Source organism: Mya arenaria, chromosome 3 (genome assembly GCF_026914265.1).
Source record: "Mya arenaria isolate MELC-2E11 chromosome 3, ASM2691426v1".
In the NCBI taxonomy this organism is placed as follows: domain Eukaryota; kingdom Metazoa; phylum Mollusca; class Bivalvia; order Myida; family Myidae; genus Mya; species Mya arenaria.
In genome coordinates this window covers 18,335,745-18,398,363 of record NC_069124.1, presented here as the reverse complement: position 1 = coordinate 18,398,363, position 62,619 = coordinate 18,335,745, and the positions used below count along the sequence as shown (strand labels likewise).

The following is a 62,619-nucleotide window of genomic DNA, read 5'->3' as shown; positions in this document are numbered from 1 at the left end:
GATTTCGAGCAACAGTATACGTTTTCCATTTATTGTGTACTTGTTTAGATCAATTTTTTTGCTGGTAGCCTTCGATTAATGATGGTAAAATTACAGACTTCCATTTAGCGGGGCCATCTTATAAACACACGTACCGTACGATCGATCAGCACAATTGAGGAATTGTCTGACCGGGAAAAAGGGGTTCCGATCGTTAAACTTTTGTCAAATAGTTGCTCAACCGGGAAACAAAACACATTTTGCATATACACGTACTTTAGTAAAATTGTCATGTGCATCAAGATATTGAGTCTAAAGACAATCAAGAACTGTGATTGTTCACCTAAAAGTAAGATTTATCTAAAATCATAACATCTAGATATCTCTTTATATTTTTTTCTAAAACTACTTGATTTTTTTTTACTTTACTTCAAGTTATCCCTTTAAGGATAACTTTCGTTATTGGTATCTTTGTAATGCATTTAATTAATGGTGCTCTATAACCATATCGCTAGCAATCGCATGACGCAACTTATTATACTGGTCTGATTGACCGCAGTGCGCGCCCTCTACAGAGAAAATGGTTATTCAGGCCTCTTTTGCTCCGACCATCATAAGAGAAAGGTCAGCCTTTGGCAGTTCTTTTATTGGATTCTGGTTTTCCCACTCTCCCAAAACCCCAAGCTTCGTCTACATACAAGCATATACGTAATGAATGATACTTGTTTCGATACATGTGTAATGCTTGCTTGCTATATATATTTTCAGGAAATCCGGAAATTGACTCGAAGTTACAAACCAAATCGTACTGCACATCTAGCTGACCACTCGGCTTTCTACCTCACGCCGAATTCCGTCTGACTGATTTCAATACTAGATGTGCTGCAAACCTATTGTGTTCCTTTTGCTATTTGCCAGTATTTTGATGTTGCTTTTTTTCTCTGGTAAGGCTCTGACGATTAAAATAACAATCATACCTAGCAGCTGAGTATTCAGAGGGAGCAGTATACCGCTTCCTCAGCATATTCTTTTGCTCGGCGATTGGCTACTCTCAAAAACTGTTTATGGACAATTTGTGGTATTTAATTAGATTGGTCGGATCTGATCATAGATATACCATGACAGAGCCGTTGATATTTTATCGACACTTCGTCCGAGCCTTGCCTATTATTTCTCAATCATAAGATAAAGACAATGAAAATGAAATAAATATTGAAAAGGTTATGTTTTCCTTGATTGTAATGATGGGTAATAGGATATCCACTACGGGCTTGTCCTAGTTGCTCCTCTACTTCCGATCATAAGTATACCAATAAAATACAATTACTTTAAACTTTGCGTATTTTTGCATTCTGTTTGGCTAAAACCAACTTTTCAAATTATGCGTAAAAGTATTTATACGAACTAGATTTTTGCTAGTCACTTTACATAAATTTTTGATGATAATTATCTGTGTCTGACTAACCTTGCAACTTTTACAATAACATATACAACATCGAACGCTAATGTCTAACAAAATATCATACTAGTCTGAACTATGTTTTGTTCGACATTTCAAAACATATCGATGAATCTGGTTTTCAATAATAAAAGCAATGCATTAACAGTATGGTACGGATTAATTAAGAATGATATCGTTATTTTAGTGATGCATGTCGAAACCTATCACTTCTCTACTGTGTTTTAATTTATCGATGTATTGATAGTTTCGCACTTTTAGCGATGCATGTCGAAACCTATCACTTCTCTACTGTGTTTTAATTTATCGATGTATTGTTTCGCACATCTCTACATCCGACGTAAAACAATTTATATGCACGTTTTAGAAAACAATACAACAAAGGAGTGTCTTTTCGCACTTCTTTCAAGAAAAACATGTTAACAAACACTCCTGCATTACCTGTAAAATTAGTTCTTGAAACGGATCATTGTTCATCAATCTAAAATAAGAATGAACTACTTCAATATTTTTAACGAAGCAATCACGAAAGTATTGTTACTTGCATCATAAAATCATGCATTTTCATGCATTTCAAAATTTTATCTGCATTACAAACACGTGCAATTCATTCCATTAATTTAATTATACACCTCATAGAATCCAGAAAAATGCCATCACCTGTCAGTTATAATGGTTAAAAAGTTGCTTGTCAGGACAAAAACATGAAATATCAAATACTCTACATTATTCTTCACTTCTCAATCGGAAAATGCTGACCATTGGTATTGCTTGGACTGGTGCCAATAAAAAATGAGGACATTAATGTTCAGTTTGCACTACATTGGTGAACCCTATTTTTCGAGACTTTGTTAATGTTTTAAATGTTTTGTACAGCTTCCCTTGAGTCCTTTTTTTGTACAACACTACATACTGGTTACAATATGCATATTCAGCACGTTCTTAATCATGCGAGATTGTCTGTTAGTTTAGTCTGAGGAAAGCTAATCCATAACGTATCTAAATTAAAAATACCTACGAGACTATGTGTTATTAAACATGATTGTTTCCCTTAAGTCCCCCAGTGTCCAGTTTTGTTGCAACACGGCGCCGAGCACGCGCTCCCCATATTAACAATTTGTATATACTGGCTAACCTAGAATAACCTAGGTACGTCGGAGCCGCAGGCAAATCGATGGATTAATATGAAAAACTACAAAAACAAGCTCAGTAGCCAAAAGTTTAAACATACAGCCCGTTTAATGGCACAGGGTAAACGCCAAAGACATAAAACACACAAAAAACAACCAACAAATCACAATTTAGAAACATTGAACAACAGCACAAAACTCCACGAACAACACAGTGCATATATACTATATAAAACAGAATGGCCTGAGGTTAGTAATCTTCGCATTTTGCTCTGCACGGAAAAACGAATATCAATCTGACAGAATGTGGACAAACTGAGTCAGGTTTATCAATCCTGAATTAAACCTTCTGCGTTAATGTTGATGAGTAAAATTGCCAATGCAGCTGAACCGTCATACATGTCTGTTATATGAGTAAATAAGTGGTACGAAAATTAAACTTCGGTTAATTCAGTGTATTTTTAACGCAAGCGAAGACTCCGCGTCAAACATGCAGTTGCAACATTGCTGTTCTTATCGTATTGTGTACACAAAATAATAATTGTATTTAAATAATTTATAGGAATTAAGAAATTTATGTTGTCCAAATTTAATCTTTTCTAGTCATTAACAATCATAATATATAACATATTTTATACATAGTAAAAAGGGTATAATTGACTTTAATTTACATAGTCGATCATAGTTCGATTTCTTAGTATTCCTGAGAAATACATTTTTATCTGTTTCCATCCGCTGTATGATTAAACAGACGGTCATTAAATTTTACACACCTTCTTTATTGTCTTTTTTGGTTATACTGATATAAATTTGGACACATTGTTTTCACTTACAAAGTACGATAAGACAAGTATCGAATTAATTTACGTCGTAACACACTGCAAGTCATCTTTCAACATATGGAAGGTAGCCAAACATGTTTGCCAAGAGAGAAAATTAGACTTGATCGGGCATGTAAATGGCCAGAATATATCAATTTAGCCATGTCTGGGTGTACGCTTATAGCTGTAATTGATCAAAAGAACAATATTTGTTATAAAATCGGTATTGACATTCAATACGTCACGCGATTCCTTAGACTTTAGTGGCAAGCCAATGCCAAATTCGTATCCACATCTTGTTTGCTCTTACGAAGTTTGCACACACGGATGGATTGCCATTGTAATTGATATAGAATTGCTTCCTAACATGAGCAAGCAAGACAATAGTCTGCTGATTCTGTGTTGGACCCAACTAGCCAACATTGTTACATAATATTGCACAAACTGCCCATTCCGTTGCTTCCTGTGCGTATGTATTGAATTGTACAAGTATTTTATACGTTCGACATTTATTAATCTTGATGGGAAAAAATAATTCTCTTTTCAATAATCTGTCATTCCCGTTTTTCATTAAAAAAACCCTCTTCTAATTAGGCGTGAGTTGGATGGCTCAAAGCATATGTTTATAAGAATATAATAACATTTTGATCTGTGGAGGGATATATTTGACTTCCCTTGGATTTTCGACAATTCAAACTATATAGGACGCATTCAAAATCTGCAAAAAAGGGCAATAGACTACAACACCCCGAATAATCAAAGCGCTAATAGCGCTGCATGAACAGGGTTTTATACGGGTTTTCACCATAATGATTCACGATCATGTGTGTATTAATAAGGTGCTGATATGTAGCACAGTGAATCTTAGAGTCCCCGTGTAAAACAACCACAGAGGCCGCCCCAGGTTTATTGAAGCATGATGGTAATGACATCATTTTATATTTTATTGACAATAAAGTTAATGTCGCTGTGTATGGAGGATGGAGAATGTAACCAATCCCAGCATAACTCCATCCTTTGGTGTTACAATATGAGTTAGGCTTGCCAAGGATTTATTAACCAAAGATTTATAGACCAAAATAGAAATAGATTGAGCATCCAGGGTGAATTTAAAATAAACACTAAAACCGTTTCCGGTTGGTAATTAGATGTTGGCATTAACAAAGACTATACTCATTATAAAATTGAAAACGATCCATTTCAGGGCCACTATTAATTTTTTTAAATAGTATTTTAACATGATATAAACATTATTTACATAAAAAGATGGATTCTCACCCGGGGGGAACGCTAAATAGATAATATGCAACGGCTGGTGAATTATTGAAATAGCATAGAAACAAACTCCACGAAGCCTTTCTCCCCGTAAATGTGTGGGGTTTAATAATAGAAAATGAATATATAAAAAAGAGTGAATGCGTGTGCTATTCCCAACCAAGAATATGAAATATTTACTAATCAAACTTTGCTCATTAGCAAAAGTTTGCCTGTTATTCACAAAACAACTTCGATAGTACAACAAATTAAAGAGAAATAGTTTCATAATTAAAATGATCAAAATTAAAATAATTCATTTCAAACAATTGATAATGAAACACCTAAAAAAGTTATTAAATCCGTGATATTTTCTCATATTTACACCAAACCAGCAACAAAATATAACTCAACTCATTTCAATGAAATGCCATTTTCAAAAATAAATACACAAACATCCGTCTATACGTACACTATAAAAGTAAATAAAATAAATTAATCAAAATAAGTCTTGAAAAATCTTTAATTTAATTTTTTTTCCTTCTTTGTCTATATTGTCAGCAACTCTCTTCTATTTCTATATCGTCAGCTAACTCGTCTGCACTTCATTAGTGCCTGTCAAAATGGCGTGCGTTTGTTATTCCCACGTGGGCTATCACGTATGTTTTAAGCGGGGAAACTACGATCATTTAGATCAAAGAGATCATTGTGTCACGTCATGGAATGATGCGCTTTGAGTGGATAGTAATTCTTTGTTTACGTATCGATGTTCATTCATTTTTGGGCGCAGGGATACTACTTTAATATTATCTTTATTTAAGTTCAACAAATTAAATGATTAAAATAGATTATAAGTATCTTCCATGGCCGAGAGTGTAAGATAGGTTCATCCCGACCTGAGCGTAGGGTGTTTTGCGGAAACGAGGTTTACCGAGTTTCCGCAAAACACCCTGCGCGAGGGTCGGGATGAACCTATCTTACACGAGCGGCTATGGTAGATGCTTTTTCTCCCACCTCAGTTAAAAAAAAAGAGTAAAATGTATTTTTTTTGCTGGAACTCTTTTGTGCTTAGTGAAAATAATTGCGTACGGATATGCGATAATTCGTGGTTGTCATGGATATTCGCGCAGTGATTCAGAGTATGTAAATGGTCTGATCGGTCTTTAAATAGTTCTAAAAAGAGTGAAGCATTATTTCTTGAAAGGTGCGTGAAAACTGTTTTCTGGTGACATTTGAAGCGAGAAATAATTAACTAGCGTTCTAAATATTGCCACAAGACAAGGTTTCCATGATGCGCTACAGACGACAGTCTTCAACAAGGGAGGTAATTACAATGTGGTGACCATTAAAAGAAGTTCCATACGGGCATTTTTATCTCCGCCCGTAGGCAAGATAAGAATTTCTAGCATGGTTAAATTAATGGATCTACTTATCTGAGGTGGGAGAAATTGCGTTATGATTGCTTCTTGCTTGTCAAATCTAGGTCGGTTATTATAGAAACATAGCTTGCAATTTATATAGTCCGCACTTTCTCAAACTATACTTTTGTTGGTAAAGAGGCAGACGACACTTGTTACTATTAATAGGCATTTTATGTTGTGAGTGTCGAGTTTGTGGCTACACTGAACAGGGTTGAAAACAACCCTGTTTAAAAACGCACTACTAATAACCCTTAATACATTACCGGCTTAAGTGACTTAAAGGATACATTATTTATTTACATAACTTTTCTGCTTTAGGACATCATTTAAACATCGCACAATGATATTAGTTATAAAGTGACTACAGCAGAGTAAAATAAGGATCAATTGTTTCAAATATTGTGTATAATTTTGCATTGATATTTTCATTGTAATATTTGTTTTCATGCGATTCTCTAGCATTTGAAAATAAATAAAAAAATCCAAAAGCATGTTTCTTTCTTCCATTTACCCTTGCCAATACAGTGTCTGCAATAATATGCGAATTTATTTATTCTCATTCTTGTTGTACAATATATCAGTTTTATACAGACAAATCACAATTATGACTAGTGTTCTCACGTAATTGTATCGTATATTGTCTACATTGACCTAAGCCGACTCGTTTACGTACAAATGTTCACAGACCCACCAATTTGTCTTATGTCTATGATAGCTCCAGTAATCTTACTGTTTAATTATGATGCCTGGTTCCTCTTCATTTAAACTGAAATCCAACGTATACTTTAATATTTCTCAATCCTTTGAAGGCCGAAAAAGCTTGTTTATTATTTTATTTTGGGTTATTGTTTTTCCTTTGCTGCACTTAAAACCGTTTCAAATGATAGAAAGAAAACATAGGGTATCCAGAAATAGATGGGAGAAATCAGATCTAGTAACGGGATTTAATCAAAAGCTGTCACTTTATGATTAAGTGAGTTCTTTAGGAAGGATGGAGTATATTGGATGAAAAACAATAGCCGTGCTCTCAACATTTCAAATTTGCAGTTCATTTTCTTGAAATACATAAAACAATTCTTTATAGAGTTTAACGCCCTTTTTGACCAATTCCATTACCTTTGTTTTGTTTGTTATAACGTCGAAGGTGTGTACAATATCTATGCGAAAAACTACAGAAACAAGTTCAGTGGCAAAACGTTTAAACATAAACCCGGTTTAATGGCACTGTGCAAACGCCAAAGACGTAGAACATAAAAACAAAAAATCACAAACAAGAAACATGGAAGAACAGCACAAAACTCCTGAACCATGCAATAATAAAAACTAGTGAGAAATCGTATACATATTTCTCGAGACAATAAGTACATGGAAAGCAAGACTCATAACCATTGATTTTAATTTTTTTGAGTAATGCCATTTGTTCTATAAGAAACAAATGAGCACTTCCATTCGCTCAGCGACGTTTTTTCTTATCGATGACCTTTTTATCGACGGCATAGGTTTACAAACAAAGAAATATGTGCTTTTTTAACTTTTAATACGATTTAAACGATAACAATGTTTGAGACATCCCGTGACCATCTTCCGTACTTTAATTATTATTTGATTCACTTTTAATAAGCTGATGCAGGATTTTTTGTTTTGATATATAGCAAAATCATTTTGTTGCATTTGAGTACTTAAAAAGTCGTCATTGATTCCGAATGAAGCCTGTTTAAGTGTGTATTTCATGAATGGGCCTTGAATACCATGAACCCCATTCTAGAAAGCATGTAATTAAAAGACTTGCTGATATATTTCAGTTATTAATAACTAGTCGAATTTAATTGCTGAATCATTTCAAAATGCCAGACTTACTTATAATTTGAACATATTTTTTTTTAAATTCAAGTATTATAATTTCAGGTTTAAAAGATTCTAAAAGCCACATATTGGTCCAATTGAAAACAATTGACAATTATTATCCAAAAATATTAATTTTTGCAACGTCGACATTTCCATATAACACTTACAGGCAAGTTTCGTTGATAAAAATAAAGACGTTGAAGATTTCAGCTTTTATGGCCTTCTATGTATCAGTTTATTTTTAAACGGAACACATTGCTAATTTTCTTTGTTAGTTGTTAACGGTTGGAACAATGATTCATGTTGATTCGCACTATTTAAAAAAAAAAATCATTCTAAACGTAATCAAAATGGCTGAGACGCTTCGTCTTTTTCGTGTAATACAAATAATTCTACAATCCATATAATTTCATATCCTGGTTGACATCAAATTCAATAAAAGTGGTCTGCAAAACAGTACAATATTTTATTCCCTACATTTATTTCCCATCAGTCGTCCTGATGAGAGTGTTTTATGTTATTAATTGACATATACGATGCAAAGTCTAACAAAAGTCAATTCACATAGCCTATTGAAAGAATAATAAAGACTAATGACCACTGCCGGTCACGAAATAGAGAAATGACCAAAGCGATCGAATAATTAGATAGAAAGGGTTGTTCTTTGAAAGATATTAATAACATTTTTGATTGCATGTACATAGTTTTCAGGTTGAAACCATTCAAATAGGGCGATAAAGGTTTTACTTCCTCTGATTTGAATACATCCTACACACATACTGCTAGAATAATTAATATATACTTCATCCGGAATTGTTCGATATGTATGAGTATTCATATGTGGAATGTTTGGGTCTATGACCTTCTGATTAATAAATATTCTGTCCGAATCTTTAGAGGAAATATATCAATACTGTTTTCAATCATTGCCGTCGCTTGAAGGATATGTAATTATTTGAGAAAATCCAGTTAATTCTGAACATACGATCAGCTCACTGTTTGTTTGTAGTTTTGACTGACATATAATTTTGCCAATGTGTTCGGAATGATATACGTGAACATGTCATACAATTCTCTAAAACGAATCCATATAAAGTCACAATGTCCGTATCAATTTAACGGAAACATGATAGGAAGTTTTCGACATTTTTCAGCCGGATATGCTCAAAACGTTTTAAAACGCGACGTGAAAACGATTTTCTTTTTCTCATATCCTGGAAAATACTTCCTAATTAGCTTTAGCACAAACATAAAAAGCCCTTATTTTGCGTTTGTCTTTGTCTTATTTTATACGTTTGAGAAAAAGAATCAAGTGAAGAACATACTTGCTCGTCTGAAACATTTCCTTAATACCTTTTTGTTCACATACGTCGTCACAATATACTGTGTAAGAATTTCTTAAGAAATCATCTCATAGACATGATAATAAATTTATTTTGTTAAAAGCATCAATTAACTGAAGGACCCTCCCATCACCGATTGTCTCGTACGAGCTGGTAAATCCAAGAAATAACACTATTAATATCGAAACAAATTGATATTATATATTTTATGATACAAGTTTGAATTTGTAATAAGCACTATCAGTTCAAAAAGTTATCTTATTCCAATAATTAACTAAAATTCTTGATGTAACGATATATGATCGAACTCTCGTTGATAATATGATTCATATAATTGGGACAATGTATCAAATAATCCAACATTTCATTTTCACTGCCATTTAAAGTACTGTATCTTTAATGATTGTAAAATTATGCAATGTTTTTTTATGATACTGTTGTTTCTACATTAACATCGAATAAACTAATGACCCTGAATGTGATAATGTATAAGCTAGCTGATTTTTCTCAGAGACGGAATTTTTACGCTTCAACCATCAATGATCAATTATTGGATTCACGCACTGTTCGAGTTTTATGTATTGATGTTTTTGGGATATGCCAACTTCCTTATACAGTTTCCATTTGTAAAACAATAAGATTTGTATCAATATCATACAAGAGACCTTATCATTTTAACTTTTTTAAATATTTTGCAGAAGACTTAGCAAGTTATATATTCAGCAAATATGCAGCTTGAATATTTGCGTTGTCTTTTCCTATTTCCAGATAGTTTGTCATTAAATCCAACCGTTTCTAGAACTACCAAGAAAACAGAGGGTCCATGTGATTTGTTTTTTTAAACTCGTGCATTGTACCACTTAGAAAAAAGGAAGATTTTTAAACCCGCAGACTGTTGTAAATAATACCAAAATGATTAAATATAATGATGTCGTAAATATTGTCGCATTCAGGATACAGTATTTGGAATATCTCTGATTTTGTATAACTCGATTACATAAATTGTCAATGTCTGCTTATTTGTATTTTATAATGATCCACTATAGCATTCTAAATAAACGTTTTATTAATTCCGATTTTTTGGTGTTCCACTGTAATTGTATATACTAATTGACTTTAAAGGGCAATTTCCACGGATGATTCCTATTTTTGTGCATTAATGATTTCAAATCCATAAAGTGTTTCTTTCTAGAGAAATGTTCAAGCCCGTACACTAGGATTTATGCTGATTAAAGTCACGGAATATCGGAATCACTTTGTATAGTTATAATACAAAATATTAGTTATTGTCTTTAAATATGAAAAAAGTTTTCGATCTAGCCGTTCAAAGTGAGATTTGATTATGTCCAAACTAGGTTTTACATCAATGCGATCATTAAAATGTCATCATTATATGTTCGGGTCGTGTAGTTTTAAAGTCTTACCTTGAAATCGTGGAGGTAAATTACGTTGAAATATTTGCATATTTGCCATATTTTATCCCGAGCCAACAATGTCCATGCGGAACTAATTGATACATCCTACCCGAAAAAATCAGAAAACGAGATCGGTTGTGGCCCTTTCACAATGTAAATTGAATAGAATACATTAACCTAAGTTGCAATTATAATAAATTAACATTCTTTTCTTGCTTTTTTATTGCTGTATGATACGTTGGAAAATATACATTTAATTTGCATAAACATCGAAATTGTTCAATGCTCATTTAGAAAGACATGCATTTTAACGCGAAGAACAGACGTAGAAATAATATGAGTTGAAATATGTAGAAACAGTATAAATTGAAAGATGTAGATATAGTATAAATCGAAAGTACTTCAACAAATCTTCCGTGCCAGTAAAATAAGTGTTCCACTTTGGAACATATTAAAATACAAAATAAAGCATGATTTCTCCAACACTTACAATAATGAGCGATTTAAAGATAATAGACGTAGAATTAAACCCAAAATTAGCTTTAATCCATAAAATGCAAGTAGGTGCTATTGAAAAAACTTCACTTTCTATTCTTGAAAAATACTTAATCTATTTTTTAAATTGAATATATATATATATATGAATAGTTGAAACCATTTGTACTCAATAACCGGAAATTTCGGGCCGTGATATACTATGGTAATTCATAATGTGTATATCCGTGTTGCTTGGTCGTTCCTCTGTCACAATCAGACATGTTCTTTAGAAAGATATGCTCATTTTACAATACCACCATTCTTTCAAACAAAATATATGCAACACAAAAAAATATTATAGATGCATACACGTAATTAAATCCTTTAGCTGTTTATCTTTTTTTTGATATTTCAGGACATATCTAGATGAACCCTTGAAATGGGCAAAGAGGTTAAGAAAGTTTTTTGTACCAATATATCAAATTCGTTCACGCTCATTCAAACTCAAACCGAAAATGCTATTTTCAAACTTCGTATGTAATGCTTCTGGAATGTATTTGTTATTGTAATACAGTTCTCTGTTTTAGGAATGGCTCACTCGATTCCAAAAACATTGAACCAAATTTTGAATAAAACAACATGTCATCAGATTATGACAAGGTAAGTGAAACCATTGCTGAAGGCTACGTAGATATAGAAACCCAAAAGCTCGAGGTATGGGAACCCGACCTTAACTTTACACAAAATGTTATGGATTTATATTGGAAAAGATGATACTCACTCAAAGAGGTAGACTTATTAGAGGTTGTTCGTTGTTTTATAACAAACTCTCAGACTAAATAGCAAAATGAATTTATTCTAGAAGCTGGTTAAGTGGAATTTTATTGATATTTTAGTAGGCAATGATTTTTCTTAGAAGGTGGTTGTAAAGAAGCATTTTATTACCAATGGATGCGCTAAATACCGTTCTGTTTTTTCCTATAATTTGTGCATAATAAAACAGCAATTACAAGGTTATGTGTTTTATCCACGAACGGTTGTGCTCTTTTTTATAATCTTTATTTTAATGAAATATTGCATTTTTTTTTGCAAATCATAGATCGTAATAGTAATAATTATTTGTATTTAATCACCAACGCTTCATTCCACAGAAATTATGTTTTACAATGTTATGCATTGAGTTGCGTAAATCAGCTACTATTTCAATACATTGCTCAAAGGATATTTCGTCAAATGCCGGAAGCCACCTTTCTTGTGAATACATATGCAAAAAGCTACAGAAACATGCTCAGTAGCAAAATATTTAAACATAAACCCGGTTTAGTGGCAATGGGCAAACGCCAAAGACATAGAACACAAAATCACAAACAAGAAACATAGAACAGCACAAAACTCTACAAACAGCACAGTGCATACATACTTTATATATATTTATATAAATAATTGGTATGTTTATCAAGAATTGTTAGAAACCGCCTTGGAACGGTCAGTAAAATGTAAATTTACTGGGGGGTTAAACCAGTTTATGTGCACAAACCTCACTCTTATCCCAATTCTTAATAAAGATAAAACGCAAAAGGTAAATCTTATCAAAGTATGCATTAACTTGAGGAAACATATCAATAAAACAAATAATAATAATAAACGAAAAGGTAAACCCCAAGTACTTCAATGATTAAAGATCCCAACTCTATCTGCAGACGGAGGGAAACAATTCAGAGCACCTAATGCAAATACTTTTCAAAGATACGATGCAGTCATCGTTAGAAACCAAAAACATCACTCACCTTATAAAATAAAAGGTTTAAAACTGTGCGATCACAGTTTCATAATAAAAAGCATCATTGTACTAAAAGTGGGAACAAATAAAAAAAAAAAAAACATTATTAAAAATAAAAGCGACTTGTATATGCTATTTTCTCCTTCCATATGATTTGAAAACGTAAAATATTCGAAGAAAATTAAGTCACAGCCAAAACACTCGGAGTCAGTCAACACGTGCCCGCCAAAAAAGGTTTTAAAGATAACATGAATTAGCAAATTCTTCATAAAAATCAAAGCACTGAAAGTTTAGTTATGAAAGGATGCTATATTCAACCCAATATTTTGTTTCAGGTATTCATCTTCAAAAACAAGAAGGCAAGTACTCTTCAAAATATTGCCTTTATATCCACGGTTTAAATAAAATCCAAGTAATTCATTAAGTCTATCTGCCCAACTACCTGCTGGAAACATTTTAATTTTACGATTTTTTTTTAAAACATCACCATAAAAATCGGGATGAGCAATATTATCAGCAATGAGCGATTTAAGACTACTATTGTACTTTGATATGAGATTATAATGACCATTAAAAAATTTGAGAAAGTTTTCCTTAATTTAAAATATCGGAAACCCTGTTTTAGAAGTTTTTGTGTCATAAGTTTACTGCGAGAGCTGAATATTTTTACATCTGTACATATTCTAGCAAATCGTATCAACTGTGCAATAAAAACACCATATGATGGTGAAATAGCAACATCACCATCTAAAGAAGTGTAATTAATTATTTTAAAATTAAAATCATCACGTTTATCATAAAGATTGATGCTCAATATATCTTCCTTTACTTCTAGTTGCAAATCCAAATAGGATGCTTTTAAAACGGATGTATTAGATTTATTAAGTTGCAATTGCGAAGGGTATATCGAATGAAGGTTATCTGTAAATACAGGATTATCTAAACTTAGAATATCATCAATATATCTAAACGTGCTATTGAATTTATCAACAAGAGCTAGATCTCAAGACAAATAATTTTAAAATATATTCACTTTCATAGCAGTATAAAAAGAGGTCTGCAAGTAAAGGTGCATAATTGGCACCCATTGGAATTCCAATAGTTTGCTTATATAAACATTTACCAAATTAAAAACAAGAATTAATGAGTACAAAATTTAAAACTTCAATGACATCTGTGCATGTCCAATAGATATATTTATCTGAGCGATCATTAGTAAAAAAACGCCTTTTTAACATTTACTGCCATGTAAGTAGTTTTCTCCCTCGCAAAGGTTTTTTTCGATAAGAGGAGTCAATTTGTTTGTAACTAAAGATTGTGGAATAGATGTATAGAGCGTTGAAAAGTATTAAGTACTGAGACTTTATACCGTCTATTTTCAAATTCATTAACTAAATCTAAAGAATTATTGATAGACCAAAAGAGATTAATTCCAGAATTCTCATAAACTTTACTACAGTATTTTTTTACACGAAACTTTATAGCAGTTAAGCAGGATGTAAGTAAAATTGAAACTTGTTTAGTAGAGCAAGAAATAGAACAATAAATCGTGATTTATACGGATTTATATGCATCTTAGGCAACCAGTGTATTGTAGGAATGTTTTTAGGATCATTATAATCAATATGATTTTTGATAACACTTTCTTCATCGAGTTGGCTAGAATTGTAAGTTCTGGAAGATTGTATCTCTCCAATAATAGTATTTACATAATATAAACGTCAAACTATGATTACATTATTAGCTGCGTTATCAGCTGGTACAAATACAAGATTTCTATGTAGGGGTTTGATATCCATTATCAACTTTGGAGTTATCGAAATAGACTTTGGGGGAAGTGCCAACGGATTATTGATGAAAAACTCTATTTTCTTATCTATTAGGTACAATATAACAAATAACTGTATATGTACACCTAAATAGTGAAGCAACATTATTTATAGCTCAATTTCGCAAACATTTTCTTTGAACGTTAAATACTCCATCAGGCGACACGATTTAAGAACTGGCCAACATTGAACTAATCTGTTTTCAGATTATCCATCACTCTGAGTTGCACGATGGACTTTCGACACTACCCATTCGAAAAGCGAATGTGTAAAATAGAGATCGAGAGCTTTACGCATACAAAATCATTTAATTTCTAATTAAGTTCCAAATTTAATTATTATTATTCCGAAAGGTAATGATGCAATCCTTGACGGAATTTTGTAGAACGATGCAATGGCCAAACGGCCAAGGTTTGCATCGTTAAAATACAAGCAAATCTAAAATATTTCACAGGCGTAGAGGAGAAAATATCATAGTCTTTTATAGGCTAAGAAATATTTTCATATCTTTTTTGTCAAAATAACATATTTAGAAATTGTGACCCGTGGTGAACCGTTTGATAACCCCTTTCATGTCACCTGATTCCTTCTAAGATTTCTTTTGCTTGTGGTAAGTTTAGCTAGTCTGTTCTTCGAACGGAAACTCATCGAGAAATTTTCATAGCATTGGCGTCGTTATTGTCCGCGTGCAGTCTTTACCATTGACCATAATTTAAAATTCGTTGAAGATATACTTTACACATTGTATATGTGTTTCAATGCCAAGACGAACAATTCAATAATATTTGTCAAGTCCCTTAATTCTTATTCACTATTTGTTAAATAATGTATCTAGATCGACATATAACTACAAGACAGAACAGAACAGAACAGAAATTTTATTCAGACTTGTACAATGTACATCGTCTACATATACATACATTTTTTTAAATATAATGTCAACGTGAATAATTATACAACATGTAATGATTTATGGTAAATAGATGTATGCTGTTTTACATTATCATAAAACAACATAGTATTTGTAACGATCATTGAAGGCTGAACTAAACATTTATCTTTCAACATTCAATAAATAGTTCTGATAAGAAGAGCTTCTTTAATATACAATGCTAGTAATGAATTCGTTGGGGCATGAGAAATAACCGATAACCGAGAATTTAGGCATATTGCTAAATATCTCACGATTTAAGAGAGAGACATTACGTCACAATCATCAAAAACATTTACATTATTATATTTATATATTACTAATTGATTAACTGTGATCTTAGTTTCCGATGGGAATGTCAAATTATGGTTTGGATACTGCACCTTTTGTGTCTCCCGTTCAGTGTCAAATAAGCCTTAGCATTGTGCCTTTCAATAGGGTTTACTTAAATTAGTTGACTACTGGGCTATATGTCTCTGTTGTTTTCATTTTAGTTATTATATATAATGATTCAGATCATGACGCGTTCCTTGATAGTCCAAACGACAAAACAACGTTTTTAATGTCCTATGTAAAAAGGTAGCGACATTGTCATTGCTTAACTCACGGGGAAGTTAGACAGTTAGGTATGATCTTATGACGTTGATGTCTTCATATTTTAAGACATTTTATTGACTATCATTTTGTATCCCAAATGTTATTACCATTAAATGGGGTTTGCATTCGTTCAATAGTTTAAGTAAGCAAAAATGAGATACTGCTGAAATTCGATCAAACGATCAAAAAGGTAGGCATAAAGCCTTTGAACATTTTGTTCTTGCCCTTGAAACATTTTGCAAACCTAGCACTTTCTCTTGGCGTGCTATTTAGTTCGCCACCTTCTTAAACTCGCTATTTTATAGCTATAAGTGACGATGAAATCTAGATTGTATCATAAACAAAAGATTGTTAGATTAGTCAGTTTTGGTTCGGATCTAAGACAGTAAGGAGAAACTTATTGAACGACTACGAGATACATTCTATGACGTGCATCACGTATCTGCGTTAACCTCTGCTATCATTCGACCGACATAAAGATAAAATACCTCGGTGAACTGCTAACCGATTTTCTGGATAATACGATAAGCACACGCTTTTTAAAAGCGCACAAGACAGGTTCATGCAGAAAAATATCTTAATTTTTGTGCATTGTCAGTTGACACAAATGATAAAAAAATTAAAAAACGTTTTAGGTACAGATAAAAAATATAAGCCTTCATAATATTTTTTTAAATTATTAGCTACGTCGCCACAAGTTCCTCAGTGAAAAAAAACCCCGCAAATTTAGCGCTTATATTTTTTCTGTCCCAAAATCATATGCTCTTTTTGGGTTTTATCATTAGATTCAAATGAGTTAAACATGATAATGCTTTACAATTAAGAAATTGTGTTTTCATCAACCTATATTATGCGCCTTTAAAAGCGTGTATAACACTCATTTCTTAGGTTCCTATTAAAGCAGAAACATCATTTGTTTTAAAGTTTCAATTTTTATCGATAGATACACCCATCTCTAGATGCTGTTTTTCAATTCATCGGAGTTTGTAACAAATAAAAGCCACATGTGCTCCCAAGCAACTAGACTCAAACGGATCGTCTGATAATATACTCAAGCGATTTTACAAAATGGAGTTGAATTTACATTTCCGATTAACAGATTTTGATGATATTCGGCAAAAAAGAGAAGTAATTTACGATTTTCTTCCGTGGTATTCTCAGTGGCATTTAGTGGAACAAGTTTAAAGCCATACATTTGTTTTACTTTTCTAAACAACGACGTCATAATGGCATAAATAACCCATTTATCAGCGAAGAAAGCGCGATGCAATACAGGATAACTCGTAACTTTTTATTAAGGTGCCGGTGTTTGAATCCATTTGCTCTGTGGAGCCGCAAGGTTTCTTTCTCAAAGATGCTTCCCTGTTATACGGGAATAAGTCAAATTGATAAGTGCGCAGAATTTTTGTTTTTAAGGAATATCTCTTTTTTGATTCTTGTACAACAAAGGCTTTTTGGTTATATTCTTTTATATAAGATGTCGTAAAAATCGTTGAATTTCAATGAAAGTCTATTGTTTTATGATATCACACCATGGACATTTAAAAACTGTAACTTATGAAAAAACTGCTATATAAAAATATATGTTAATCAAAGCAAAGGCTTCGTAGACTCCCCATCGTTCATAAGTTCGCGTCGAGTTTAAGACTTTCCCTCTTTAACACTCATTTTATTCGTGTTGGGTGCTTTTGTATTCAGCAGTATGGCAACTGAAACTATTGTCAACCAGAGACCATTTTAAAGGGATAGTATTTAAACAAAGCACGGTAGTAAAAACATGTTTCATCCGTGCTGATTGAACACGTGTACTACGTAAAAGAAAAATCAAACTGCAGTTCGTCTTTAAGCCTTTTAAACAATTTCCTGTGTAGGGCTTGACATTGGTTATTTTCATGATTACAGATAGCTACCAATCAGCTTTAAATTATTGTTATGATTATTTCGACTATATTCTTCATTTAATATAGTATATGCTTCTATGTGGAGTTCAACTTGGCAAGGAAGGTTTGCTTTTACTTCGTGCAAACTTGCATTCCGATCTTCCTAGTCGCAGAGTTAGTTATCAATCATTATCATTTATTTTATGGCTGTAGAGTTGAATTTCGGAAAGAATATTGGCTTTTATCATGGTTGAAATATATGAATTTGGATTCAATTGGAAAGTACAACGTCCAGTTTGTTACCTAGTATAGAGGTATTACTAGTGGTCGGGGGCATACCCTGGTTCTTATACCAATATACTATACTTTACTATAAATTATCGATGATTTCATAATAATTGATGTGTTTTTGTTTTGTTTTATAAAAAAAAACACTGAGGATTGAAAGGACCCCCAGCAAGTTGCAGAAAGCAGCCCATCCAAACCTTAGAAAAAGGCGCTCTCCAGCGGCAAGCGCTGACCTATAGTACTGTGACGTGGACTCTCGAATCTCTTTTTCTACGTTACACTAATCGTTGCCTACGATGGATGTGGACGTGGTTTATTTATATATCTTAAGCTCCAAATGGAGGTTTCATGAACGTCAATACGTACTGTCACTGATACCCTCAAATTTTAAAATACTAAATTCACATTACGTTTTAATTAAAATCTAAAGTCTAAACGCATATACGTGAGAAACTCTACATAAACTTTCTGGGTTTTTTACTCATTAGTACATCTTTTTTGTAAACCGTATGTATGAATATTCGCACTTACATTGTGAAACATTTTTCATTTTCTCTTGATACATATATAACTATTCTTACACTTATTTTATTGTTATAATGTATTTGTTTGTGCTAAGCCATTCGTATGCTACTGAAATAATTAAAACATGACTAAAGGAGAGATTTTTACGAAAACGAATCCATTAAGAAATCTTAAATTAAATTCGAAGGGATTGGTCCATTTTTAAGAAAATTATGTATATTAAATTTATGCCGGATGTCTTAAATCAATGTACATGTAATGTAAATCGTAATTTATTACTTTTATACTATTGCAATGCATGCTCTTTTCATATAGCTATATATCCTATAGAAGTTTATCCCTTAAGATATTTGTTATGATCCCAAAGTAGAAAATAGTCTAAAACAGTAAAAACATGCATTGTTTTGCATCCTGCCGTTTTGCTTTGTATCATTTCGATTTTAAGAGTTGACCTACCTGTATCTTAAAATTTTAGCTTGAATGCTGTTGTTTTCTTTTCAAAGAAAACATGTCGAGTTAATGTGATAGGCTTGGTGTTGTCGTCGGCATTGAAATCATCTTATCTTAGCAATAACTAAAACTATTCAAGACATTTAACACATGATAGATGTGAAAATAATAATTATTGAGTTTGACTGGACAATAAATCCAGACGGGCGTTGGCGGCATTTGCTCAATTGCGCGCTTGTTTAAGAAAATCCCGTCAGCGTGAGACAAAAGGTTGTCAATTGGCGGGAAAATCATTGCAATTCACCATTTTCTGGGGAGTCAATTATCCGTATGAAGAGACATTACCTAAAAATTTATAAAACGACAGATATTTTCCTCCTCTGTGTTTAACTGTTACAACATGGTCATTATTTGGATGGGAAAATTCTAACATCGATCAACTTTGATCATGTCAACACTTGTTTGGTCATTTTCTAACTCACTTGCCAGAAATTCCAATCATTTACGAATAAACTGTGCGATTCGCGTAACTTTGTATCCGGAACTGATGTTTTTATCCGAGCTTGCTGATTTGGTTTTAAAATCCAAAATTGATTTCACTAAGTGATCACTTTAGACAATTTTTAAGAGTGAAATAACCTCAAATTAAATCAAATTATCTGTGATCACATGTGAAATGATTTCATTTATGCCAAAATTATTAGTTTTATATTAGGACTTAAGTACACAGCGTACCACCACATCCTGGTATCCCAGGAATACATGAATGCTATTCTAGAGTATGTGAAAAGTTATTGCCTACAAAATTCATATTCTTGATATGTATTCGTATTGAACTATTTCAACAGTCTTAGAGCTTGTTTATGTAGTGTTTCATATAAATATTAGACTGAACTATAGGATGAATGGAAGGTTTGGGAATTTTACCTTTAACCTGTAACAGTCGCATTACTTGCACGCAAATGGTTAAACACAACCATTAAAATGTTTAGCGTTGGGTTCCTTTATATCGGTTCAGTTAATTGGAAAACAATTGAAAGATAGCGTAAACTAATTTTGCAACGTTCATATTTTGACATCACAAATAAAGACCAGCATAGTAGACGAATAGGAGGACGAAGATTCATGTTTTTATAGGCTCGCAGATAATCTGTTTATTATCAAACGGAACACATTGCTAATTTTCTTTGTTTGTTGTTGACGGATATTACGACGCTTTAAGTCGATTCGTGGTATTTGTAGAGAAATCATGGACATAATCAAAATGGCAAAGACGCTCCGTCTCCTTTGTATAAACAAACGAGCAATTATGACACCATTTTATATCGTGAATGACATAAAACACAATTACCATGGTCTGCAAAGCATTACAATTGTTTATTCCCTACATTGAATTCCCTTTAGCCTTCCAGAGAGGAATGTCTCATATAATAAATGGACACGTCTAACGGATGTTAAATCTAAAACAGTCATTTAAAACAGCTCTATTCGATAATAACGTAGAATAAAAATAAACGTCAGTCTTACTATAGGGAAATTACCCGAATTATCAAAGTAATTATAGTGGAATGTCCGTTCTTACAAAACAAAAAGTAATAGATTGTCAGAAAATAATCACGAAAAAACGTTGCCTTCATGATTGTTTCAACTCTATTGTGCATTTGCCTTGTAACGGCAAAAATACTAATTGTTACACTTCATTTGATGTTGTTACTTTTTGTATCCGAATTCCTAGAATGCTTAATTTACCCAAACCATTAATTTTACTTACTCTATACTAGTATGTTTTATTTAAAGGGGAATTTAATGAAACTATTCAAATCATTACCGTTAAACGAGTTATGAATAATTTATCATAAATTACGAACATCCGATCAGCTTCGTGTTGACTGGCTGTTCGAAAGATATACAAAAAATATCAACATATTTGAAAACGTATGCGTATGACTGCCAATTTCGAATATAAGGTCGTACTAAGTGAATATGTCGATACTGCGATAATTTGATAGTTTTATAATAAATTGAACATAATATTTCAACCGGACATGACCGCTTATCACCAATTAGTTTCCCAAATGTTAAATAGCATGACAGATGCAAAGAAAGCGATCGGGTAAACATGTGTTCTTGTGATCATGTGCTTAAAGTATGATACTTTAAGTGTAATATTGAAATGGGACAAACATGTGAAAATATTAAAAAGTTAACTCATCCCACTTCTTTCTCACGCAACAAACTAGTTGTAAATACACAATTGCACACATATGCGCTTATACTGCGTGTGTGTGTTTAGCATTTTACACGTGTTGGAAACAGTAATATGTTAACAGTAATAAGGTAAAAACCCTGCCCGTCTGCAAAATTTTTAAAAGTATAGTTAATGTCCATCAGTCTTTTTTACACACGTCGTCAAAACCTTATAGCATAGATACCGTATAGGAATTTCTCAAAACAAAACCATATCTCAGGCCTGCTTGATCAGAGACATTGGTTCTGTTGAATGCTTTCATTAAAAACTTCAGATAAGACATTGCTTGTTGTCCTACCAAGCCTAACAAAGTTGAATACACCTTTGACGATCTGTTTTGTTATGACACTGAAGTATCTATAGTGTAAGCGTATGGATAAATACCCATAAATGTGATTAGACAAACACGAGATAATTTATGTTAGAGACGGCATTGTCCTCTTTAAACATTGATGGTACATTAATGTCATGAGGCGTCAGCGTTTTGGTGATAGATCTTTGATAATAAAAGTGTGGTCTGACCGCAAACTATATATTCGCGATTGAACAAATGCATGACAAAACTATTGAAAATAATCACATTTCAACCTTCTATTTCACAGTTTTCACTTAAAATGATTCAACTTGTTGGCTAAACGTAAACGCCTTGCCGGGGAGAATTTGACTCGGATCGTAGACTGTGCTTAGAAATCGGACGACGCAGAGTGAAAGCGTCATTTCCATACATGCCATATACAACGACATGTGTCCACGCGTTTGATGAGCGTGTTCTTCACGCTCAAAGAATTCGCTGACCTAAACGTTTTAGTGTGAAAAGACACGAAGGAGATTGCGTACATAAACATTTTAAGCATTCCAAAGCCAGATGTAGATAAATGTTCCATTTCAAAATAGGTAAAGATATAAATGATTTATCATGTTTGCTCAATTTCAATGAGTGCAAAGTATAATCCTAATTTAAAATATCTCTGTATTTACCAAAAATTGAATTAGAACGAAGATATCTACAACGGACGGCGATAGCATAAATTTAGATTCCATTTTTATCCTTACCGGATCCCAATTTTCCAGGACAGGACATTTGTACTTTAACTTTTTCAAACCTCGGTGAGTTCGATTTGTTTCCCTGTACACACATGCTACCAGAAGTTGGCGCACCCGCTTGTGCCACTCTCAAACAAATTTGTCAACACATTGATGATTTACAGTTGAAACGTTGTTTTTTGTTGAAACGTATAATGGTTAAGACCCTGAGCAGGGTGATGAAAGCAGCTCAGCAAAGCCTAAGAAGAAGTAGCTATTTAATGGATTGCACTACGGTATGTACTGTGAAGTTGGCCTCGGTCATCATACATGGTTGTAAAGATTTTGTAATGGTAAGCATGTTAGTTTTTGCAAGTGTGTATGGTGCACATAAATATTTAAGAACATTACTCTTTCTGTATTTTTTTTGTAATTAAATGTACGTTTGGGCTAGATTCTGAGAGCTACGTCAGCAATATTTGTGTGTGAGGTGTACACCTTGAAAGCAGCTCATGCCGAAATCCTTGAACTGTTTAAATTTTGATCTGCGTCAAAGTTTTGAAAGAAGTCCTGAGCAAAGTACTGGCAGCTCGGTTATTACATTTAGGTTACCACGAGTGTTCACTGCATGATCACATATGTGGATGTTTAGGTTTCCGCCTCTATCCAAGAAGTTACCTTCCATATTCGACGCCCACGAAAAGAACTAGATCAAGATGTCATAAGCTACGCCAGCTCCTAAACAATTAGCTTAGATATATTAGTGAAAAGAAATTTTGCCAACGGATATCAATCTCAAATGCAATCCCTGTGTGTATGTATGGCTACTATGGATGTGGACATGTAAGTCGTGATTCGAAAGCACGAGTCGATTTACACATACATTGCTACAGAGGTTTCATTTTCACCTCTTACATATATAAATACTCGTATATTTATCTTTTATAATGTGTCTAATTCACTCAAGCTATTTGTATTTCATTGAGCTAATGAAAAAGACAGGAACGAACCCCCTAGATATCTTATAGAATATCTGATTGGTATGTCCATTTCTATGACAACTGACGATGTGTGATATTTTATTTCATTGAGTGTATGCCTCATGTTTTATATTATTATACTGTAAATAGAAGTTATTGAACTTGGCATACTCTGTAATTTACCATTTTCTGGTGGGAAAACATTCATATGAAGTTTGAATGTGAATGTCATTATGACTTAAAATTTGTAAATGATATACACTGAGATTTGCAAATGGCAGGTTTTGTAATATGCATAAACTATCTATGTATGTTATAAATCGTTCATTTAATATCAAGACATAAGAGTTTTCAAGTATAATGTGTTTAATCATATGTAATAGGATTATTTATTTCAATTAAACACATTTCAACTTATCTTGATTTGTTAGAAATTGAATTGTGTCTAATTTGGTTTGAAATATTTTATGACATTTTGCACAATAAAGAGATTCGAAATCCTTATGTGTTTACCAACTTACATTCAATGTTAAGGGCTTGTTAGAAAATTGTACACAATTAAATATACAATCTGGAACAAAATTGAAAAAAAAAAACAGTACATTTTGCAAAATACATATATGTTTTTGCTGGGCATTATCATATACTTATATTCTCCGTTCCAAACCCTTACAATCTGTGAACTTTATATCGTGATAAAAGTATTGCAATTTTCAATACTGTTACTAACTTTGTTGATACAATACAATCATGGACAAGTTCAGTAGTCAAAACATTCGTGATGAACCATTTCAAGGCACAAGTTTAAAGTCCAACAAACACCTATTGAAAGACACAGAACGGTAACACAATACTGGCATACCAAATATAAAACATCACAGACATACTTATGTGAAAAACAACAGGAACAAGCCCAGTAGCCAAAAGTAACTCACTTAAAATAGGTTTTAGGGTTTGTCCTAATGACCTTTTCTACAAAAGCAGATTATACGAAATTAAAAAGGTCAGTGTTTCGCAAGTGATAAGAACATGGCTGATTATTGCTTTTTCACTGACCGACAGCAGCAATGAACCATATTATTATCACTTGCTATACACTGACCTTTTCAATTTCATATAATCTGCGTTCCTTCTGTGGAAAGGTCATGAGGATAATAATACTCCCCATTCACGTCTTTTAGACATATATGCAAATCGTTGACATGATTCCATTGTTCCTTATTAGTTCTAGACCTGTTTTGCAGAGTACGACCAATGGTAACCCATACGAAATTATGTTTCAGAATTCTCATAAAATGCCCTATCAGGAGCTAGTTTTTACTTTACTAGGCGCTTTAAGTTGCAATCAAACCCTACCAGCTCTTGGACTAAACATATTGTCTCTGATTTGGAGAAAATATACTTCATATCAACCAAAAAAAAATGTGTTAACCGTTTTAAACTTCATGTCACATTGTTTAATTTTGTACATATTCTTACAAAGACGTATTGTTTTGTTCACATTTGATGTCCACTGTATTAATAGTATTTAATAAAATCTTCATAACATTAAAAGTTTACCTAATTAAGATATATTTGTAATACATTTCAGAGGCATTGTCCTGAATAAAAGGTAGTTTTACAAAGAAAAGTCAGTGATTTTTACTGGATTTACTCGTACACGTATTTAGGTGAAAAACAAGATACGACGTATTTAGAAATAACACTGTTTCACAATAGTAACCCAGTAAAGGGAAAGTGGCTAATATGCTCTCTTACATGGGATGCATTTAACTTTAAGATAGGCCCTTTATGAAAAAAAAAATTGTGAAGAGGAATGTGTGAAATTGAAATGACACGAATACAATGATGACCAGAATATTCTATATAGTCTTAATATTTCATTAAACATTCCGACAAAAATAGAACGGACTAAGGGAGATAATCCAATCTACATAAAATGTTGCAACTAATGCATAGTATTTACCCATATCCCATTGGTGAGTAAAGGTTTCATAAGAACACTGTAAAGCAGTAAATCATACAAACGGAATGATTTATGAATGCTGATTAAAATATATCAAAGAACGAGTACAATAAATGTACAAACTGATTGTTTTTATTTTAATATTTCCGTGATCAACAAACTATTTGATGATATCGTTCAGTTTTTCCCAGTTTAAAACTAATGATGGTGTGTCACAAATTGCTTTCTTCATCGCCTCTTTTGTAGCTGCAGCCTTTTCTCTATGTTTCCACTGCAACAGCATAGTCCTTATTTGCATACGCATATTTTTACAGTGGTCATCTTTGATCGTGTCAATACTTGTCTGGTCTATTTCTAACTCACTTGCCAGAAATTCCCAGCCTTTACCAATACACTCCGCGATTCGCGTAACTTCTTTTTCTGAAAGTATCTCTTTTTCCGAGCTTGCTAAAATAGTTGAAACAAAATTTAGATAGCTATTGCGTTTGCATTTCTATTAAAATTCAATATCTATAGAGGATATGGTTTGCATTTAGTTTTATGATCGACAATATTTCAACGAGTGATCAAAAAAGCTAATATTTTAATGATTGAAGTAGCACAACAGAAAAGACATTTGTCTGTGACAACATATTCAATATAACTTGCTCTCAAAAATAAAATATGCTCAAATTCAAGAGATATGTCAATTCAAAATGTGATATGTTGAAAATCGCATGATTAACATAACGTCGCGACATCAATTTTATGGGTTTATTTATTTATGTTCGACCCGGCAAAGTTACTTTTAATAGTACTTGAACCGAAATCTATTAGAGCAGTAGAAATAGAAATTAATCTTTCACAGAATATTGAATTAACCTAGCGAAAATAACATGGTATTTCACTGATGTTTTTAAATAACAGTCATTCCACAAACATGTGTCTCCAATATACTTTCTATGCTATGTATTGTTATTTGTATCAGATTAAAGATAGTTTACCTTTTACATGACTCACTTGATGACGTACAATTTCGACTAGTTTTCCCGCGGAAATACTGTCTGAACTGAAAACAAGTAATAAAAAACATCGTTAAGAATATGACATTTAAATCTGTTATAAACAGTTTATTCGGAATACCGTAATCAATACCTTCAATGTAAACAATTGTAAATTGTTTTAATTTAATAAAAAATAAACTTCTTGCCTCATTGCATAGCGTACACCGTCACGTTCAAAAGGTACTTTCTGAAAAGTAAAAATAGAAATCATACTGGTACTAACTGATCGTAGTGTCTTTTTAAACTTATATTACTTTGCGTTTTCCATAAATGGTTTTGTTATATATATTTATGGCATTATAAAAAAGGGAGAATAATGTAAAATAACCTGAATCTACCATATTTGAGATTGTTTTCTTTCTTTGTGTGTATACATTGACAATCAAACAAGGACGATAACTACTAGGTGTAGCTTAATATGCAAGCTCTTGTTCAATGAGTAAGGTGCGTGTATTGAACAATCATAGTAATTTTATTGAACAATAGCTTGTCAACTATTTATATCTTTCTAGAAACTCTACTTATAGGACAATGCAGGATTCGGAATTTAATAATGAGGAATATAATTTGACACACAGTTCATAACAAACACAATTAAGCAGAATGTTGATCAACACACATTAAAAATAATCTCGCTCGTTATGCATCCTTTCAATAACTCGGGCAGTCGTTACTGTAACTTCTACTTTATAAATACGATGGCTATTAATGATAATACAATTATAACGAATATTTGTTTAAAAACCAGCGCATCGAATGGAATAATACAAGCAAACCCAATTCACAAAGATTAAGATTGTCCATTTTTATGTCACAGGAGTAGACGCACCATACACTAAAAGTGAGTTATACAACGTCACAAGACTAAGAGGTACACCCACATTTAATTATTGTTATGGATAAAGGATGGAGTAACCGCCTAGACACGGTCAGGGAAAACTTAGTTACAAGTATGTCGATTAAAAGGCTTACTGATTCTTCCATAGCTTCATGCAAACATGACGATATGGGCTCTCCTTCCGTTGACATTGATTCCATAGACGTTCCTTCTGCAATACATTGATGGTCACTACCTTCTTTTGTTGACAAGCCTACTGGCCGCAGCGGCATGAACCTGTGGTCAGAAGTAGATAGTTCCGTTGTCCCAACACTGTGTGGGCTACTCATGTACGGATATGAACTTCCCTCACATGGCCAAGTATTTTCCTCGACGGACCGTCTTCTTTTACTTCCGGTCGGTATCTTCATGCATGTAGGCTCTGAGCCTGAGCATGGTTTCATTAATGGAGACATATTTTTGTTTCGACATTGTTCTCTTTTACTAGTTAATACATCTAAGCCTCTCTTCATGCTGTTTGCTCTGTGAAAGTAGATGTATTACACATTATACTTTTCATATTGTCTATAATCATATGATTCTGTGTATAATCATACACTGTATTGTTATATCATTCGCTTTTACATATGTAATAAACTACTCGTATATGCTTACTAGCATCAGACATATACATAACACACATTAATTTAGTAATTATGTACCAAAGGTAATCAATACTTACATTTTTGTTTTACGTCATCAATGTTATAACACTATTGTAAAATACAACATGGCAACTGCATCATAGATATATACAATTAAGATATCAACTGTTCCGGAAACAAATACTTATGTTTCTTTACGCTGTAACAGGCATTCATTATTCATAATGGTAGTATGCATTTTATTAAGGGTTTAAAGCGCATGCGTTGTATGTGAGCGTAGTGAAGGACATATCACTCATGAGTTTGTGAATGAGTCGGCTGGACAAGCGAGTACAGAAAAATGGAATTTTCTTTAACGCTTGGTGCGGATTGAGTGACCCGTTGATTAATCACGTATTAACTAAACACTTGAACAATTTATTAAAGAATGCGTTGCTCAGCTTCTGCATTTTAATGCCTCAGTCATACTGTCACGTTTTGACCGCCATGTTTAGTTACGTTGGGAAACGTGGCAAAAACTTGAGCAAACGTAGAGCAACATGGCTTCAACGTAATCAAAACTCGCTGGCGTTTTCCCACAACGTTCTACAATGTTGAAACCACGTGAACGTCCTACAAGGTAGTATAACGCAGCATAAACATAGCAAAAACGTAACAGAACGTGAATATAGCGCGTACCGCCGCTTTATAAGTTCTGTTGTGTTTGTTGGCGTCATGTGCTGCGCCATGCTACGTCGTGGTCTCGTTCCTCATGAGACGCCACGCTGTATCGCGGTATGATAATTTCAACCACGTAGTAGGACGTACTTGGATGCGTAACGCTTCGGTGTTTTACGTTATTCGACGGTGTGCTACGTGTATGTTGTGGTACGTTTTGAAACGTTGTAGTACGCTAAAAATGATAAGCTCTGCTGTGTCAAGGAGGTCATAAGCCATCATCCGGAGACCCCATAATTTATATACCCCTCCATGTAGGTAATCGAGTCGTGTGTTGCAAAATGCTGCAAAAATATGTTATATAGGGAAGAGGATAAAAGCATAAGTGACATTGCCCCTCCCCCCGCAACATGTTTTGCATGGACTGGCTCCCGCGTCGCGAGGATTTCGGTCATTACCACCAACTCATGGAAGAGTTGAGGAGGGAGGATGTAGCCGCATTGAAGAACTGTTAATGAAGAAATTCTCAACCACCCCAGTGCCAAATACGAGTGGCGAGGCTCAGCAGAACTCTTCAGCGTGAGGTGGCTCTTTCCATATGCTGGACGGGAAGCACGTTACCACAAGTAAACCAAATAAGGACGAATCCATGTAGTATAACAACAAGGGATACCATTCCATCGTCCGTATGGCCCTAGTAGACGCTGACTATAAGTTTCAGTGTGTCAGTGTTGGGTCCTCTGCTCCTGTTCAGAAGTGCAGATCTGAGATGACTGTGACCTTACATATGTTGGCCACATCCAGACCCTCTTCCACGTGATGACAGGGGCAGCTCCTACTACATGATTACTAAAGAAGCTTTACCCCACAAAACCAAGCTGATGAGGTCTTCCACAAGGCGGCACATGAATCATGAAGAGAGATTCTATCAACTACCGCGAGCCAGGAAAGTGGAAGCGAATCGGTGCTCAACACGTTAAATCAGAATTCAAGCACGTAGCAACCGTCGTCCTCGCATGCGTTTCCATGCACAGCGTCCATAGGGTTCGCTATGCACATGAGCATATTGGCCTGCTTGACGAGGTGGACAATTACCTTCAGGCCATCACGGGTACCTGGCGACAGTGGCAACCTCGGTGAAAATGCAACAAGTGTTTGGTGGGCAACGTCGTCGGACGGTCAAGGAGCAACGCCCTTTCCTTATCTTCTCAGCAGTTAGCAGTGTGACATGGCAGGAACGCATGGCCTACTCTTACTCAGACTTAGTACAACTTAAGTGATTTAAATTCAGTTTGACTCGTTCAAATTACTCACAAATTAAGCGAAATTTACTTTAAACTAAGCGAAAAAATTAAACCGTAGATTGTGTTATTTTACCGTTGTTGATCATCTTTGAATATCGTTCAAATGACATTCGTAAATGTTCTTCAAACTATTTAAGTATCATTAAGTATCATGAATTTGACTAAAGTATGGCAGCTGAAATTTTGCGCCCTTTCCACTGTGGGAGAGCAGAGTTATGGCCCTTGATGTATATTCTTCCTGCGGGTCTGTGTTAGAGTCTTCCGGGACAATTCGTCGGAAATCTTTTTTTGCAAATTTAAAAAGGAAAGCTTCCTCGATTGCTAATCAAATCACAACTTGTTTGGTTTAAATAATAAGGCCAGCCACCCAGCCAGTTTGTTATACGAATATTTACCGAGTTTGGAAGTTGTGTGGTAGCAGCGAGGCATAATCAAGAACAGCGAGGAACAACGTCACGACAACGAGGCGACAACGTTGCGGCAGCGATGCATTATCCGACTCTGATATTCGTTGCCACCAATTAATCGTTTCACAGCGGGTAACAAAGAGGCGGCAGCGTAGCTAGCCCGTTGATACAACGTTGAACATCGTGAAACCCGGCTGAAATTTAAATCGTGGATGTTAGAAAAGGGCATAATTGTTGGTCCAAATCGTGCCACAATGACTCGGGGAAATGGGAATTGCAATTTTACACGATACCGCTCCTTCACATATAATTATGTTCTTTAATGCCAAATTAAGAATGTTGAGGTTTCTCTGAAAAAAGTACAGACAATATAATATTTTCGAACTCGACATGCCATTTGGGCAAGATTCAAGGATGTTCATAGGATACCATAATCACGTAAAGCCCTTTTCTTGAAAGTGGTTCACATGCTTGAAATTGTATTATAATAACAAAAGAGTATTTTAAGGGCAGATGATAATCTCTTGGCTTATTTGTATTTTAAAATGAAAGTTGCAAATTAAAATGAATATCCACAGACGCCGCCTGGACACAGGACTCGTTTATCAAATTTCGGAATTAACAAAATGGGAATATGACATGAAACACAATATTTTGCGGGCAGTTTAACTATGTCAGTTTCCATGACTATAGGTATAAAGAACACCACAAAACAAAACCCCAAGGTGCGCACCGGCTTATTGTAACCATTATTCCTGTGAAGTGTAATGCGTTCATTAGTCACAAGCTTATTCAGATTACTACTTATTCAGTTTTACTAATGTCAAACAGATGAGTATGTTTACTACCTTTTGAAGTCACAAATTTATCAGCAAAAAGGTTTTTATAACTGCATTTTTATTCACGAAATGTTCTGGATTTATTAAGATTTGACCAATATGACTGTAAGAATAAGATTTTTGAGAGGAAGGGCTTGCAATTTTTCTATTAAGAGGTACGTATAAATCTTAATCAAAGTTGATAGATTAGATATTCATGATAGCGTAAACCGCATAACCAGGTCTTGATCCACCTAAGATATGTATATATAAGATCCATACACTTTCGATATTCTTTCCAAAAATGAAATTACTAAAATGTTTTCCTGATGCATTATGCAAGAAATGAGTGAAAATATTAATTATTTATTTTTTGGGGTGACCGTGTATAAAACACTAGGTGTACATGGATATCTGTGAAGTCAATTAAGATTTTGCTAACAGGTAAGAGATGTTGACTGTGAGCGTTTTTGTGTATGAGAGGCTGAATGAAACCGAGAATGATTTTTTATACACTTGATGTTGTTTGGTGAACACTCTTACCTTTCAAAATATTTTTAAAATATTAAAGCAATTATATAAAGCATATTTGTCTGTTTCAGTGTAAGATCGCTACATACTTCACGGAGTGAACAAAATTATATACCTACTTCTGATGTTCACGAAGTGATCTATATTTCGATCTGGCACTAAAACAAACAATGGTTCTTGTTATTATATGGCGAAGAAGGATATGTAGTTACAGATAAATGCTTTTTTTTCAGACAAGCACGTCAAATTGTATGATCACGTATCGCAATTTCGGAAATGAAATCGCTGAATTTTGGTTCAAGACCTGTGCGCGTTGATGTTTCATTTGAAATAAGAGAGGGCTTAAATATCCTGTGGCGAAATATAGGCATGTTAACGTAATATATATATTTGTTATATCGAAACAAGTATGTCATTGGCGAAAACACTCAAATACCCCTCTCGCCTGATCTGGTGGAGGATGAAGATTGCCTTTAAGGTGTCCGGTGTACAACAGTGGGAAATGTTGACACGTGGTGACCCCATATTGGTTTGGTATCATTTGACAAGGTTTAAGATTAGTTTAAATAATGAACAAAAAACTTACGGCCATATATGTATTTGTTTAACATATAATTAATCAGTAAGCAATATCCTTTCAAATTATGACAAAATTATATTTGGTCACAAGGCATCAACATTTACTATTAGGACCAATGGCGCGAAAAGCCGAAATTCTAATTTAAAAATCGACTACCTTAAATACAATAAAATAAACTGTTAAACAGCAATTCAATTTTGATCGACAATTGGTAGAATTTAAGTTGAAGAAAATTTGTGTTGGATTTCCATAATAATGTTAAAATGAATATTTTTCCTAAATGCTGATTCCAATATATATATATATATATCTTCTATCACCACTTTCAACACAATTAACCAAAATATATCAGTCGAACGTAACCTAAACACGTCCAAATTAGGTCAGATATATTCAGAGTACACATCATAGGAGAACAAAGCGATGAATTTAGCTGCGTTTATCATTTTCAAGATTTTAGTCATGATTCAGGTTACCCGGATGTTTGGCTGGGTTTTCCATTTAATATATTTCAAGGATGGCGTTTGAACAGGCATGTAAACAGCTTTTGTAGTTTAAATATTTCAAAAACCTTAATTAATATCATTAATGCTCTATATGTAAGTGTTAGTGTAACAAAATATAATCGTTCTGGTTATAAGAATTCATATTTATTACATTAATATCTTATATTACAGGAGCAAAACTCGTTTTACGGAAAAAAACACAACACACCGACACCGGTTGGGAAGTTTTCTGAAGATATAATTGCATGTGTTGAAAAGTCGACATCGTACAGTTTGCCATCTACAAGTGGAATGAATCAAGGATACAGTATAAACATTTTAAACGAAAGTGGTGGAATGAATGCACGTCAATACCAAAGTGATGTAGGTGGAGAATTAGGATCTGTTTACCAACCTCATGGAAGTACATATAACGGAATTATAAATCATAATAACTTTTTTCAAGGACATAGTCCAAATAAAGAGGGTTTGAACACACAAAAGGAAATGTCATCTGGTGCACATATCGATCAAGGACAAACACAACAAGGCGAATACGAACATCGCTCGTATGGACCGGAAGGGAGCAATCAGTGTTCATATGGTACATTTAATGGTGAACAAAGCAACTTATTACCACACTCGTCTGTTCAACCACATGCAATGGGATATAGCATAAATATGAACACTGCATGTATAAACCAAGATTATAACCACAATACATGCGCGTATACTTCTCACACTCGGGATGTAGGGAGAATGTCTAACAATTGTCATAGAGTAGCAAGTGCATCGAGTAAGTCTACAGATTATCCGCGTGCAGAATATCTTAACACACAGACAGCTTCTCCAAGTGCAAGGAACAAGCGACAATACATGAGCTGTTCACCAGTAGATAGTAAGCTTCAAGACTTAACTTCTACAAATAACGGATCGATTTATGTGGCTGACAAAAGCAATCTATCATCAGCCCAAGTAAGTATTTTTGGAGCATTTTCGTAGCAACTCACAATAACAATTTTGCTTTGAAAACACAAATTGACCACATCTCGTGATTCCTTGAACATGTTAAGATGGTCTCTTACAATAAAAAAGTTAGTTAGAAAAGGGGTTGTTTCGTTTGGTGCAGATTTGGCACTGGTCGTGCAAAGGTTGATTCTCCCTAATTTATCAATACAGATATTTGGAAAGTTGATAAGTGTGTTGTCCTTAAGCGTTTTCCCTTTTCTCTGGTGCTTGTTTGGCCTTTTTCTTTGTGTCATAAAACAGAATCTTAGTGATTAGATTTTACTGTTTTTTCCTTGTTGTTTTTTTTTAAATAAAATTTCAAACTACTATACTGGTATTTGTTAAATAGTTATGCTTATCACATACTTATATATGCACTGGTATTTCATTTAGACTGCAACCAGTCCGCATGAGTCTTTATGTGGGCGCCAAGCAACCTCGTGTTCAACAGGAGAGAGAAGTGAAGCTCAGACCACTTCACAAGAAAGGTAATATCGAAACAATGCATGACATTCAAGAACTGTATATCTCACCTAATTTAATATAACATAGGTCAATATTAGATCGAAATTATGCAAGTCCATTTAAATTTCCTAAATTACTATATTACAATACATTTGTCATTGTTTTCAGGAGCATATATGAAAGACATTCAAGAAACCCTCCAAGAAAAGGTACAGTAAAAATTGTTTTATTTTGTTTTGTAATGAAGTTGACTGCATTGCTGTTTAAATTTTAGTTTTAAAGTTTGTCTTTATGTCTTTGTACGTTACACGCCGAACGACTTTTTCGATTTGTTTCAGCTTCAAATAATGGGATAGTTACATCGAGGAATATAAAGAATGTTGCAGAAAATTTGGGAAAGGGCTACGAATCTCTGGCTTTAGAACTGGACATTGAACAAATTGGCATTGATAGAATTAAGGCAGATAACAACAACAACATGGAACAGCAAATTACTGCCATGCTTTTTATGTGGAAAAACAATGCGGGAAAAGAAGCAACGAAAGAAGTTTTGCTAGGTGCAATACAACGAACTAAATACCTGTCGAGAAATATAGACCCAATCAGGGAGATACTGCGTTAAACGTGACCTAATTCAGCAGTATGTTATCAGTTGTGTACTACCATTATGACCCATTTCTATTTTAAGGACAAATAATGATGTGTTAGCTGTGGGTGACTGCGTGCACGACCATTCATAAATAAATTTCAGCAGAACAAAGATTAGAGGTAAAAATGTCGCAATGCCCATGACAAAAGTAAGTCGCAATACCGACTACAAACTACAGTACAATACAGAGATAAGAGTCAAATACTACGCACGCAATATCTCAGCGAACAATTAGTTTTCAAACGGATGTCATGATCTGATTTTATCTTATAAACAATTTTTATGACACTCGTTAAACTGTATTTCAATACGTTTGCTAATACGTGTTATGTTACAATAATGGCTTATTTAAATGCTTGTTATCCAATACCAGCCCTTTGAATTTATTGCGGATAGGTGGATACAATTGCAAACTTGACACTCAGTTGTTTGTTAAATGCCTCGTATGATGTTTACAATAAAATAATAAGATAATGTGACTTTATTCTTATTCTTAATTTTGGTAAGCCTTAATATAACTTGCTTATATGGGGCGGCATTTGTTCGGACGTAAATGGGTGGAATATAAAATTATATTAAATTTCTTAAGATTTAAACAAGAAAGTTAAACACGGTTGATATCAATTCGAACGCCTCGCTAACATTTAACAAAACTATGCGCACAACAAAAAGTCTTCTGGAATAACAAATCTTACACAAATATAATAATACAATCAAAACTCAGGGAGAGGCCAAGGTAAAAAAAAACTTAACATACATTATGTTTAAAGGTTCATGGCTAAGGTCAAATATTTACTTAACGAAAGACACACAACATACAAACAACAGACAGACCTGTCATGCAGCACAACATGAAAATCGGGGGGTGAAAGCGAAAAGGTTCTATCTGCTTCATTATTTAATGTCACTTAGAACCTTTTCGCATTCACCCCTCGAAATGCATGTTGGCGTTTCTGACTTGGAACGGCTTGCAAAACAGGAGTTCACTAGGGGCTTGAACTAGTTCATTGGTACTAAAACTCACACCAAACCAAACTTTTATTACGCAGTGAATGATTAAAAATATAACCCTATACGGAACAATAAATTAAAGGTAAAAATAATAATTCACCATGTATTGCACAATCAACTTTATTCGGTGTTAAAGGTGTTACTTAAATAATTATTTTTAAGTTGAGAGTAACGATGAGACAACGAACATAATATTTTAGTTAACTGCTAGATATAGTAATGTTAATAAATGGGTAAATGCTTCATTGTCGGCGGTAAAGCAATTTTGATATTATATTTCGATTCTTTTGTACGGCTCACTCACATTAGATCATACCACGATAAAATGCTTAATATGCTTAAGCAAAAAACACACACACAAAGAAATACGAAGATAAATGACTTGATTCTTTGAATAAATGGCTAAACAATTTGAAAGTTAAATAACACATTTGAACTTATTCATTTAAAAAACAGTAATGTGTCATAAGGTTATATTTATGAGCATTTATACACTAGTTTCACACGAGAGCGTATACATTCTGATCATAGCAAAAAATCCATTAATAATAATCTTATAAACAAAACACTTAATTTCTTACAATATGAGAAATATGCAAACGTTGCAATTCCGATTAAATCTTATAATTTTTACTTGTCCTGATAAAACAGGATCCTCTTTTTTAAACACTTTGTGGTACACCCCTGTGAGAATTGGCGATGTAAAACCATTTTTAACAGAAAGTTTGCATAAAAATATATACTCGCAAAAAGTATTACTCAGATAAAAGACCGAAAAAGAAACCTTAACATTTGAAAAAGGGACTACTTTGTCTCACAGAATTCAAAAACAAAATATTAAGTGATTCATCATCGAGAAACCAACAGTACGTTCTTACAAAGAAACATGTTTATGTGAATTATGTGTGAATGTATGAATCAAATCAACAAAATCTCGAAATTCTACTATCAATTTGTAAACTTGCATTCGTTTATTTACAGGATACTATTTCATATGTGCTTTTCAATTTCAAATCAATATCTTTGATGGAAACATATTGTCGGAAAAACGTATACTTTAACTTCATCGTTCACATGCAGCCAGTTTTTAGACGAGTCCTTCAATAATGTTGCGGACCATCTACCCAGTTGACGGTTACTCCTCTAGCCTGCTTAAGTGCTTCTAGTAGTATTCCAACTGTTGGCAGTGCGCAGTGTGACCTAGAGTTAGTTTGAGAATAAAACTTGGATTCCATCGAAGCTTTCCAGTGTCGCAGACACTCATATATCGTTCTAGCTATGTTCTTTGGTGTTTTGATTTCTTTGCAATCAACTGTTACTTGCTAGAAAGGTAATTTATTTTATGATAATTAGCTTCTCAATGAACAGTAGTGTTCACTTATATTCGTCTTTTACCACTTATTGTTGAACATATTGATTGTTAGACAATGGAATAAAGCAAAGCAAAACTTTGCCCAAAACATGAAAAACAGCGTTAAATGCACACACACACGCGCACGCGCACGCGCACGCACACGCACACGCACACACACACACACACACATATCATCTTATGATTTATTTAGTTTAATATAACTGAAGTAAACAAACGTACATCAAGGTTTAGGTATCCAATCATTAGGTGTTGCCAGTTTTTGCCAATCGCTAGTGATAACTTTGACAGCATTGTTGTGGTAGCATATTTAACCACGTGTCTGTAAAAACAAACAGTTATTAACGGTAATTAAATGTTTAATAAGTTTTAGATACTTATAACTCAAAATAAGTCAGATTAAGAAAAATACAAAAAGTAATTACAACAAAACAACATTTTACGTACTTAGGACAAATACTTCGTCAACCCGTAATGTTTCAGGAATCTGTAAATAAAAAGTGAATGCGTTTAAATCATACCATTAAAAAATCATTACACTTTATGTTCGTGAATAAAAACACACATTTGAACGTCAGAAAATCAATTTTGTTTACCATATCTTGAAACCACTCGTGCAGGTGCTTGACAACTTCAAAAGGATGCGGGTTGGTCATCTCCGTGTGCTCTTCGCAAAAGGGATCGGTTCCTCCGATATAACGTTGCAAAACCTGAATTCTATGCAGTCCTTCTTCAATGACATCTTCAGGCTAGGTTTTCAGACATTGAATGAAGTACTCAAATGAATCGTTGTCTTCTGACACTATCCTGTGAAACCTTGAAAATTCCTTCCTTACAACTGAAGAAATGATCCGTCGAATTCTGTCACACACAACAGGATCAACCATTTTTGCACCCTTTGAAGTGTATCATGTGATGCGCAGTCCGATTCTTGATCTTCGGAAAAAGATTGTCAGACGGTGTTTGTCTTCTGAAAGGTCTTTGTTGACTTCAAACACTCCACATCCACAGAATAAAAGCTTTCGTTTCCCTTGCCGTGCTAGCAGAACTTTCCCAAGCAAATGGCTATGATCCTGTTGAAAATTGCAGGTGGGAGAAAATCTTCTTTGAACTTGAAACATAACACTGGTGTGTTCAAGCAGCCAGAGAAATTTCGAGCCTGCATAATTTCCTTTTGTGGAGCCTCTTTCAACAAACTTGGTACATAATAGTATTTTAAAGGCGTAGAAGACATGCCATCGTCACTAATGACAGACGCTCGTGCAATGATATCCAACTTTTCGAGAAAGAGAAAAATGATATCTGTATTTTCAAAAAAGTGGCTTTCTTCATCTCCACGCCAAATATTTTCGGCCAAATTGTACTCAAGTCTACCTGTTTCAATAAAATTTACCCATTGCTTTTGTAAAGGACCATATTTCGCTTTAAACTCTATTGCACCAATCAGATAGCGAAATGCGCTCACAATCCATTGCGGTTCCAAAATGATGAATTTGTTCAAATGATCGGCTTCCGAGAAGTAAATATACGTTCCCATCTCATGATGAGCACGCAGAAAAAGCATTAATTGTTCTTCATCTTCGATTGGACTCGCAACTCTTTGAACAATCGATCGCAAGTGTTCTAGGGACATAATCGACTTTCCTTGTCGTCTTATATCTTCAAGGTTTTGCTGTAATTCAATCCATTTCGCCGGCATTTTCTCCCCCCAGTTCGGATACTCTCTGGCAATACATATAATTTCATCGCGAAGACGATCGATTTTTGGATCATTTGGATCGGTGTTGCTAAGAAGAAACTCGTGTTTGCTGATGTTGTATGCCAATGGTGTACCTTGAAAAATAGTTCGAATTTTGTCGAAATAACCGTGGGCAATCTTGTATCTTTGGTCTCCAGACTAAAACATTTTACGCAAATACTTGAGAAATATGTATACCTTTTTAATAAAAGCAAAACGTGTTTGTAATTGAGAAAAAACTGATTAATACTCATATTTTTATTAAGTGTTGGAACTGCATTGTATTGCATCATCATTTTCCGATCAAATGTACAGAACAAACCTCTTGCATCTGGTCAAAATGCGTTCCGACGAGAATAATTTTGGGAAAAGTAGGAACTATCCCTCTTGCATAGGTGAATATAGACTTGAGCCAAAAGTCTACACCACCTGCATTAATAAATAATCAGTATTAACTCAGGGGTTTGGATAGTAAGGATTAAAGATAATGAACAGGAGTCACACTATCACCGGCAAATGACACTGACACAGTGCATCCCTATGTTCTATACATATGAACGGATAGAAAAGAAAACGGAGAAAATAACAATGATAGCAATATGTAACCAACAAATGACTTTAGAAAATGTAAAATTCATAGGCTAATTATTTGAAATTAATTTTATATATACTGTAACATGAACAATAACCAAATGTATCATATGGTAAAAACACACATTAATACATAAACAGGTTTGTTTTGCCACAGACAACCTATTACCTTTGACTTCAATCGAAGTTTTCCCCTTGAGATCCAGATACCATTCTTCAAGCGATCTGTCGAGATCATCTTCCAGGTTCAAAACAAGAAGGTAAATACTTCTTGGACTAAAGAAAAGCTGATGTGTTGCATAATAAACAAACTGTCCAGCAAAGTCCCAGAGCGATACAAAAGCCTCTTTGTGTTGTGTCCCTGCATTGTATTCGAGAAAACTAAACAACAAGTTTAAAACATTCTATTCCTAATTTGAAATATCACTTGCATATATTTGACTCAGTGAAACAAATTGTCAATTGTTTAAACTAGAGAATGAATAAACAAATGACAAAATTCCATTACCAAACATTTTTATACGAGAAACATTTCAAACAATTAGGAAAAGATTTGCTATAATTTGAACTAAATAACTACTAGTATATACATCTATACGATACAATTAATTCAAAACAGCAAACAATCAATACGTCTAATTTAGGTTTCGATTTATAAATCAAATTCTTTTATTGCAAGGTTTTGAAAAGTGTTTTAGCCTGTGACTGGTTTGTTTTCTGGAAAACTCGCCTGGCCACTCTCATAGAATCTGGTTTCTCTGAGTTTCGTTCAGTTATTTCAATACCCTGTGAGCTCACACTTCCAATTGTCTATGTTGATAAAAACTTATAATAACATAAGGACAATTCTAGCATTCATTGAACAAATTCAGTTAAATTAATATATGCATCTGCAAGGCTAGAAAATGAATTATATATTGATGCTTCTAAAAGTTTAAACCCATATTCAGCATACATAATTGGTAAATTGTTTATACGAATTCATGTGATATGATCGTAAATGCATGTTTATAAAACATCAAATTTCAAATATAAAACGCAAAAGGTTAAAACGTACTGAAAGTTTTTCAAAGTCGTCTGTGCACATAGATGACATTGAGGTAGTAAAGCTACTTTCATCCGTGATTTCATTTTCTGTTCGACGTCGTTTGTATACGGTCTTTTCGTCTTCTTCAGCTGTTTTTAATCTTTCTTCATAGCCTGGTTTGTTTCAGTATGATGTACTCTGCCCACTAGTTCACTCGTTCCTCCCATGAAAGATTCTGTTGCTAACTCAAGACTTATTATGTCGGGTATTTTCTGTGCAGATACATCATCAAGTCGAAGTACATTTGAAAGGATATTGTACGGTTCACCCTTTCTTGGATCTGTATAAATATGAACATAATATAAAATTCTATAAGAAAACCGCGTTATTTAAAATATATGTTAGCTATTGGTAATTAATATATATATATATTGTTTCGTGCTTGTCTTACCGTACGGTATACACGTCATTTTATAGACTGATGAGTTTTACGCTACTCAATTTGCCAAATCAATTTTATAACGAGACTAATGCGTATCACATTCGACGATAAATTATGTCTCATGAAGTATCTCGTACCATCCACTGTTTCCCATGTTTGGTTTCGTATATCAACTTTGCATTTTCCAATGTACACGTCAATTCCATCAGTGCTAGATGTTCCTGCGATGTCTTTACGCATTATTCTCCTGGCTGTGCACGTTTTGCCTGCACCATAGAGTCCAACAAACATAAGACGAATGTTGTAACTGCTTACAACGCCGTGTTTCATCATGTCGAGATAGAGTTGCATATCTCCAGGATCCAAATTTCCGAATTCGTCAGGCATAACTATATAAGACAACATAATAATATATTGTTTCATTTAATTCAATAAATAAAACAGACTGTAATATATGTGTCAAAGCATGGAAAAAACATAGGAGACAAATTCATTTCCTTACTTGATGGCGACAGTCCCGGGAAAAAGTAAAAATCCTTTGTCAATGTGTCGCAAGTTGAGGAAGAATATCTGTGATACTCCGAGTATCGAAGTGACTGAAAAATACAAGTGAAACATATTTCAAAAATGTTCTTTAAAACATATCAGTCTGATATCCCCTCAAAATGTTTTCAAAATATACCTGTATTATTTGTGTATATTAAGTGTGCGTGTGTGTCAACTTGGTTTATAGTATTTTTGAAACCCCGGATTTAATCTGTAGAAGTTAATTTCAGTACCAACCTCTTTCCTAGAAAAACACAAATCGTCATCAACCCATGGAATCGACTTACGATAAGCTAACCATCATCTACAAGAATTACAGCAATATTGTGTTTTTACCACTTTCCAAATGTCTTGTGCCGAGAGTTCATGAACAAAGGAACACAGCGCATGAATGTAAAAATATACACCGTTAAAACCTGAAAAACATTTTTTTATTTAGATGTTGATGAAGAAGCCTGAATCTCAAAAACATAACCAGTTCAATATTTTGTTACCGAAACTGTAAAGAAAAATAAGGGATTAGAATACCTGTGCTGGCATAGAAAACGTATTTCTGTATTGGATACAAAGGCAGTGTCTGAACTTGTCTAGTAATTGTGTCATCTCCTGAAACAGTTTATTTCATATCAGTTAAATTGATTTAAGCTAATGTTTTCATACAAGTTTATTTAGCATTCAAAATCTATCACACTGCACCGTTTAGTCAGATTTTAACCTGTTGTATTCCTTCGTCTTTTTGCGGAACTTAATAAAAAGGCGTGTTTTTATGACACCAATAGTGTTTTTTTGTTTTTTTTACAATAAAAAGAAATGTTTCAATCTTACGATGTCCGAAATATTCCTTACCTATGACGTACACCAGTTTTGGTACTCCATTCAAATGTGTTGTATTTAAGACATCTGCGAAGTAATCCATGGTGAATCCATCTGGAGTTCCAAAGACGATAACCACAAAGGAATCTATGTTCATGTTTTCCTCCTTCGCTGTCAGTGTCTTCAATTGCTGCATCATATGTTTTACGTTAATGAATGACGATTATTAAAAAGGGGTTCATATAATCGATCTAATATAACTCTATTTACCAGGTTCGAGACTAACGCAGTGCATTGCGTCTTGCCTCTCAAAATAGACATCAATATTGGTTCTAACTGTACGTACATGTACCTACCGGCCTCCAGTACAATTAGCCTAAGCTTACATCCCTCTTTAGGTTTAAATTAAACTATTTGGTAATGTGTTGAAGTGTTCTATTTAAGAAACGGAAATGGAAATACATCTTACCTCTGTGCTGAGTTCTGTTTTGATTGTGATCTTGTAATTCAGTTGAACAAACAAATCCTTAAGTAGACGCAGTGCCTGATAGCCAGTGTTTGAGACAAGGATAACTTGTCTTGATATTGGATAAACCTAAATTATAAGGAATATTATACTCCACAACTTTATAAAGAATTAAACAAAGTATCATAATGCAAAAATATAGATGTTTAAGTTTCAATCTACTTTTAAATTATTGAAGAATTTAATGTTAGCGGATTAAAGATCTTTGGTCTTGCGTTTGAGTCTGTCAGTTTCCTTTTTGCGACCTCGCTTTCTTGGGAGCAATGTGTGATGACAATCTTTCTGCCAGTGTGTACCCACTGATCAAACGACCTCTCTGTAATACAAACAAAAGGTATTTCGTCGTTTTTGTCATTAAGTTACATACAAGTTATGTCATCAACCACGTCAAACTTTCAACGTCACAGTACAAGGGCAGTTATGAGTTTAAAGAATGAAAATCGATTAATTACCAATAGCTAACATATATTTCAATTCTTCTAATGACAATGACGTTATATTCATATGTTGAAACGGTTATTTTAACTTGTTTTGGTTTAAAGGTATGTATTAACCAATAGGTTGTGTAAAATAAACGTGTTACCAGTGTTGCACTTTATAAAGTTCAAATGAATTTATCTTACCTAACTCTCCGATTTCGATAGGTGTTCCATCGATCTTCCTAATTGGTTCTGCCAACGTTGCCATGATTCCAGCTTCCCCACACAGCTGTGTAGTTTACTCAGTCTCGCAGCGTAGTGGAATAAACATATAAGAGTTCATTTTAATTTATCTATTAACTACCAGTTGTATAAGTTGTAAAATAAATAGTGGTGAATTTCAGTTGTCATAACGTTTATTAACCTTACCAACAGAACCAGGTCTCGCGCACACCTGATGCGAAGTGTGTGCTGGTCCCGTTTCTTATACTGTGTGTCCATCGATAACAATATGAACGATTTTTAACGATATTTGCATTCCTTTAAATAATGATACCACATTCGGTTAGATGACGTTATAATATGTGACGTATCTTTCTGTTTAAATACGGTAAAAACGAACGTCTAAATTGTTCGTGAAATGAAGAGGACACGCTTTTCATTATAATTTGAGCAATGCTATTTTAAAAATGTGAAATACAAAACAAACTTGATGATAATAATGTAATGCATGTGATGAAGTTTAAAGGTTTAAAGGTCTAAAGATTTGGGATCCCTCATTATAGTTGCGGGTTATCTATTAGTTAATTATAATTTGTTTTTCTTCTTAAGTTTCCTCAAGTTAATGCATCCTTTGATAAGATTTGCCAGTTCGTTTTTTCTTTATTCGGGATTGTTGGGATAAGAGTGAGGCTGTGCACACAAACTAGTTTAAACTCTCAGTAAATTTACATTTTACTGACCGTTCCAAGGCGTACCTAACAATCCTTGATAAACACCTCTTAGTTTTATATAGTATATATGTACTTTGTTGTTTGTGGAGTCTTGTGTTGTAGTTATATGTTTCTGGTTGGAGATTCTTTGTTTTCGTGTTCTTTGTCTTTGGCGTTGACCCTGTGCCATTAAACGGGGGTTATGTTGACTTTCGACAACTGTGCTTGTTCAGGTAGTTATTCATATGAATATTCATATAATTCTACAAATTAAAGAGTTATGTCATACTCCTAATCTGTTTTACTATCATACAGGCTTGATTGCAGTTATCTGAGCTATATATTATGATGTTCAAAAAAGGATGTGTTTTGGTATTGAAGGCCCAAAACCTACTATTCAGATGACGCTAAACATATGATTAATTTGGTATGACCCTGGTCGTACTAACAATAATTCCATCAATATTATGTAAACGACTCCCTCTACTTGTCTAACAAGAACACCACGAGCGAATTCATACGCTTTTCTCTTCCTTTGATCAAGTTATGACTGAAATCGTTGTTGCAGACGTGTTTATTGTCACGGGTAACATCTGGTTAAAGTTCACTGTGTTTACATCATGGAGCGATCTTAACTCAACTTAACTCAAGACTGCTGAACTCCGTTTATTGCAAAATTCATATCAACATGGTTATAGCTAATACAACGTACGCACAGCAATACCAAAAACGTTATCAGTAGTTAGTTCTCATTAGTATAACAATATGCACGCATATTGACCCCGTCCTTATAATTGTTCTCTTTGTGACGTATTCTGCGAAAACGAGTCCTGTTGAGGTATACACGTTCAGACACTAGCAGTTTTTAACCAGGAGATAAGATTACAAAACAAACTATACGATTAGATTAAAGAACATTTTGGAAGATATGTAAAATTCACTATGTTTGATTTCTTATTATGCACTAAACGTTGCAGAAATGAAAACTCCACATCAGTCCACATCACTTTTATTCGACAGAACATTCATAGAGTTGATTTTTCGAACAAAATATACCTTAAAAATGGAATTATCATTAAAGAAAATTTTGTAATATAGTTAACATTTGAAAATACCAAATATAAGTGAAACTAACTATTAGCAGATAACATAGGGCTAAAAATTGAAAACATTCAAAATGCGAATATATACTAAAGGTAGTATATTTAATCTACATAATTTATTTGTATTCAAATTTCTTTAAGGGTGCTTAACTGATCTATGCAAAATGATTTTATCACTAAAGTATCAAATATAACGTTTCACTTTCGTATGAATAATATCCCAGTTCTTGGTAAACAGATCATAGATTATAATTATATTCATTTATACAATTTATTGAAAATGACATCAACAACTAGACCTATCACAGTCGTGATGAATTCCCCCATACGCCGCCAGGACAAAGGAATAGCTAAATGTCGAGTAGTGGAAAGAACGAGTGGAATTGGAAAAACATAACAGGTAAAACAGCCCGTGCTGACAATTCCTATTAACTTTCATGAATGTGTGCCATCAAGGACCATAACTTTTGTTGGAAAGTGAAATTTGAAAGATTTGGCAGATGCATATCAGACCCATACTGATCAACACTCATATGATACGTCATTGGTGTCGGTGTCACACTGTTAAAGATAAGCAGCGTGGTAACAATTATACAAGGAAAACAACAGAGACAGGCCCAGTAGGCAAACATTCACATATTAACCTGTTTAAAAGGAAGGGTAAGGGTACAAACGATACTTAACGAGAAACACAAACGTACAAACACTTTAACCAGACCACACAAGCATTTACATAGCTTTATAAATAAATGACGGGATTACCGCAATGGAACGGTCAAAGAAGCACGAAATAAGACTATTTTGGATACAACCCTAACTTTTAACCTTTAGTTAACCGAATATAGTGAGAGCCGACACAAACTAAACAGTATACAAAACACCAAAAAATCTGCTGGCATTTGATACCACAAGTAGATAATTAAATGCAAAAAACATATCTGTATAAAATGTAAAGGTTATATAAGTAGTCCTTGACTTCAACTCTCAGAAGCAAGACGCAACAATTCATCTGTCACACAAAAGCATATCAGACAAGTCCTTCAACGATATTGCGGACCTCCTCCCAATTAACAGTAACTACTCTGGCATGTTTTAGTGCTTCTAGCAGCATTCCAACTGTTGGCAGTGAGCACTGTGACCCGGATCCAGATTGAGAATAAAACTTGGTTTCCACCGAAGCTTTCCAGTGACGCAGACACTCATAAATCGTTCTAGCTATGTTTTTTGGGTTTTCCTCTTCTTTGTGATCAACTGTTACTTGCTAAAAATGTAATTTATATTACTAAAATTAAAGTTCGTACGAACCAACACTGCATTCTTAATCCATTCCATAAAACGGTTTAACATGCTTGTTGTAAATGCTGATTGCTTGCCAACAAAAGAACAAATTAAATCTTAATAAGAAACGTAAAAGACAACTTTTTAAAGCATAGGCACATTTGTGTAATGTGTTAGTGATACTACATTTTTATGATCTGAATGTTTTTGATGTTATAAGATACGTACATCAAGGTCTAAGTATCCAACCATAAGGTGTTGCCAGTTTTTGCCTATCGCTTGTGACATCTTTGACAGCATTTTGTCATGGACCTTTCCATCTTTGCGATGTTGTGGTAGCATGTTTAACCATGTGTCTGTAAAATTCAACATGTATCAGATCTTTAGTAAGTTTTATGTAAGTAAAAAAGAAAAAAAATGGATATAAGAAGAGTGTTGAGTTGTATAATGAAAACATATCTTCAAAATTGTTTATATTTAGAACTGTTCATTGTGTGATTTTATGAATGTACGTACCAAGGACAGAAACTTCGTCAGCTCGGAGTGTTTCAGGAATCTGTCAATATAAATTGCATGTTATTAATAATTTCATAAATGTTTGATAAAATTACTACACAGTCAAAAGGTCGATAATACAATTATTTTTACCCTGTCTTGAAACCACTCGTGCAGGTGTTTAACAACTTGAAGAGGATGAGGGTGATCCATCTCCGTGTGCTCTTCACAAAAGGGATCAGTTGCTCCGATATGATGTTGCAAATCCTGAATTCTATGCAGTCCTTCTTCTATGATATCTTCCGACTTGGTTTCCAGACATTGAATAAAGTACTCAAATGGATCGTTTTCTCCCGACACTATCCTGTGAAACCTTGAAAATTCCTTCCTCACAGCTGAGGAAATGATCCGTCGAATTCTATCACACACAACAGGATCAACCATTTTTGCACCCTTTGAAGTGTATCGTGTGATGCGCAGTCCGACTCTGGAACTTCGGAAGAAGATTGTAAGACGATGTTTGTCCTCTGAAAGGTCTTTGTTGACCTCAAACACTCCGCATCCACAGAACAAAAGCTTTCGTTTACCTTGTCGTGCTAGCGGAAACTTTCCCAAACAGATGGCTATGATCCTGTTGAAAATCGCAGGTGGCATAAACTCCTCGTTGAACTTGATACAGAGAACTGGCGTGTTCAAGCAGCCCGGCACAATTGGAGCGTGCAAAATTTCCTTTCTTGGTGCCTCTTTCAACAAACTTGGTACATAAAAGTACTTCAAAGGGGTCAAAGACATGCCATCGTCACTAATGACAGACGCTCGGGCAATGATATCCAACTTTTCGAGAAAGAGAAGAATGATATCTGTATTTTCGAAAAAATGACTTTCTTCATCTACGCGCCAAATACTTTCTGCCAAATCATATTCAAGTCTTCCTGTTTCAACAAACTCTAACCATTTCTTCAGCAAAGGACCATATTTCGCTTGAAATTCTCTTGCACTAATCAGATAGCGAAAAGCGTTCACAATCCATTGTGGTTCCAAAATGATGAAGTTTTTCAACTGCTCTGATTCTGAGAAATAAATGTACGTTCCAATTTCATGATGGGCACGCAGAAAGAGCATTAACTGTTCCTCATCTTCAATGGGACTTGCAAGTTTTTGAACGATAGATCGCAGGTTGTCGAGGGACATAAGTGACTGTCCTTGTCTTCTGATATCTTCCAGGTTTTGCTGTAATTCAATCCATTTTGCCGGCATTTTCTCTCCCCAACTAGGATACTCTTTGGCAATTCCAAGAATTTCACCACGAAGGCGATCAATTTCTGGATCATTAGGATCGGTATTGCTAAGAAGAAATTCGTTTTTGCTGATATTGTGTGACAAAGGTGTGCCTTGAAAAATATCTCGAATTTTGTCGAAATAACCATGGGCAATTCTGTATCTTCGGTCTCGAGACTAAAATACAATCAATACAAAATATGTATAAGAAAAATTTCTACTTTTGTCAATCAAAAAACAATGTGTGTGTATATTTATGCGTCTATTCAAATACGGCTGTCTCACATATCGAACCATTAAAGCAAGTAGAGCGATCAACGTTTCATTGCGTTTGTAAACCATACAGCACAAACCTCATGCATCTGGTCAAAATGTGTTCCGACAAGAATAATTTTAGGAAATCCAGGAACAGCGCCTCTTGCATAGGTGAAAATAGACTTAAGCCAAAAGTCAACTCCGCCTGAATAATAACGTAGTAAACAATGTAACACTCTTTTTAATGGTAATGATAGAAGAATATTGCATCGGTAAGTGAGTTGGATAAAGCATATAGTAACTGTTTACTTTGTAAAAGATGTAATAATGATATATCTGTTTTGAAAGGGCACTATTGGGATATATTGGTCCAATAGAATATAGCATACCATGATACGCAGCAAGCACAGTGTTACATGTTGCTACAAAAGTTAAATTTGTATTCCACAAGGTGTTTGCTTTGTACAATGATTTGTGTGTGACACGTTCTGCACCACATTTACACTTACAAAGACCTATTGTAAATACAAATATTTTATATTTAAAAAAACACACAAAGGCAAAAAAGATACCTTGGGCTTCAATCGAAGTTTTCCCCTGGAGATCCATATACCATTCTTCAAGCGATCTGTCGAGATCATCTTCCAGGTTCAAAACAAGAAGGTAAATACTTCTTGGACTAAAGAAAAGCTGGTGTGTTGCGTAGTAAACAAACTGACCAGCAAAGTCCCACAGCGACACAAATGCCTCTTTGTGGTTTGTCCCTGTAATGTATTCGATAAAGCTAAACAACAAGTGATTTTTGTCATAATCTGAAATTAATTGATTTCAATACTTTTGATTCCGCGAAAAAAAATAATATATTGGCATAATTAGAGATTATATAATAATACATGACTAAACAATATCGAACTTTATATACAAGATATAAACTTAACAAGAAACGCCACAGTGGCTTATTAAAACATGATGTTCTTCATTCTTTGTTGATTCAATAATGTTTTTATAGTCATGATAACCCCTGAACACAACCCCTGCAAAAGGTACATACTGAAACAATGTTTTTATATTGCTTCCAATATACTACAAACCCCGCTACGTCTTTACACAAGCTAGCGACACACCACTTTTCATCTTGTTCCATCAGTGCGCAGTTATTGAGCAGAAACTACCTATTTGACGCCCTTCCGCCTGTGCGACCAATGACGTTTCCCAATTTAGAATACAACCTACATCTTCAGCCAATGGGATTGCAGATATGCAACTATTAAGTAGAAGACTTATTCATTTAGGATTTCAACTTTTTGTTTTATTAATTAAAGGTCCGCCTACTGCCAATCATCCAATATACACAGTCAGTTAGATGACATGAAGTGAAATCTCAATGATTAAAAAGGACTCGCTCGATACGCTCACTCCGTCCATTCTTAATCATTAAGAATTCACTTCATGTCATCTAACTATTACATAATAACCAGGTTTTTTCTTTGAAGAGCATGGTCAATAATAAAGCAAACATATTTGTTATAACTTCTACTGAATAACTGTATTAATCTGTTTGAGACCATCGCTACAAAAGAGCAAACAATAATTTTGTATAATTATATTTTGATTTCGGTTTCAAATTAAATTAAGTGTTATTTGTCTAAAAGTGTATTTACCATCTGACTGTTTCGTCTGCTGGAAAACTCGCATCGCCACTCTCATAGAATCTGGTTTCTCAGAGTTTGTCTCAATTATTTCAATATCATGTGAGCTCACACTTCCAGGATCCTATGTTAATAAAAATCATAATTGCATATGGTCAATCTAATAATCATTATGTTCATTCAGTTAGATGATGGCTAGATCATGAATTACATTCTAAGACTCAAAACCACATTCAGTATACACAATAATTGTATAACATGATTATATCCTAAATGCATGTATAGGATAAATAGTTTTATTTTAAGTTTAAAACGCTATGGCTTAATACGTACGGAAATTATTTCAAAGTCAGTGCTCATAGATGACATTGAGTTTGTGAAGCTACTATCATCCGTGTTTTCACTTTCTGTTCGACGTCGTTTATAAGCGGTCTTTTCGTGTTCAACCCTATGTTTCAAACCTATTTCCATTGCTTGGTCTGTTTCCATATGCTGCTCTCTACTCCCTGTGTCACTGGCTCCTACGGTGACAGATTCCGGTGTGTTTTCAAGATTTTTTATGTCGGGTATTTTCTGTTCAGAATCATCGTCTAGTCTAAGTACATTTGACAGGATATTGTACGGTTCACTTTTTCTTGGAACTGCATATATATAAAACATGATACATGATTCGACAAGAACATCACAGAATTCGTTTGATTTTGTGTTTGTTATAATCGCATTACTGACCGGTCTTAACAGCATTCTACAAACTGATGATAATTGTATGGTACTTGACTTGACCATATAATTACAGGTCTTGCTTAAACGAAGGATATAGTATCCTAAGCCGTTTCGAAATCTCATTCCAAAGACATTATACAAACTGATGATACGATTGTATGGTACTTGACTGGTCGATATTGTTCAGGTACTGCTGAAACGAAGGATATAGTTCCCTATGCATATTTGAAATCACATTAAAAAGCGATATACAGAGTGTTTAATTTTGTCTAATGAGGTATCTCTTACCATCCACTGTTTCCCATGTTTGGTTTCGAATATCAACTTTGCATTTTCCAATGTACACGTCGATTCCATCAGTGCTAGATGTTCCTGCGATATCCTTGCGCATTATTCTCCTGGCTGTGCACGTTTTTCCTGCACCATAAAGCCCAACAAACATAAGGCGAATGTTGTACGTGCTAACAACGCCGTGTTTCATCATGTCGAGATAGAGTTGCATATCTCCAGGATCCAAATTCCCGAATTCGTCAGGCATAACTGAAACATACCACAGAAATAAAAATCATTTTAATTAAAAAATACTGTGAAATATGTCTCATGCCAATTTCCAGATGATTGTTTATGCTGTATATTCCTTTGAATAACTTCAGCATCAAACTTTAAAGACATAAAGCACACGTGTGTGTCTTATCCATTGATATTTCCCAAAATATTCGATTCTGTCTACTCAAACCACAATCCATTTTTGTATTGGCAACACACAATCGATATAAATATATATGGCTACGTTATAGGAAACTTAATATGTAAATTATATGAGACAAAACTCGTTTCCTTACGGGAAGGCGAAAGTCCAGGAAAAAAGTAAAATTCCTTGGTCAATGTATCGCAGGTTGAGGAAGCAAATCTGTGAAACTCCGAGTATTGCAGCGACTAAGTATACAAGAAAAAGAATATAAAGAGATTATCATGAATATAAAGTACTCTTTAAAAATGGAATGCTAAAGACTTAGGTCCTCTCGAATACATTAAAAATATACCGTCGTATGAAAAGTATACTCTTTTCTGATATAATTACACGAAACATTTTAGTACCAAATACAAAGATAATCTTTTAACTTCACCAAGCATTGACTCTGGCTAACAATCATCCAAATGAGTTGTACAATTACAAAATTAATGTCGACCATATCTTATTTGTGTTAATAACAAACTATATATTTACCAGTTTCCAAATGGCCTGTGCCGTGAGTTCGTGAACAAAGGAACATAGTGCATAGATGTAAAACATTACACCATTAAAACCTGAAATGCAATTTTGTATGGAAATTTAGGTGGTTGTCGTAGGACATAATTGCATTAATGATGTTATATGTACCTGTCATAAACAATCAGGAGCCATATTTTTATTTCGGTTCATATGAACTCGCGTAACCTTATTGTGTGATGGCCGTGAACAACAGTAACTGTGTGAAGTATAAAGTTCATGGAAGGAACATTATTTGAGATCTGAGTTTAAACCTATAAAAAAGGCAACCAAACATTTTAAGTTGATAAAAGGCCATAATTAGTACTTAGAGTTATGTAACCTAACTGAATGATGGTGGCCAACAATTGTGTGAAGTATGCAGTAAATTGAATAAAGTGTATATGTGTTATTATTGAAAATCTGAACTTGGCCTCAAACGTTAACCCAAGTTCCCAAGTCAATCAGGGGTCATTATGATTGTGTACTAAGGATCATATGGAGTTATGGAACCTTATTGTGTGGTGATTCAAACAGATGTGGGTAGGATAAAGTGAACACTATTTCAGTTATGGTGATGCAAACTTGCCCTAAAACCTTAACCAGACGCCGAACCAGACGCCGACGCCAACGCAGATGCCGGGCTTAGTAGTATAACCTAAACACAGTTAAAATCAAATACCTGTGCTGGCATAGAAAACGTCTTTCTGGGTTGGATATTGAGGCAGTGCCTGCACTTGTCTAGTAATTGTGTCATCGCCTAAAATAAATAAAAAAATGGCACTAGGTTAGTTGATAATACGATATTATTACAATTTGAAAAATCCTTTTATATTACTGTACTGTTGTGGAACGGTGAATGAATAAAACACTATCGAAACTACAAGGAATTTTAACCAATAAGAGAGAGAAGGAGCTAAGCCAACCAATGATAAAAAAGTATAATCTGTCTGAATTGTTCTTTACCTATGATATACACCAGTTTTGGCACACCATTCAAAGTTGGTGTATTGAAAATGTCTGGGAAATAATCCATGGTGAATCCATCTGGAGTTCCATAGACTATTACCACGAAGGAATCAATGTAAGTGTTTTCCTCCTTCGCTGCCTCATCTTGAATGACTGTTTTCAATTGCTGGAAAATATGTACATCGTACACCCAAGTGTAACAGTTACAGTTACTCTAAAAGGGTTCATATAATTGGTCAAGTATATATGGTATTTCCCATGTTCGAGTCTCGAAAACGACATCTTTAAGAAGTAATCAATACTGATTTTAAAATGAAAGTAAGAAACGAACTCAAACGCGATTCACCTTAGGGTATATCTAACCACAGGGTCCGATAACAGTTAAAGGAAGGAAAAGTGTTAGATAAAAACTGAGCATGGTCTTACCTCTGCGTTGAGTTCTGTTTTAATTGTGATCTTGTAATTTAGTTGAACAAACAAGTCCTTAAGTAAACGCAGGGCCTGGTAGCCAGTGTTTGAGACTAGGACAACACGGCCCCGGACGTGTCTTGATATTGGATAAACCTGAATAACAGTAATACGTTAATGCTGCATCACTCGATGTTAAATAAAAAATATTCCGATTTATTCCAGCATTAAATGTGTGAATCATTTAATGTATGAATACATGTTTATGTTTTACGTTTGAGTCTGACAGTTTCCTTTTGGCGACCTCGCTTTCTTGGGAGCAATGTGTGATGACAATCTTTCTGCCAGTGTGTACCCACTGATCAAACGACCTCTCTGTAATATAAACAACTGGTTTTTCGTCAATTTAGTCAACAAACCATTAACAAATTAAATCATGGCCCTCGATCTACCACATTAATCATTTTTTCGTCACAATGCATTTGGTTACCATGAATTAAGAATACATTCAAACGGCTGACATAACATAGTGATACTCCTCATGACCTTCATGGTATGATATCTATCTCATTGCTTGTTTTGGTAATCAATATGTTGTCTACAATTAATTCGTGTAATTAACTTTAATGAATTCCTCTCACCTAACTCTTTAATGTCTATGGGTGTTCCATCAATTTTCCTGACTGGTTCCGCCAAAGTATCCATGATTTCTGCTTTCACCTTAAGCAAACTCTACTCGGTATAACGGCTAAGTAGAATATAACAATACATATTTTATACATCGAGGATAATACCCACTTACATGTGTACTGAATTTACAAAATAATTCACAACTTAACCTACCATTCAGCTATTTTAACAATGATAAAGCCCGGCATTATCGCGATATTAAACGCAGGTAAAAATAGACATATTTAAACCCTCCGTCTAATATCATCTGTCCACTTCCTCATTACAGTTCACACTTTAAAATAATAGTCAAAATACCTTAATAAAAAGCCAGTATATATACACTTTAAACGTTTCATTATTATGCGATTTGAGGCACTTCTTATGATATCCAAAACGAAAGTACAAACCGATAACTCACCATTCATACCGGACGTCAAAATAATTCGGACACTTACAGGTTTCATATAATTTAATTTGAGTATAGGGAAAAATTATTTAGTTGAATTGAGATTTTTGCTGTACCCTATCGGTAATTTTTCTATTGATATAGGACTTTTTCAAAGAGACTGTTGTTCATTATATTATTTTGCTAAAGCAAACACAATTTTTCAGTCTGAAACTCAAATATGTTTGTTCTAATTTTTGTAACTTTGACCTTGGCTTGTGAGATATATTCCCGATTTAAGTAGGACACGAGGTAAACACCACCAAGTTCATTATGGCCTAAAAATAGATATTGGGTTAGAAAGGGGCTTTTTCGGCGACCTTAGCTATCTATGCACTTGAGTCATCGAGGATACATATACAGTCAAGTACATGTTACAGTAATGGTCTATGTTTAAATGGGAACCCATGGATCAAGACATATTTATACGCTACACAATCATTCATATATTTATATTTTACATTCGAATGCGTTTATATCAAACAATATCAAACAATTTTGTCCAATGGTATGGCAATGCACGATAACGCACTAAAATACGTACTGTCACGCCTCAAACAACGCAACATGTATAAAGCGCAATGTATCATATAACGTTTTAAATCTGAATTTCGTAAATGGCGCTACAAAAAGTTAATGCAAATGTGAAGAACATTAAAAGTAAATGGCAAAACGCAATCGTACGCTCATCAGTCTAGGTTTATGTGGCAATGTAAGAATTGCATGGAAAGTCATTTAATAGAAAAAAAACTATTGCAATATACTTTATATTATGTTATATATATTAAGTGTGTTGTCTTAAATTCACATCAGTTCATACCTATGTTATCAATGTATTTGACGTCTTTCAAGGCACGACAGCTTTATTTAGTTCAGAAAGTATAAAAACAATTTATATAATCACTTTATTTGTTTCTGGAAAATATACTCCATACAGGGCAAGATTTAGTCAAGACAGTGTTTTGATAGGCAATAATTTCTATTTCCATTTTGTCAATATATATCTTCAGTCTCAGCTAGATATCTTTCTCTAATATCTAACAAAATCATTACGTATGCGTAGAATGGTGTAAGCATTGCTGGAATGGCTTTTCAGTCATATACCTCAGTCCACACATGACAACATGGTGACACAGAGCATTACATAGATCAGCAGGATTTTTCCCATTGGTGTTGTACCATTTAACATAGTTCTGAAACTCTGATCCAGATCCGTCAGAAAGACTGTTCACCACTTTGTGCATCGAATCTACACTTAGATCCGGAACACCATACATCGCAGTAGCGCTATATCCCAGTGTCCATACGAACTGCTGATCAAGGTTGACCGTATCTAAATCAGCATAATACTGCAAGATGTCCAGTGTTTTGCCAGTCTGACGGTCGTATTTGACTAGCCTTGCTCCGGGGTTGTGTGCAGGTTCAACCTCACCTCCTGGAAGCTGGTACCTCCAGGGTGTCACCGACGGGGCAATGAACAATGTTGCAACAGCGACCTCTAAAAACACAATAAACCATGTCTCTTATCGATTGATATAATTTACTACATTTAATACTTAAAAGAATGGAATTTACAACTAAAAACTTCTAGCGCGTTAATAAATGTTCATTAATTACCTCCATCATAAAATATACGAAAACTGTCGTGGTGCTCATGACCAAAATGCAAGGCTGCAATTGTCGATGAATGACGTAGGACAATATCTACGAACTTCTGGTTGAAAGTTTTTGTCATCCAACGTACAGCTCTTGGAGTGGTGTATCCAGGTGGAACATGACCAGCCAAAATAACCTATGATTATTAAAAAATACATTTAATTCAACATCGATATTGCAGAAATAATATACAGGAGAGGCATCTTTTAACGGATATAAAAAGCGGTTGAGTATCTAACTTCCGCTTTTACCTAACCGTGTTTAAAATCAATATTTTGTTATACAACGCTCCTACAATAATATCCATTGGACGTTAAAGTGCATCACTCAAGTGTGCTTAATGTAATCTTTATTAGAATACCTTCTCATTTGAGGCACTTGATACGTTCAAAAGTTGATCTAGCCAACTAAGCAGGGTCTTCCACATTTGTGACCGTATCCTTTGTGTAGTACATATTCGAGTTCATCGCAACGAGTCTTAATCCATCTCGAATCTTAACTGTGTAGTAACCCCCTACAATTTAAATGACATTTTAATTAAATACTTGACTTTAAACTATAATTAATTATGGAATTAATTGTATTTTGAAAAATATGGAAATGGCATATGGTAATCTCATAATCTCTTACTTGCCTACTTATTAGAGAATAATGCTATTGATATGAAAGCGTCTGTTAGAACGTCTTAGAATCGTCTGTAACAGTCTTACCTTTATGAAAATTGTCAACTTGGCTATTATCATCTATCCAGGTTTTCCATATCATGTAAGTAGCATTGTAAATATCGCTATTGTGCGGCGTAAACAAGTTGCTAGGATAATTGTCATGGTTGCCAAATGTAGCGTATACTTTTGTGTTTGGAAACTCTCGTTCCATTAAAGTTGTGACATTCATGACCAATTCCTTGTTTAAGTCGTTGCTTAGATGAGAATCTGAAACGTGTGGGACGGTGTCTCTGTGAAGAGAGAGAGAAATAATAAATGCATGTATCATAAACATGAAACGGACAATTTTCTACTGTAATGAATATTAATATTTAACATATCTCTAAATCATCAGACATCGTTAACATTTTACCCAGTCCATAAAACGAAGTCGACGTTTGGTTGGACTAGTCTTAGACCTTTGATCGACTCTTCCACGAGTGACCATGGGGAGTCACACCACTGGTTGCCAAATGCGCCCGGCTTGGAGATGTTCATACCATTGCACGACAACTGGTCAGTCCAGTAGGAGAAATCCCAGTGGAAGTCCGTCACGTGCCAGAACCAGCCTCAAATATTAATACAAATGTAACGAATTTAAGTTTATGATAATCAAATACATTAACTGATATTCGAGCATTAAATATCACGGTCATTTCAGAAATAAAACAATAAATAATCACGTTGTGGTAAATGGTTTATAATTAATAAAAATAATAATGTAGTTTAATATAGCATTCGAATACCAACCTTCGTCTGCAGCACAAATCCCAATCAACAGGTAAAACAATAACGGGCGCATCCTGTACACGCCAAAGAAGACTAAACTTTGAATTACTTGCACAGATAAGTTCAACTTTTAAATCAGTATGGTAACTGAACTATTTTTAACAGATCAAGTCCTGTAGATATGAAGGACCGAGTGACAAAGTTGATCTAGCGAAGGAATAAAATTACAATGAAATTGAGTGCACTAAGATTAAACTAGTATTTTAGTATCTATTAATCCATTATACATATAATTTCTGAAATAGGCCGGACATATAGGATATTATTTAAGTAATTTAGTTAAGACAAATAAAATTAATATGATTATAATATAAACACAGTGTAATAAAAATTATGTAGCGACGTGCGATATTCAAGATGAGAAAATACATTACGATTCGAATATGAAGTGATAGATATCAATACCTAGGGGCAATCATATTGATATATTCTCCTGTATTATATGGCATGTTCTGTTGCCCGTAAGTATTCATTTAAATAATTCCTGAAAGCTATATCTATTGCCAGTTCTGTCAACTATACATTTTTATATGACTACATTAAGGGCTTTCCACAATGCAAAAGTGGGTGGGGAAGGCCAAAAATTAAATTGTTTGAAAAGTTCATGTTTAATGGAGCAACAAAATTTTCGTTGAGTAGAGAATAAATACGTTGCAACATTTTTGGGGGGTAATAAGGAGTCCAGCAAATTTTACGAAAGAAGAAGCATTTGCTCTTTTTCGGGTAAGTCTGTCGACAACATATGTTTGGGTCAAAATGATCCAATTTATCCAATCAACAATGCCTTGAGGGTTCTTGGTGATATATTTTCATATTAGAAAGATATTCGAGGAATAATATGGAAAATTATAATTAATTCAATGAATTTCCTGCCTACAAAAATGCAAATATCATTCTTAAAATATCTGCAATGATCGCAAAGCCGCAAGATATTGTTAATCGGTAATTATGTATAAAGACATTTCCGTAAAAATGTAAATGTTTTTTTATTGAAAATCCGATCAAGTCTTGTTCAATAAAAGTTGATCGACTCCTTTTTATACCTACACATGTTGCAAAGGGTGTTTGTATTATGCTTATTGAATATTGAACCACAAAACTAAATCAAGAAAATGAATATTTTAACCATTTATGTTTTGGTCCTTCAAACTTTATTTAGAACTGCGAAAGGCCTTTAATTACGATAACCATATAATAGTCATCGTAGTCATAGCATTTAGATTACAAAACTGCACATTTCAATAAGGACGAATGAATAAAATATTAATATCTCTAGTTCTTAGGCTGTGAAACAGAAAGTAAAGCATGATGTTTATATGAATAAAAGAACTAAATAACTTATCATAGATTATCTCTTCTTAGTTGATACGATATCTCACAATAAATATCTTGTGATACGCTGACGAAATATCGCGATATTGCTATCATCCCTTATAATAAGTATCAATATTATATCAACAGTGTGCTCATTTTGTTAAAATGTGTGAACAAGTATGTGTAAAATAATGTGATATATTTACATCGAATATACGCATGCGTTTATGATGTAGACATGCTAATTAATCATCACGCAATTGTTTCTGAAAATATTATGGCAAACTGTTCTATGAATAAAACTAAATAAAACATTCATTTTAGTTAGCAACGAACACGTACAGTTAAAAAATGTTTTAATGATCATGGATATCTATATATGAACAAGTAGGACAATAAACTTGTTAAAAACAGGAAGACCAATAAAACATTTCAACAGTGATCAGAAAAGCAAGTATAGAACAAACAAAAGCTGCCGCACCTATGATTGTTATCTAAATTGTGAAACTGTGTGATTTCCCAAATCTATATTTATCAAAATTAACACGAAATTGATAACAGTTCTGTTTTGTAACATTCCAAGTGCATGAATACAAAACAAGTAAACAAAACGAATATGGAAAACTGCGCTCTGGAAAATGGCGTTTTCAACAGTATGTACACTTATATTTATGAAAAAACTTACTGCGCGTGTAATATGTTATAAATGTTTACTGTAGTATTCTGCAATATAATGAAATGTTGGCGCATGTCTCTTAAATCAAGATTTAATTGTAAAAAGTTGTCTGATCTGATTTTTTTTTATTCTCCATCTGCAGGCTAAATTTCAACCAAAGGTGAAGAAAAAAAGCAAATTCTCCAAAGGAATCGTTGCTTATAAAGACCAAAGTATATCGTGAACTTTGCAAACCACAAAGAATCGAAGTCAAGGACATGACATGGAAACCAACGACAGATTTCAACATCCTGCTTCTTTATCAGGGGCTTCGACAAATTTCTCCCATCAGCCTAATGCAATGCATTATCATCAAACACCTTCAACGAGCAACGGAGGTAACAACCATGCACAGCTATATCATAAAGTTCTTGATTCAGAACAACTTCCAATAAGAGAAATGCGATTTGGAGATGGGAACAACGTTTGTGTTGATGAACTAAAACCAAAACAAGTAAGCATACGTCATTCGACTAAAATCGTAAAGCAAAATGTCTTTACATCTTTTCTTGTCTAAATGTTTTCAGATTACTTGGGAAATATATCATTTTTATAGATTTACAATTACAGGTCGACATTAAACTTGTCTTAAGACGGCAGACATTCATGGAAATCTAAAATACTTCACAATGCCAATCATCGATTTCCATTTTACATTCCAGAGTCTTAACGCAATGGAAATTTCATGCGGTGCTGAAAATCAATTACGCTATCAAGTTTCGAATAATTCAAGGTAATATTATTATTTTTAACTTTAATGCATTAATATTGTATTGTATAACTGCATTGTTGTAGCAAGATGAATGTCCCTTGACTTAGTATACAACACGCATGTGGACATTCAAGTGTAGGACATAATATCTGTTTTTGACATATTCTAGGGAGCAGGACGGTCTTCATTTATTAGCCGACGAGACAAAAGAATTAAAAGGTGATATAATTTTACTTAATTAACGAGGGTCATTAAGGCATCTTAATTGAGTTGCTATTAAATAAATGTGTTGTGGTTTAAGGTTTATTTTCTCTTTCTCTGTTGCGTTTAGTTGTCGTTACCACACCACATAACTCAAAGATCTTCAAAGGTTCTAATAGATCCTAAGATAAAATCTCATAGAGACCCGTCCAGACTGATTTTAACTCATTTAGGTAATTCAAGTAATTTGAAGCAGGTTTAACAACTGACATGTCTAACAGGTCTAACATTCTGATTCTTTAACATCATATAAATTTGAAATTGAAATGATTGTTAAAAAAGAAACACTGGAAGATTCTGAATATTATGATTATTTAAACATTTTCAGATAAGAAAAAGAAGGACGTTCTAACAGAAATAGAAGTGGCACGTATTGCACGTTGTATTGGAAGGGATTGGGAAATGCTAGCAAGTGAGCTAGGGTGTGGCCAGATAGACATTGAGGCGATTACTAAAGATAATCCCAATAATATGCGGATGCAAATAAGGGCCATGTTGCAGGAATGGAAAAACAGAAAAAGGCGCGCGGCAACCAAAGATGCTCTCAAAAGAGCAATTTGTAATTGCAAGTCGCTTGTAGTGAATTGGGATGACCTTGAAGAGATTATTTGTTAACAGCTAAGAAGTTACATCTTACAGATGTTAAGATGTATCTTTACCTGACCATTATAGTTTGAAAGACGGAATAAACCTGAATGGCAACTATTTAAACGTTACATCAATCATCATCATCTCCATTATTATCATCATCATCATCATCATCATCATCATCATCATCATCATCATTGACTGTGAGAAATTAAATTCAGGAAGGCAAATAAATTTGTCATACTAGCAAATACTAGTGAATGACATATATGGACCATATGGATAAAGTTATTAATTTCCTTGTTGAATTTCTATCACAACTAACGTTTATGTTTTTAGAAAATAAAAAAAAACACATTCATTTTACCGTTATTTGGTTTACCAGTATTTATTGCAGAAAATATTGAACAAAGTAAATAAGCATTTGACCTACAGAAATGCATAATATATATACAAGATAAGGAGTGATGAAACGCATAAACAGTGAGTAAATCACATACAGTAAAACTGCGATCGCTCGAGGTCGCCAGGGACCGGCCAAAACCTCGAGGGAACCGTAATTGAGAATTAACCATAATTAGTTTTACTAAGTCTCTCTTCTGTACCGTTATTTGATCGAACCATGACGGCTTTAAATAGTAATATCTGTATCGTTTTTCCCTTTTTCAATTTGTGTAAAGGATTGACCTAGTGCCATGTAACTTAACTGGTTGCAGTGAGCTAATAGATATAACCCCTATTGTTTTTAGGTCAAAGGTCGAGATCACAGTCAAGAGTCTTACAAAAATATTTTCCGCACAATAATTCAAGAGCAGATTGATCTAGACCATGTAGGCTGCCCTAGACCATTAAATGACCCCTATTGTTTT

At 34.0% G+C, this 62,619-nt stretch overlaps 6 protein-coding genes across 9 annotated transcripts; 2 read left to right on the top strand and 4 right to left on the bottom strand.

The window, feature by feature from the left end:
* Window positions 1-25,707: 25,707 nt before the first annotated feature.
* On the bottom strand, window positions 25,708-28,363 carry LOC128226918 (uncharacterized). Its single transcript, XM_052937030.1, has 5 exons — window positions 28,244-28,363; window positions 27,657-28,044; window positions 26,831-26,871; window positions 26,625-26,689; window positions 25,708-26,088 (listed from the first exon to the last, which is right to left on the bottom strand). The coding sequence occupies exons 2-5, from the start codon at window positions 28,032-28,034 to the stop codon at window positions 25,802-25,804; spliced, it is 771 nt and encodes a 256-aa protein (XP_052792990.1). The 5' UTR covers window positions 28,035-28,044; window positions 28,244-28,363; the 3' UTR covers window positions 25,708-25,801.
* Window positions 28,364-32,857: 4,494 nt separating this feature from the next.
* On the top strand, window positions 32,858-35,544 carry LOC128228317 (uncharacterized). The gene is made up of 5 exons (XM_052939559.1): window positions 32,858-32,995; window positions 33,141-33,923; window positions 34,350-34,444; window positions 34,590-34,630; window positions 34,760-35,544. Exons 1-5 carry the CDS (start codon window positions 32,981-32,983, stop codon window positions 35,041-35,043), a joined length of 1,218 nt encoding a protein of 405 aa, XP_052795519.1. The 5' UTR covers window positions 32,858-32,980; the 3' UTR covers window positions 35,044-35,544.
* A 2,948-nt stretch (window positions 35,545-38,492) lies between these two features.
* On the bottom strand, window positions 38,493-40,878 carry LOC128225754 (probable serine/threonine-protein kinase pats1). Its single transcript, XM_052935656.1, has 5 exons — window positions 40,840-40,878; window positions 40,513-40,592; window positions 39,952-40,163; window positions 39,514-39,620; window positions 38,493-39,350 (listed from the first exon to the last, which is right to left on the bottom strand). Exons 1-5 carry the CDS (start codon window positions 40,876-40,878, stop codon window positions 38,493-38,495), a joined length of 1,296 nt encoding a protein of 431 aa, XP_052791616.1.
* A 4,605-nt stretch (window positions 40,879-45,483) lies between these two features.
* Window positions 45,484-54,987, bottom strand: LOC128228530 (uncharacterized). 4 transcript variants are annotated; one of them, XM_052939891.1, is made up of 17 exons: window positions 54,882-54,987; window positions 54,536-54,642; window positions 54,169-54,269; window positions 53,913-54,050; window positions 53,484-53,652; window positions 53,200-53,277; window positions 52,497-52,576; window positions 52,111-52,204; window positions 51,557-51,808; window positions 50,879-51,186; window positions 50,558-50,669; window positions 49,469-49,660; window positions 48,995-49,101; window positions 47,517-48,818; window positions 47,385-47,424; window positions 47,097-47,224; window positions 45,484-46,851 (listed from the first exon to the last, which is right to left on the bottom strand). In XM_052939891.1, the coding sequence occupies exons 2-17, from the start codon at window positions 54,597-54,599 to the stop codon at window positions 46,618-46,620; spliced, it is 3,399 nt and encodes a 1,132-aa protein (XP_052795851.1). In that variant the 5' UTR covers window positions 54,600-54,642; window positions 54,882-54,987; the 3' UTR covers window positions 45,484-46,617. The 4 variants fall into 4 exon arrangements, with proteins under 4 accessions (XP_052795851.1, XP_052795853.1, XP_052795852.1 ...); XM_052939893.1 differs by having other exon boundaries at window positions 54,536-54,614; window positions 54,882-54,956; XM_052939892.1 differs by lacking the exon at window positions 54,882-54,987 and adding an exon at window positions 54,738-54,875.
* Window positions 54,988-55,448: 461 nt separating this feature from the next.
* Window positions 55,449-58,225, bottom strand: LOC128228788 (acid sphingomyelinase-like phosphodiesterase 3b). Its single transcript, XM_052940289.1, has 6 exons — window positions 58,122-58,225; window positions 57,745-57,940; window positions 57,378-57,622; window positions 57,029-57,181; window positions 56,629-56,803; window positions 55,449-56,509 (listed from the first exon to the last, which is right to left on the bottom strand). The coding sequence occupies exons 4-6, from the start codon at window positions 57,092-57,094 to the stop codon at window positions 56,061-56,063; spliced, it is 690 nt and encodes a 229-aa protein (XP_052796249.1). The 5' UTR covers window positions 57,095-57,181; window positions 57,378-57,622; window positions 57,745-57,940; window positions 58,122-58,225; the 3' UTR covers window positions 55,449-56,060.
* Window positions 58,226-59,299: 1,074 nt separating this feature from the next.
* LOC128228797 (uncharacterized) lies at window positions 59,300-62,099 on the top strand. The gene is made up of 5 exons (XM_052940298.1): window positions 59,300-60,127; window positions 60,293-60,643; window positions 60,852-60,922; window positions 61,071-61,120; window positions 61,491-62,099. Exons 2-5 carry the CDS (start codon window positions 60,413-60,415, stop codon window positions 61,775-61,777), a joined length of 639 nt encoding a protein of 212 aa, XP_052796258.1. The 5' UTR covers window positions 59,300-60,127; window positions 60,293-60,412; the 3' UTR covers window positions 61,778-62,099.
* Window positions 62,100-62,619: the final 520 nt, after the last annotated feature.

Excerpts from the sequence above, each read along its gene's own strand:
- LOC128226918 (XM_052937030.1), bottom strand. The coding sequence starts at position 28,034 with ATGAAGAGAGGCTTAGATGTATTAACTAGTAAAAGAGAACAATGTCGA. Across the intron at positions 26,690-26,830 it reads GGTGTACGCTATGCAATGAG|TTCAGACAGTATTTCCGCGG; the intron begins GCAAGAAGTTTA and ends ACTTGTTTTCAG. Across the intron at positions 26,089-26,624 it reads TCAAGTGAGTCATGTAAAAG|CAAGCTCGGAAAAAGAGATA; the intron begins GTAAACTATCTT and ends CAACTATTTTAG.
- LOC128228317 (XM_052939559.1), top strand. Across the intron at positions 34,445-34,589 it reads CAGACCACTTCACAAGAAAG|GAGCATATATGAAAGACATT; the intron begins GTAATATCGAAA and ends CATTGTTTTCAG. Across the intron at positions 34,631-34,759 it reads AAGAAACCCTCCAAGAAAAG|CTTCAAATAATGGGATAGTT; the intron begins GTACAGTAAAAA and ends GATTTGTTTCAG.
- LOC128225754 (XM_052935656.1), bottom strand. The coding sequence starts at position 40,878 with ATGTCATCTATGTGCACAGACGACTTTGAAAAACTTTCA. Across the intron at positions 40,593-40,839 it reads ACGACTTTGAAAAACTTTCA|ACAATTGGAAGTGTGAGCTC; the intron begins GTACGTTTTAAC and ends TTATCAACATAG. Across the intron at positions 39,351-39,513 it reads ATTTTGACCAGATGCAAGAG|TCTGGAGACCAAAGATACAA; the intron begins GTTTGTTCTGTA and ends AAAATGTTTTAG.
- LOC128228530 (XM_052939890.1), bottom strand. Across the intron at positions 49,661-50,557 it reads GCAGACGAAACAGTCAGATG|GGACAAACCACAAAGAGGCA; the intron begins GTAAATACACTT and ends AATACATTACAG. Across the intron at positions 48,819-48,994 it reads ATTTTGACCAGATGCATGAG|TCTCGAGACCGAAGATACAG; the intron begins GTTTGTGCTGTA and ends ATTGTATTTTAG.
- LOC128228788 (XM_052940289.1), bottom strand. The coding sequence starts at position 57,094 with ATGTGGAAGACCCTGCTTAGTTGGCTAGATCAACTTTTGAACGTATCA. Across the intron at positions 56,804-57,028 it reads CAAGTGCCTCAAATGAGAAG|GTTATTTTGGCTGGTCATGT; the intron begins GTATTCTAATAA and ends TAATAATCATAG. Across the intron at positions 56,510-56,628 it reads TCGTATATTTTATGATGGAG|AGGTCGCTGTTGCAACATTG; the intron begins GTAATTAATGAA and ends TTGTGTTTTTAG.
- LOC128228797 (XM_052940298.1), top strand. The coding sequence starts at position 60,413 with ATGGAAACCAACGACAGATTTCAACATCCTGCTTCTTTATCAGGGGCT. Across the intron at positions 60,644-60,851 it reads ATGAACTAAAACCAAAACAA|AGTCTTAACGCAATGGAAAT; the intron begins GTAAGCATACGT and ends TTTACATTCCAG. Across the intron at positions 61,121-61,490 it reads CGAGACAAAAGAATTAAAAG|ATAAGAAAAAGAAGGACGTT; the intron begins GTGATATAATTT and ends AAACATTTTCAG.